The sequence below is a fragment of the Bidens hawaiensis genome, unplaced genomic scaffold (assembly GCF_021521415.1).
Source record: "Bidens hawaiensis isolate Kalapana, Puna unplaced genomic scaffold, B.hawaiensis_p1.1 tig00039949_1, whole genome shotgun sequence".
Classification (NCBI taxonomy): Eukaryota; Viridiplantae; Streptophyta; class Magnoliopsida; order Asterales; family Asteraceae; genus Bidens; species Bidens hawaiensis.
In genome coordinates, this window is record NW_027505631.1 from 6,023 (window position 1) to 78,111 (window position 72,089).

The 72,089-nt window shown below is 37.5% G+C and overlaps 3 protein-coding genes and 1 long non-coding RNA gene across 5 annotated transcripts in view; 1 reads left to right on the forward strand and 3 right to left on the reverse strand.

The window, feature by feature from the left end:
• Positions 1-1,923, forward strand: part of LOC143614375 (uncharacterized) — a 2,377-nt gene extending 454 nt beyond the window's left edge. Inside the window, exon 3 of the long non-coding RNA XR_013150284.1 lies at positions 1,853-1,923. This is a non-coding gene — a long non-coding RNA (uncharacterized LOC143614375). The remainder of the gene's footprint in view (positions 1-1,852) is intronic.
• Positions 1,924-25,315: 23,392 nt separating this feature from the next.
• LOC143614376 (putative beta-1,3-galactosyltransferase 2) lies at positions 25,316-29,945 on the reverse strand. 2 transcript variants are annotated; one of them, XM_077087831.1, is made up of 11 exons: positions 29,545-29,945; positions 27,900-27,996; positions 27,740-27,804; positions 27,440-27,651; positions 26,700-26,763; positions 26,542-26,614; positions 26,337-26,457; positions 26,127-26,214; positions 25,914-26,039; positions 25,730-25,839; positions 25,316-25,658 (listed from the first exon to the last, which is right to left on the reverse strand). In XM_077087831.1, exons 1-11 carry the CDS (start codon positions 29,658-29,660, stop codon positions 25,510-25,512), a joined length of 1,221 nt encoding a protein of 406 aa, XP_076943946.1. In that variant the 5' UTR covers positions 29,661-29,945; the 3' UTR covers positions 25,316-25,509. The 2 variants fall into 2 exon arrangements, with proteins under 2 accessions (XP_076943946.1, XP_076943947.1); XM_077087832.1 differs by having other exon boundaries at positions 27,740-27,801; positions 29,545-29,944.
• A 10,938-nt stretch (positions 29,946-40,883) lies between these two features.
• Positions 40,884-52,129, reverse strand: LOC143614374 (uncharacterized). Its single transcript, XM_077087830.1, has 2 exons — positions 51,385-52,129; positions 40,884-41,695 (listed from the first exon to the last, which is right to left on the reverse strand). The coding sequence occupies exon 2, from the start codon at positions 41,664-41,666 to the stop codon at positions 41,085-41,087; it is 582 nt and encodes a 193-aa protein (XP_076943945.1). The 5' UTR covers positions 41,667-41,695; positions 51,385-52,129; the 3' UTR covers positions 40,884-41,084.
• Positions 52,130-54,114: 1,985 nt separating this feature from the next.
• LOC143614373 (uncharacterized) lies at positions 54,115-57,853 on the reverse strand. The gene is made up of 6 exons (XM_077087829.1): positions 57,705-57,853; positions 56,705-56,829; positions 56,399-56,568; positions 56,249-56,326; positions 56,001-56,145; positions 54,115-54,922 (listed from the first exon to the last, which is right to left on the reverse strand). Exons 1-6 carry the CDS (start codon positions 57,814-57,816, stop codon positions 54,518-54,520), a joined length of 1,035 nt encoding a protein of 344 aa, XP_076943944.1. The 5' UTR covers positions 57,817-57,853; the 3' UTR covers positions 54,115-54,517.
• Positions 57,854-72,089: the final 14,236 nt, after the last annotated feature.

The following is a 72,089-nucleotide window of genomic DNA, read 5'->3' on the forward strand; positions in this document are numbered from 1 at the left end:
TTACCAACAATGTTTTCAAACAAGCCAACAAAACCGACAAAAATCCATCCATATATAGCTCCAAATTAGATATACACATCTATAGAGATTTACATTAACTGTATTCATCTGTCATATATGTTATGTTATCTACATTAAAAATAAATTTTTGAGCCATTCAAACGAAGATAGATAAGTAACGATCACAACGGCTGCCACCGCCATAATCATTGCTACATACACGATCCATCTTCTCCACCATACTGTATGTCTTGATGCGTAGCTCTCCAAAATGTAAAAGATGCCGGCAAAACACACAAGAGGTCCGATATACATAATCAAAGTCTGCATGCAACTTGCTGGAGTGTGACTTATCAGTTTACCATACTACTCCAGGGATTCTTTGTAGAAGGTCTTCATAGTGGACTTTCACATAAAAAAGTAAAGAAACGATGAGCTATCAAAAGAAATTTGGATATAATTGAACTTGTAGAAAAACTAACCTGTCTGCTTCAACTTCGGTAGGTGTTTGACCTCCAGTTGCAATGTCATTAGCACCAGCCTATACAACCAAACGATCAATATTCTGAAGACTCTCCCCAACAATCGTATCATGTTCCATATCTATGGTATTGTTCTACACCACCAAAGGACCCATGTTTCCGACAAAACGATGCAGGTCCTCATCAACCACCTCCAGGTAATGGTCCCCAAAAATCGTATCAGATTCCATATAACTCGCAAATTCCTACCAAACCAAACGCATCCAGAATTATTTTTCAATGGGTTTACCGTTTTTCAGTGGTCGTATTTCTCACAAGTAAACTTTAAAACTTTCGGGCCGGGTTGGCGGATCAACATTTTCAGGAGCCCTGGGTTGGTGGGTTGCCAATGCGACCCGAAAGTTTTAGCATTTACTTGTGAGAAATACCACTGAAAAACGGTGAACCCATTGAAAAATAATTCTGGATGCGTTTGGTTTTGTAGGAATTTGCGAGTTATATGGAATTTGATACGATTGTTGGGGAGCATTACCTAGAGGTGGTTGATGAAGATCTGTATCGTTTTGTCGAAAATATGGGTCCTTTGGTGGGTGTAGAACGATGCCATTGATATGGAACATGATATGATTGTCGGGGAGAGTCTCCAGAATATTGATCGTTTGGTTGTGTAGGCTGATGCTAATGACGTTGAAACTGATACGACTGTGTGTGTCAAAAATCCGGGCAACTAGAGGTCAAACATCTACTGAAGTTGAAGAAGACAGGATAGTTTTTCTACAAGTTCAGTTATATCCAAATTTATTTTGATAGCTCATCGTTTCTTTACTTTTTTATGTGAAGGTCCACTATGAAGACCTTCTACAAAGAATCCCTGGAGTCCTATGGTAAACTGATAAGTCACACTCCAGCAAGTCGCATGCAGACTTTGATTATGTATACCGGACCTCTTGTGTGTTTTGCCAGCATCTTTTACTTTTTGAAGAGCTACGCATCAAGACATACAGTATGGTGGAGAAGATGGCTCGTGTATGTAGGAATGATTCTTGTGTTGGCAGCCGTTGTGATAGTTACTTATCTATCTTCGTTTGAATGGCTCAAAAATTTATTTTTAATGTAGATGAATACAGTTAATGTAAAACTCTATAGATGTGTATATCTAATTAGAAGCTATATATGGATGCATATTTTTTGGCTTCTTTGAAAACATTGTTGGTAACTGTGGACTTGTTGTGTTGTCTTTTCGGTTCTTTAATGATGTTTTCCATAACTTACTTGGTTCCTCCTATGTAGGAGTCTGATCAGTAGACGGTGCATTCATGATCCTCATTACTTTGTTATTTGTTAATATATTTTTCTTAATAATTTTACAGTGGCGGATCCAGGAACTTTCATCAGTGAGGGAAAAATATGTTCGATATAAACACTCGGTTGTAACAGGTCATCTTTGTCTTATATAAAAAACATTTAAAATTCAAATGGAAACATTTTTGACATGTGGGTTGTATAAAAGAAAAGGAGTCTAAACTTTGAACGGCTGAAATGCTTCATATGAGGAAGGACGACCAATCATGTGTGATGTTATATCTATTATTTAAAGCAACTCTTGTACTGTACCTACTCTTGATTTGAACCATCATTTTGATTATTTTATCTTTTGACACATTCCCAAGTGATCTCTATATCTTTTACCAATGCTTCTCATAGTTGAAAGTATATTATTATTTTCATAGTATTCTAAAGTATAGATAGAAGGTTGGTGATCACTAAGAACGTTAGAAAGAAGATGTGAACATAGTATCTATCTGAACTAGAGACGTAAAAGTTTATTTACTTATTGTTAGTATCGTTACGATTTGTTATGTACGTTAAAAATCAAGTTATAGCAATTATAAACAAATATATAAATTACAGCCGGTTCAATTGGTTCTGGTTCAGCTCGTTTAACCTGGATTGCAGCAGCTGGTTCGTTTCACAGCTGGTTCAGCTCGTTTATGCACTCGTTTAGCATGTTTGGGTCATTTTATCTTCAAATCTCTATCCAATTCGAACTAGGATTCAAATATAAGACTTCTGGACATTCTTTCATCTTTATCTATTTAAAACACGTTTAAAACATCGTTTATCTTAAGATATATCAGCAAACTGATTTGAATATACGACCTTATCAATCCACGTTTAACTCCTCATGGTTAGGCTATATATACACATAAAAAACGCAATTAAAGAGAGAAAATGTGTTGACTATAGACCCATTTGTTCACACACGTTGAAGAATAATTACATACCAATTAAGTTAAAAAACTCATATATATATATATATATATATATATATATATATATGATGAATATCATTACAGAACTGTTAAATTATTTAAGAACTTGAAAGAACCCATGAAAACTAACGTTTTTTATAAAAAATTTTGTATGTTAATGTTAGTTGAGTGTAGCTTTATCATTTTTTATATCCATATTTACAATTACAATTTTGAAAATTAGTTTTTATACATATCTATGTTTTGTTTTACACCTATATAAAATTTTTTAGTACACATATGTAAACTTGTTATTTATATATGTAATAAATTTTTTTTATATAAAATATGATAAAACTACTCTTAAATAATGTTAATATATAAAAAAAAAATTAAAAAAATGATTGGTTGTGTAGGATTCCTAAAAGTTCTTAACTTTTTTGGTGTTCTTAAAAAAATACTAACTATATATATATATACTAGTAGGTGCTCGCGCGATGCGGCGACGGTGATGATTACATCACGGTACTCGTATATATTAGTTTATTAGTCCTCTCGAGATAGATTTTATAGTAATCATATTAGGTTTTTTTATTCATATAATTATTTTATAACAAACTTAACAAACTGTGTCACTTGAATAAACAAAAGTACGTAACAGTTGAACAATTAAACCAAAACATGACACAACAATGACACTATAGATTTGGTGGCAAATAATGATCCTTTCAAGATGCAAACTCATCTTAAAGAAACAGAACAATCAAATTTTCTTTGTATGTGTATTTATTTCATGAATCTCCACAATAACTCAACAAACAAGTTGTCATTGGACAATATATGTGCATAATAGAGCACCATACCAACAATGAAAATTTAACTAACGAAATGTTAATCATGTGCAGATTCTCCACGAGACTTTCTCCTCTTCCGTTTACGCTCTCCCTCAATCTACCAAAATTTAAATAAATGAAATACCAATTTAGAAAACAATGTTAACGAGCTAGTTTAACCGAATAATAACCAATAAACATAACAGTCCAATAGTGTTAACGGGCCAAGCTAAGGCTTGAGGCCTCACAAAATAAAAGGCCTCCATTATTTAAGTAAGCTTTATATATATACATTTGGGCGCTCATATTTGGGTCTTGGGCCTGCAACTGAAAAGTAAATGCAGCCTGGAACAAGAGTTTTATTTGTACATTCAACATACCACAATCAGTACTTTTCTTATGATTCTCTTCGGCCTTCAATTGATTCAAATAATTAGTTTTGAAGTTCAATCGATTCAATGGGTAGTTTTGAGTTTAATGGGTAGTTTTGGGTTTCAATTGGAAGTTGGGTTTTAATTAGCTTTGAGTTTCAATTGGGAGTTGGGTTTATCAATTTTTTGCGGCTTATGGAGTTGTGGGTCGGTGGGTACTGGATTTATACTTTCAGCTTGTGGTTTCAAACGGAAGGATATATTATAATAGACAATTTGCAAATGTGTTGACCTCATAAGGTACTTAATAAATTTATTATTATGAACCTAATCTTTTAGTTGCAGTTTGTTATTTTCTCATTTGTTTTGATTTACTGACTTAATTTGGACATTTTTTTTAATTTGGACATTAATCATTTCGGTTTAAGTTTTAAAAACACTTTGATTTAATTTGATTCCGTGATTTAGTGATTTAAATATAACAGTGAGTTTGTATAATATTTGAAGTTTATAGTTATCGGTCCCAAGTTTAGATAAAAACGAATGGTTTATAACATGGCTATTGTAGAAAAGGCCCCAAATTTTTTAGTTTGCTTGAGGCCATCAAATACGTTGGGCCGCCTCTGATAACAGTAACAGGGCTTCACTTGACCCCAATAATGTGAAAAAAAAAGTTGATCAAAATCACTTTTGATCCAATAAAGATCAAATCTAAAAAAAATTACAATAAAATGAAACTCAACAAAAAACTGGGTTCATTTGATGACCATTTTGTAACTTTTCTCCTTGTTAAAAAGACCTGTGTTGAGGTTAACACGTTTTAACCAGAACCCCTTTCTAAAACGAAGCACATTAATGCTTTTTTTAAAAAAAAATTTGCCCATTTTGACCCAAACTCATTTTGGTTAGAACTCGTTTTGACTCGACTCAAACCAGCTTTGAGCCAGCATCCAACTCGAACAAGTTCTGAGTTTTTGGTCAACGCTGACCAAAACTGTCAACTTAATCCACAAATCAACTTTGACCGAGTAAAATTCAAAACTGCCCAAAAATTCAAATTTGACCATAAAATGGCCAATTTGCAGATTATCAATAATGACCAAGTTACCATTTATGCAATCTTTTTTCTTTAGATACCCATAATTGTTGTAAAACTTTCCATTTTTTTAGTTGGACCAAATTACCCTTTCTTTGAATTTTTGACTTACTTTCTTACATACTGGTCAACATGACATAAAAAGTCAAGGGCACTTAATGGCATCATGTGCAGATTCTCGATTAGACTTCTTTCTCCTCTTCCGTTTAAGTTCTCTCTCAATCTATCACAATTTAAATAAATGAAACACAAATTCAAAAAACAATGTTATCAAGTTAGTTTTACCGAATAAAAACTAAACAACAGACCTGTAACAGGGCTTCACCTGGCAGTACTGCATAAGTAGTTAATGTCATCGTTGTTGTCATATCAATGAGTAATTTCTTTAGCTCAGTAAATGGACTCAGTTTCTTAGAAGCTTCAATTCTGGAAATAGTTGACCGCTGAACGGCTAGTCTTGCCAACTTTGTAAACACCTAATATGACTGGGGACTCACATGAACCACCTTTAGTACATGAAGCTGCCTGTTGTGGATAAAAAAAATGAAATCAAAATAAACTAAAACATAATATAAGAAACACAAACTTATATTAAAAATATATAAATAACCGAGCTATACATGACCATATAAGTAACATAAACTATAAAATGTCTTTCTAATAAAAACTCTAGTAGACATTAAAACTTGTCATTAATCAACAATACCATAAGTTCAGTTAGGATTTTAAAAAATATGATAACAAATTTAACATTATGAAAAAGAACTATTATGAAAGTGTAATATTATGAAAAAGAACTTGTTTGAAACAAATTAAAACAATAAGGGTAATGTTACAAATTTGACAATTGAAAGCCAACATGACAATTCGACTCCAACTATGTATTTTTTTCTCTAGTTTCTTTATATAATAATGCACATATGTTTTAAAATAAAACTGAACTGAAACATGGGACTCGGAAAAAACTAATGGACGTGCTTGACCTTTTATTTTCAAAAATCATATATGTTACTTTGGTTGACTCACAAAAAGTCAACAAAACTGTTTCTCTTGCTGTAAAAGGTAACAGATTATACTTGTGGTTTGCTTCAAAAGGTTTGAACAACTGAGACATACCGACTTATTACTTCTGACTTATCTGGAAGTTGTTTCACAAAATTTAAAACTTTGCTACTCAAGGGCATTTGGGGAATTATGTGTTATGTTACTAAAGGAAATAGAAGAAACCCAACTTTCACATATTTATACAGGAAAAAAAGTTATATAAGTAGTAGGTTTGGCACAATGGCACATATTATTACATTATTAATATGCGGTCTAAAATGATTTAAAATTACCAATTTCTGATATAAAATTTGTGTTAATTAACAAGGGCAAGATGATCAATTCTAGTTATAACACATACTGACATACATACACATCCATAATAATTTGAGAATCAAAATAGATATGGCAATATAGACAATAATAGGAATAAATAATATGAATCTAATATTAGTTTTTGGGTATGAATATAACCTTTGTTTGATGCCGACGACCCTGATTGAATCTAATAAGCCGGTCAAGATAGGGCCGGGCTTGTCGGACCAGATCCAGAATGAAGTACAACTAAAAGGAAAAAGAGAATTAATAAGTAAAAAAGAAAACAAGAATTAGTATAATGGAATAACAGACTTGTGAGGACTTATTCAGTGCAGCCATCACAAACTTGCACTATCAAAAAGGATGGGTTCACAAAATACAAAATACCCACACAACATAAAGAGAATTAAGAAGTAAAAAAGAAAACAAGAATTAGTATAATGTTCCCATGGTGTTGGATCGTGTTTTGAATTGACCCGAGAGCATCCGAACCAGTTGAAAAGAATATCGGGAACGCCAATTCCGCGTTTTGTTACGAACGATCCAGATCGAAAAACGCGGCACTTTGAGCGAACCTTGTGGATATTATTAGAATTCAGTTAAACAAAATGTGGTTTTCAACCAGAATAGTTTTTCCTGGTGACCCGTTGCAACAAATCTGTTATGTGTTGTTTTTACTAAATTACCCCTGGATTTAAAACCTGACAGTTCAGTGACGAATTTAAACTGAATTAACTTTATGACCCGTTAACAAAATCTGTGTTTAGCTGCGTATACTGGTTCAATGGTTCTCACCTGTTTTCTAACACCCAAAAATAATCCAAAACAACACTTTTTGCAAATTCCAACCCAGAAATAATGTATCCAATTATGCATTTTACAAACTTTAGACAAAGACCAACATTAAACATGACCAAAACAGTAGCATTCGACCCGAATGAGATGTTAGACACCGGTATAACCTGAAATCAGAAATTTCTAAAACTCTTAATATGCTCTTGATTTGTTATAACATGCAGATTCTAAAACTCTTAATATGCTCATTTTGGTGAGATAAACGACAGTGAAGACGCACACATCACAATTGAAGGGCAGGTGGTTCCGCAGGTAACGAAGTTCAAGTATTTAGGATCATTTGTACAGAGCGATGGGGAATTAGACAGTGATGTGACCCACCGAGTTCAGGTAGGATGGTGTAGATGGAAAGCAGCCACAGGTATATTATGCGACAAGAGTTTCCCGACTAATCTGAAGGGAAAATTCTATAGGGTGGCAGTTAGACCTGCAATGCTATATGGAACAGATTGTTGGGCCATCAAGAAGGCACAAGTGCGGAAGATGGAGGTAGCAGAAATGAGAATGCTACGTTGGATGTGTGGGCACACAAGGCTAGACAGAATAAGAAACGTTGTGCTTCGCGAGAGATTAGGGGTGGCGAACATAGCAGACAAGATAAGAGAGTGGAGATTGAGATGGTTTGGACATGTAAAGAGAAGACAGACGACGAATCCTGTTAGATCCGTAGAAAACATTACTATAGAGGGGATGAGGGGTAGAGGACGACCGAAATTGACTTGGGATGAGAGGATTAGGCATGATTTGATAGACCTAAACCTCTCTGAGGACATGGTTGAGGATAGGAATTCGTGGAGAAGTAGAATTAAAGTTAAGGATTTTTAGAGAGAATTGAATACCTTAGGGCTTAGACTTAACTTATTTAGGTCACATACCATAATGGTATTTCCCTTACATACTTTATTATTATTATTATTAGCTTTTATATTGCGGTTAAACTGTGACCTTTTTATTAATATTATTATAATTAGTAGTAGTTTTTTATATAACTGTTAAACTTTGATTTCCTTTTTTTGCTTCATACACATGTTCTTAGAGCCGAGGGTCTCTCTGGAAGCCACCTCTTTATTCCTTTGGATAGAGGTACGGTGTGCCTACATCCCACCCTCCCCAGACCCTACCTATAGCTCTGCTGTCGGTGGGATTTTACTGGGTATGATTGATTGATTGATTGATTGATTTGTTATAACATGCAGATTCTAAAACTCTTAATATGCTCTTGATTTGTTATACCTCCATCTCCGCCTCACAGCTCCACCGTAACCCTCCCTTTCCGTCTCCGCCTCTCACCCACCAGCGCCACTGCCGTTACCCCCCCCCCCCTCTCCACCTCACTGCTCCACCCTTATTTTTCCACCGTCATCACTCATTCTCGGTTTTTGCTTATTTGGTCTTCTAGCATTTCATTTTCTGGGCGATTTGTTTTGAATGGCATTAGTTTGGAGCTTTCGCTAGTAATGCCCGCCAGGTGTTTGATTAAATGCCAACACCAAATTTTATTTTAATTTCCTTTGTTTCCAAAAACAAAAAAAGTTTTAATTTCTTAAGTGATTTATGAGGGCATGTGGTGGAGAGCCCGGTCCTCGCTCGGGCACGGGGATTTGGCGTTGCCCCTTTAAAAATTTTCATGTTTGCAAAGATGGTATCCCGGGATACAAGGGGTACTCTAGGTTACTCATGCATTTTCAGCGGGATCACTTCAATGTAAAGGAAAAGAGAGATCAGTTAAAGGAGCGTCTTGCTTCGGACTTGGAACTCTACAATGACGTTGTCGAAACATTGTGCTTGCTTAAGAACTGGTTATGCGGGGAGTGCATGGCCCTGCATGCCTTGAATAGGCCTTGTCTGCACGGAAAAGAAGTTGTTAAATGCACCCCACGTGCAGGAGGCGACTTTGATTTTATTGTGGGGATCCCTCAACCCCGCGATTCGCAGGTGGAACTTGGGAGTGGTCAGTCTGAGACGTTTGTGGTAGATGTCGCTCTCCTTGAGCGCGTCCTCGCCATTCCTATTGCCATTGTCAAGAGTATCTCGCCCGCGTGTCGCATGGCTTTTGTCCAGGCTTTGTCAGGGGGGCTCCGTAAAGTGGTGGATGCCCCGAGGTCTATTGAGGCTTGGGTTAAACTTTTGTTGTTGCCTCGTTGCACGTTACGTGTTGTCAAACCGGCTACTAGGCAAGAACGAAGGTCCGGTAACAGGAAATCGCTTCAATGTAGCTCCATTATGCGGGCTTTGGCTGTTTGGAAAGATGGGGCAGGTTTAGAAGAGTTGGTGCTATCGCTCCTTGAACTTCCAGTAATGTGGGATTGCCAACATAAAGAAGAGGGAGGGGGCAATATCAAGCAGTGCCTCCGGAAGGTAGCGGACGGCCATTACACAGCGGCGATCAAAGTCCTGTGTTCATCCGGGGTCGCGCCTGCCGGGGGGGGATACTTTGAGAGCATTGATTGATAAACATCCTGTGGTGGACCCCCCGACCATGCCCTCCGTCGTGCCATCGGAACCAGCCTTGCAGGTGGACGGTGATTGTGTGTTGGAATGTATTAAAACCTTCCCGAAAGGTACATCTTGTGGGAGGGATGGTTTGCGGGCCCAACATATTTTAGATGCTTTTTGTGGCCAGGGGTCTCCGACCGCCTCCGGGCTCTTAAAGGCCATCACTGATGTTGTCAACTTGTGGCTTGGGGGGCTTTGTCCAAAAGTTCTAGCGGAGTTCATTGCTTCGGCACCATTGACCCCCCTATTGAAGCTTGACAATGGAATTAGACCCATCGCAGTGGGGGCCATTTGGAGAAGATTGGTGTCGAAAGTCGCTATGAGTAAAATAGGGAAAAAGGTTGCTGCTTATCTAGGGGATTTCCAATTCGGGGTTGGGATCCCTAATGGGGCAGAAGCGGTATTGCATAGTGCTAACAGATTTTTGAGCGCGTTTCATTCTGACGGGTCCCTGGCTATGCTCACTGTTGATTTTTCTAACGCCTTCAACGAGGTGGATCGGACGACCCTTCTCAGGGAAGTTAGCTGCATATGTCCATCCATCTTCCCATGGGTCCAGTTTTTATATGCCCGCCCCGCCCGTTTATATGTAGGGGATACTCATATCGGGGCTTTTACTGGGGTGCAGCAAGGGGACCCCCTTGGCCCTCTTCTTTTTGCGTTGGTCCTTCATCCGCTCATCCTTAGAGTGCAGGGGACCTGTCCCTTGCCCTTCCATGCTTGGTATTTAGACGATGGCACTATTATTGGTAAGGCTGAGGAGGTCGCTAGAGCGTTGGGCATTATTCGCTCAGAGGGGGCGTCTCTAGGGCTTAGGCTTAATATTCGAAAAACAGAGGTTTTTTGGCCGTCAAGTGATGATTCGAAGAAAGTGTCGGGTTTATTCCCTGGAGAGATTAGCAGGCCTGCGATGAGAGTTAAACTCTTGGGGGGAGTGGTTAGTCGGGATGCAGGGTTTATTCGGTCTTTGGCAACTAAAAGAGCTTTGAGGGCGGTTGAACTTATGAAACGCCTGCCGGACCTGAGGGATCCCCAAAGTGAGCTCATTTTGTTACGCTCGTGCATGGGGGTTGCTAAGTTAGTGTTTGGGCTCCGGACCTGTCAACCTGAACATGTCAAAGAGGCTGTGTCCATCTTTGATGCGGGCCTGCGGTGGGCAATTGAAGATATTGTTGTGTGTGGAGGACCGCATTTTGGGGACCTCCAGTGGAGGTTGGCTTCCTTCCCTATGCATTGCGGAGGCTTAGGAATTTTCTCGGCTGAGGATGTCTCGGCATATGCATTTGTGGTTTCCAGGTCTCAGTCGTGGAAATTGCAAGACCACGTCCTGCGAAACGCTGGTGTTACGGGGGTAGATCCTGACTACTCTTTTGCACTTGGTAATATTGGAACAACTCTCCCGAACCTTGATATAGGCGGTTTTACTGATAAGGAGACCGCCCCCAAGAAACCTCAACAAACCTTGGCGAGTGCTCTTTATGGTAAACACGTACATGATTTGGAGGAGCGATTCGATATGACCCCGAGACAATAGGCAGTTTTAGCTTGTCTCAAGGGGGCTCATGCCCAGGATTTTTTGACTGTTGTGCCCATTGAAGGTCTTGGGCAACGGATGTCGGCAGTTGAATACAGAGCCATCCTTAAATACCGGCTTATGATTCCCCTTTTCCCTCCAGATGAATTATGCCCCATTTGTAAAAAAAGCTTGTTCGGATAGATTCGGTGAGCATGCCCTCCACTGTAAGGAATTGCCGGGATTCAAGTATCGTCATGACTGGGTTAGAGATGTGTTATGGGATGTGCTTAGACGTGCCGGGATCTCAGCCATGAAAGAGGCACTTGTTAACTTTTTGACTGATCCGCGTGAGGGAAGATCTACCCTGCGTCCTGCGGATGTTCTTGTGTTTGGCTGGGCAGGGGGTAAGCATGCGTGTGTTGACCTCACTGGGGTGTCCCCGTTGGTGGGGCTGAGAGACAGTGGCTTCGTACCGGGACAGGCGGTTTTGAGAGCGGAGTCTAGGAAGGTTGCTAAGCATGAGACATTGTGTTTGGAGAATCAGCATGTGTTCATTCCATTTTCCTTCGACACTTTTGGATCCCTAGTTCCCGAGGCGGTTCGCTTCTTGGAGCGGGTGCAGAAGGTGGTCCACAGTGACTCGCAGAGCCCGAGGAACCAAGGATTTATATTTAGTAGAATAGGCTTTGCGATTCAAAAGGGGATAGCGGCGCAGCTTGTTGCTCGCTTACCCATTATCCAGATGTAGTTCGGTTTGTGTTATATATAAAAGAATAAATGTGTTAAGTAAAATATATATATATATATATATATATATATATATATATATATATATTTGAAACTCACTGAATCTGCTAATCTGTTCACATCGTGTAACTACAAATACCTTTGTTAAGAGAGGCAGACATAATTATATGCGCAGCCTGAAAATTTGGAGCCTATCCCGATGTTGATATGTACCTTCAACATACAAATTCCAGCGAAATGCCATATCGATCTGTTTTGAGCAGGAATGTAATTCCACATCCATACACTCGTGTCCACCTAAGAACATCCAAACAAAATGTTAAAGAACGGTTTAAGCCGTACATCAAAACAAAACTTTATATATAAATCTGGCAAATGTATCATATCTACTTGCCATTAATCCGACAATTAAACAAAAAGTACAAAATTAGTATCCTATATCTATTTAAACAACTTCCAATGGAATATAAAATATAAATATGATTATATTGGAAGTGATTGTGTGGGTTAAACAACTGCCAGTGGCTTATAAAATATAAATATGATTATGAGTGGCTGAAACAAACCAAAATAATTACACATCACCTTCAAAATTATTGTTAGTGTAAGGTGCTCTAGCCACCTGATCTCCCAAAACTGTTGTTCTTTTTGTCTGTATTGCTATAGCGCGATGTCTGTTTTCTACAAAAATGTTCATATGGAGTTTTAGAAATAAAGAACATGATATACTTGATACAAACGTCTCACTTGACACGTTTATTGGGTTGCGTTTTATCTCAAAAAGATCAAACTGGTCGAATTCTATTTAGCTTAGCGGGGCTGGCCAAAACATGTTCAAAGTATATTTTGCATGAATACAACATCCTAAATCGTCTAATTCAGTACGGATGGTAGCTGGTTGACATGACTCCATCCATTTCAATATGAACTTAAAAATGACACACCTATTTCAAATTGCAGCCTAATTATCTAGGCACTTCTGGTAACTATCAAACAACAGTGACAATCTACAACCTCAATATCCATATCTCTCCAAATTTCCTTTACACCAAAACATTTTACCTAATTTAAATTGACACTTGTGGCTACATCAGTTTACTTTAACACACACATGATAAGAATAAAACAGCTTTCATTGTGAAAGTAAAACTGCACAAATTTTATCAATTTTTTTAAACTACATTGTAACTCAACCACTCTACTTCACAATCTACAATGTCATAAAATGCATATTTAGTCTAGAAAATATTTCTAATTAGTAGATGACCATTTAAGAAATTTAGCAGAATAGATAACATGTTTATGTAAATCACATAACCAATCAAAATTCTATAACTTTTAGACGAAAAGAAAATGATGACTTATTTAACAGCAATAAACATTTGAAACCGGGTAGAAATTTTTTTATTTATTTACGAAGAATTTTTCAAAAGCCAGATCATGTTTTAAGTGACTACATGGAAAAAAGTAAAGATGATAATAAGCCATGACTACAATTATATGCAAAAATGATTAAAAATCTTCAATAAATTACCATTTATGCAAGACCAATAACAAATCCAACAATTCTCTGTTGTAAATTAACATAAAAGTCAACTTTGTTGCTTAAAACTGGTCAAATTTCTTATGTAATCAAACTTTGTTGCTTGATTGTGAATGAAAACATTTAGTTTTATGTGATGTTTGATATAGCATGCTTTGGCCTAATAGGTTCTATCACGTTGGTAAGTTTCTCCAGGTAAGTAAACTGGTCCCTCGGTTGATTGGGATTTATGCGAATTACTTTTCCTTAGGCAAGAAACTTACTACTAATGATATCCCCCTTCCAGTTACTACATGCCCGTTAAAATATCTCTTTTGTTTAACATTACTTCATCATGAAGTAACGTTTTATGAAAACATGATTGTGAATGAATGTTTGTAAAATACGATCAAGGTTAAAGGCCATAGCCTTGGTTGATAATCTAAGCTATAATTCAAATAACTTAAACATAAACCCTACCTCAACTCGGGTACTTAGATTGCTAATACGAAAAGGCAGGATCTTGATCTACTCGCCTATGTGATTGTTTCTTAATTATAACTTTGTTTCTTGCACGAATATCGAGAAAACAGCACGTCGGCTCGCTACGGCAACGGGGCACGTTTTCCAAGGCTATGTGTGTGTAAAGAAAGGTGTGTTTGGGATGAAATGGGTTCATGCCCGTCACCCCCCTTTTATAGTCAATTTTGTAGCCCGTCGCGTACCGCGCCCGGTCCCTTGGGACTGGTCACGTACCGCGGCGCAAAAACACGCTGCCTTATGCGGTGATGACACGTTGCCCGTCACATCGCGCCACGTGTTGACACGTGGTTGGACACGTGTCCACTGACTCAGCAACCCCATCGCGCTACGCGATGGGTTTGATTGTTATCCCTGAACTTTCATCGCGCTACGCGGTGGGGGAGATTTCCAGAATTTTCATTTTTAGTCCCTGAACTTTCTAAGTTAGTACATTTAGACTTATATTAAAGAGGGTAAAAGACGCGGTGTTACATCCTCCCCACCTTTGAAACAATCTCGTCCTCGAGATTTATTGGAATAGGTTGGGATACCTTTTCTTCATTTCTGATTCGAGTTCCCACGTATACTCGGGTCCTCGTCTTGAATCCCATTTAACTTTTACAAGCTTGAGTCGTTTGTGTTTGAGAAACTTAATCATACTATCTTCTATTTGAATCGGTTTTTCTACAAACTTAAGTTTCTCGTTGATCTTGACATCTTTCAATGGCATTGCAAGGGTTTCATCGGCTAAACACTTGCGTAGATTGAATACGTGAAATACGTCGTGAATTCCTTTCATTTCATCTGGTAATTCTAGGCGATAAGCAACTGGTCCAATTCTTTCGAGTATCTTGAATGGTCCAACGAATCTTGGACTCAGTTTTCCTTTCTTCCCGAATCTTACTACACCTTTCCAAGGCGACACTTTCAATAAAACTCTATCGCCTTCTTTGAACTCTAATGGCTTGCGATGAACGTCCGCATATCTCTTTTGTCTATCTCTTGCTGCCTTTAATCGTTCTCGGATTTGTATAACTTGATCAGTGGTTCTTTGAACAATTTCGGGTCCTGACAACTGACTATCACCTGTTTCTGACCAACATACAGGTGTTCTACACTTACGTCTAAGGTTCAATATTGAAAAATTTTCAAAGGTTTTCCCTGACTTTGTTCGTGTCAACAAACAATTCCAAGTGTATCTTGTCTTTACCATGAACAAATTTCCTTGGTTAACAATAATTGTAGTTTTACCAATATTTGCAGGTTCCTTAATTTTCTTTCTTCCCCATAAAGGATACAATGCTTCAAATGGTGCTTCTTGGATACTCGTATGATAACTGTTATTGTACGAGAATTCCATCAGCGCAAGATGAGTGTCCCAACTTCCTCCTAAGTCGATAACACAGGCACGAAGCATATCTTCTAAGGTTTGAATTGTTCGTTCACTTTGGCCACCAGTTTGGGGATGATATGCAGTACTTAAGTTTAGTCGAGTCCCCATAGCCTTTTGAAAACTTGACCAAAAATTTGAAGTGAAACGACTATCTCTATCAGAAATGATGGATAGCGACACACCATGTAAGGATACTATATTCTCAACATATAAATGTGCTAACTTATCCATACTAAACGTTTCTTGAATTGGAATGAAATGGGCAGACTTGGTAAGTCTATCGACAATAAACCAGATCGCATCATTTTGGCATGAAGTTCTAGGTAACTTCATGATGAAATCCATAATTATCATATCCCATTTCCATATCGGGATTTCTGGTTGTTGTAGTAATCCTAACGGATTTTGATGTTCAGCTTTTGCTTTAGAACACGTCAGGTATTTAGCTACATATAAAGCAATATCTTTTTTCATCCCGATCCACCAATAATCATCTTTTAAATTGTGATACATCTTGTCACTTCCCGGATGCATCATGTACTTTGACTTGTGTGCTTCTTCTCAAATTTTATCTCTTAGACTTCCGATCATCGGTACCCAAATCCTTGTACCGAGTCTAAGTATTTCATCACTTCCTTTTATTAAATTGTGCCGTTTTTTTTTCAGCCTTAATATTTCCTTCTTCCAGTGCTAACTTCTGAGCTTCTTTGATCTGACTAGCTAGATCGATTTTAAGTTCCAATCTAAGAGCTCGAACTCTCTTTGGTTTCTCATGTTCTTTTCTACTTAAGGCGTCAGCCACAACATTCGCCTTCCCTTCATGATCTATGATCTTACAGTCATAATCATTAAGCGTTTCCATCCAACGCCTTTGTCTCATGTTCAACTCTTTTTGATCAAATATATGCTTCAAGCTTTTGTGATCAGTGTATATCGTGAATCTTACACCATACAAGTAATGTCTCCATAACTTCAACGCAAAAATTATAGCGCCTAATTCAAGATCATGCGTGGTGTAATTCTTTTCATGAGCTTTCAATTGTCTCGAAGCATAAGCAATCACTTTCTTTCCTTGCATCAAAACACTTCCTATTCCCGTGTGCGAAGCATCACAGTAAATGATAAAGTTTTCTAGCCCTTCTGGCAAAGCCAGAATCGGTGCATTAGTTAACTTTTGTTTTAGTGTTTCGAATGCTTCCTCTTGCTTCGGTCCCCATTCAAACTTAATTGCTTCTCTTGTAAGTGAAGTTAATGGGACAACTATTCGAGAGAAATCTTGAATGAATCTTCTATAGTATCCGGCTAAGCCTAGAAAACTTCGGACTTGATTCGGTGTCTTGGGTTTTTCTCATTTGGTTATAGCCTCAATCTTTGTTGGCTCTACTTGAATACCCTTCTCATTTATAACATGACCAAGAAATTGTACTTCGGATAACCAAAATTCACATTTCAAGAATTTGGCGTATAATTTCTCATTCCTTAGGGTTTCAAGTATAATCTTAAGATGAACTTGATGATCGTCTTTGGATTTTGAATAAACAAGGATGTCATCGATGAAAACAATAACAAGCTTGTCTAAATATGGCTTACAAATCCGATTCATCATGTCCATAAAAGCTGTTGGAGCATTAGTGAGTCCGAAAGGCATAACAATGAACTCATAATGTCCTGCACTTTCAATTGATGGTAACCCGATCTTAAGTCAATTTTGGAAAAACAACTTGCTCCTTGAAGCTGATCAAACAAGTCGTCGATTCTTGGTAATGGATATTTGTTCTTGATCGTGACCTTGTTCAGTTCTCGGTAGTCTATACACATCCTCATTGATCCGTCCTTCTTCTTTACGAACAAAATTGGAGCTCCCCATGGTGACGAACTTGGTCGTATAAATCCTTTCTCTAACAATTCATCTAATTGTTTCTTCAGCTCCTTCATTTCTATTGGTGCTAGACGATAAGGTGATTTGGCAATTGGTGATGTTCCTGGCATGAGGTCGATCTTAAATTCTACTTCTCGATCAGGCGGGGCTCCTGGTAGCTCATCAGGAAATACATCTTGAAATTCGGACACGATTGGCACTTCCTCCATCTTCTTTGGTTCGGGTTCTTTGGTTACATAGGCTATGAATGCGAGGCATCCTTTACCTATGCAATGACTTGCTTTGATCTTAGAAATGATTCCTACCTTTCCTCCTTCTTTATCTCCAGTTATACGAATGGTTTTGTTATTGGGTATTTGAATGTCAATGGCTCTATCGTTACATAGCATACGGGCTTGATTAAACGATAACCAGTCCATACCTAAAACTACATCAAAACCTGCTAATGTCATGGGTAACAATCGGACAGGTATGACGTGATTGGTTAAAGAAATTGTGGCGTTATCTAAATCCTCGGTTATTTTACTTACATTACCATCAGCAGTCTCGACTTCATAATGTTTATCTAATTTAACTAAGGGCTTATTTAATATACTACAAAATTTATAATCTATAAAGCTTTGGTTTGCACCCGAGTCAAATAGAACTCTAGCATAAACATTATTTATAGGAAACGTACCGTTGATCACGTCCGGTATGTCAGCTGCTTTTTGAGTTTCTAACATAAAGACACGAGCGTTTCCTTTCTTGGCATCGGTCTTCGTACCGCTGCCTCTTGCACCAACCGTCACTACCGTTGTCTTCTTCTTTGGACACTCAGTACTGTAGTGTCCCTTCTCACCACACTCAAAGCATACTCCTGTCTTTTTCTGGCAATCTACTTCCGAGTGTCCCGGTTTCTTGCAGAATCCACATACTACTGTGTTAGTTGGTTGAATACATCTACCGAAATGTCTCCTACCGCACGACTTGCAAATGGGGCGACTATATACAAATCCCCCTTCTCGTTTCTTCTCCGTCTTCTTCACCTTTCCACCCACACTCGTTTTTCCATCATCCTTCTTCTTCTCATCTCGGTTCCTCAACATCCCGTCCATCAAATATCCAGCCAACTCCATGGCAGATTCCGTCGTGGTCTGCATATGTGATTGAACTAAGTCACGGATCTCGATTGGCAACCCGTAAATATAGCGCGTCACTTTATTGATTTCAGGAGTGACCAAATGAGGTACGATTCTACAATACTCAAGGAACTTGGTGTTATATTCCTTGAGATTGGTTCCCACAACCTTGTGGTTCCACAGCTTAGTTTGAATCTGATCCATTTCGTTAATCGGACAGAACTTCTTCATTACCATAGCTTTTAATGTTGCCCAGTCTAGATTGTATAAATTCTCTCTACCCTTGATTCCAATCAGGGTATTCCACCACTCTAATGCCTCCCCCTTGAACATTTGGGAGGTATATTGCACCTTCTCGCTTTCTGTACACTTGCTTATTAGTACAATAGATTCCATTTCCTCCAACCATCGGAGGGTATGTATCACTCCTTTATCCCCGTAAAATTCTTTGGGGTTATAGACTTTAAACACCTTGAAATCACAACCTTCATGTATCTTTAATTTCTTTGTTTTCTCATGGAGGTTGTTTTCAGCAGTCGAGCTTTCATCACTAGTTTCTTTCTTTTTATGTTCTTTCTCTTTCTTACTTTCTTTCTTTTCGGATTCCTTTTTAGATTCTTTTGTTAGAATGCGAGGCAGTACGACGTTGATCATGTTTCAATATTTCATAGATTGGATTCACGACCTCTTTTATTAAATCACGGATACCAAGCACATAATTTTGTGGTATGGCTTGTATATTCTCCGCAATTGCTTTTTCTTGCATGATTTCTTCGATTGTCTTTCCTTTATTGTTTACTTGAGTTTCTTGATTACTATTTGCTTTAGACATGTTGTTACATGAATAAAACAAAATTTCATGAAAGACACGCTTTATATTACATTTATTTATCTTACAAGAAAAAGATCACAACAACTACAACAGTACATAGCTATGATTTCTAATCCTTAATCCATTTTGTAACAAGATTTTTCATCTTGTCACACTTCTTGGCAATCTTTCTCCCTGTTCTCTTTTTGTCCACTTTCTCATTTCTCAGCTCGTCCATCACCGAATTTGGCGGGTTCGGATATCCCGTTGGTGCGGATGCGGCTGGAAAAAGATAAGCATTCTCTTGTGGATAGAGATGCGGGTTAGCAACGTATGCATGCATTTCTTCATCAGGGATGTTGTTGGTGTAAAACTCCTCGATGAGATTTGCCTCCTCCAGAATCTCTTTTGCTTGCTGAGAGATCGATGGTATTGATCCCTTATAAGATGGAAAATAAGGATATTGATTCTCCTCATCTTCTTCCTTGGAATCCTCCTCTTCCTCGGGATCTTCCTCGGATTCATAAGGATTCTTGATTGGTGCTCGAAATGTTATCTTTTCATGGGGCATCGTAACCGTCATTTTTGGTTTCCGACTTGGTTCAGCAGTGGTCGGTGGGATCTGGTATTGATAACCCAATGGTGGTGATCCGAATTGCCATCTTCTTTGATCCGAGTGACAATTCATCCAGCTTGATGACTCCGATTCAGTTTCCTGCTTGATTTTACTCTGTACCTCCTGTTCCTCAGAAGGATGGTATGTTGGAATGTCGGAGGGGTAATACTGGGGAACGTTGTCCTCGGTATTATCAGAGATTTCGATTGGAAATTGTTGACTGCCTGGGAGATACACAGGTTGGCTCCCGTACGGTAACACCGGATTGATTAGTTGATCACGATTGAAAAAGCTAGTGTAGTAACTATTGCTACTTTCCATATCGGATGGTTCGTGAATGATTGTTGGTACTGATCGTATGGCTACTCGGTGTCTACGACCAAAGTAGTTAATATAAGACATCTGCACTTTAGTTAGGTTAGGGATAGGAGGTTTACCAATGCTATCTTATCCCTACGGATAGTAATAACAATGATAATAATGGTTAAAGCCTAGGTATTAATGTTTAATACCTAATTCGCTGAAACCGATGGCTCTGATACCAACCTGTCACACCCCGACTTAGGGCCTAGGCGTGTGACCACAAGTTGGTACCTGTTTTGTAAATATATCAGAGTTTATGGGTTAATTTTAGCGGAAGACTTTAGGTTGAATATAATATTAATTTACATTGAAAATTTACTCGGGAATTAGATACCCGAGTTTTGGTTTACAAAAGTTATGATTTCATATTACAAGGATTTTATATAAAAAACGGATCCATCTTGTACGCGCTTCTATCTTCATTAAGACTCCAATCCTTTTTAATGCTACTTATGCTTAATTACCTGCAATGGGTTGGAAAAATACGTCAGTTATATGATGGTGAACACGTATGACTCAATAAAACATTTTGAATGACGATTACAATACAAATGTAGTTTTCTTGACAATCTCAGCGGAAGGATTTCTACTTCCGGTATATGTACCACTGCCCTACACACACAACGGTATTCCCCGAGCCAAACGGCCCAAAACTGAGAACTGGTCATGACCGTTTAAGCTCGTGGCTTCATTGCCTTTGATTGATTGATTGAGCTTTAACAGTTATGCTTGGATCCAGACACATGCGTATTCGGTCTGAGTTGATATTATTCTCTACTTTGTATTATAACGTTTTAGATATTTCATTATCTCATGTAGACATTGATTGACTCGTTAAGACAAACACACGTTCGTCTTATTGAGTATAAATATGTTTGACTGATTAAAAATGTTAACGTATTCACCTGTATCGTCGGTGTTGGAAACCTTGATTGATTGATTGATTGATTGCGAATGATACTTAACCTATACATAAATAGGTTCGTATGAATGATGTTAAGCTATGATTGTAATCTTAACCTTGAAATCGTTTATCCTTGATTGTGAATGAAAACACTTAGTTTTATGTGACGTTTGATATAGCATGCTTTGGCCTAATAGGTTCTATCACGTTGGTAAGTTTCTCCAGGTAAGTAAACGGGTCCCTCGGTTGATTGGGATTTATGCGAATTACTTTTCCTTAGGCAAGAAACTTACTACTAATGATATCCCCCTTCCAGTTACTACATGCCCGTCAAAATATCTCTTTTGTTTAACATTACTTCATCATGAAGTAACGTTTTATAAAAACATGATTGTGAATGAATGTTTGTAAAATACGATCAAGGTTAAAGGCCATAGCCTTGGTTGATAGTCTAAGCTATATTTCAAATAACTTAAACATAAACCCTACCTCAACTCGGGTACTTAGATTGCTAATACGAAAAGGCAGGATCTTGATCTACTCGCCTATGTGATTGTTTCTTAATTATAACTTCGTTTCTTACACGAATATCGAGAAAACAGCACGACGGCTCGCTACGGCAACGGGGCACGTTTTCCAAGGCTATGTGTGTGTAAAGAAAGGTGTGTTTGGGATGAAATGGGTTCATGCCCGTCACCCCCCTTTTATAGTCAATTTTGTAGCCCGTCGCGTACCGCGCCCGGTCCCTTGGGACTGGTCGCGTACCGCGGCGCAAAAACACGCCGCCTTATGCGGTGATGACACGTGGCCTGTCACATTGCGCCACGTGTTGACACGTGGTTGGACACGTGTCCACTGACTCAGCAACCCCATCGCGCTACGCGATGTGTTTGATTGTTATCCCGTCGCGGTACGCGACGGGAGGAGATTTCCAGAATTTTCATTTTTAGTCCCTGAACTTTCTAAGTTAGTACATTTAGACTTATATTAAAGAGGGTAAAAAACGCAGTGTTACAGGGGGGGACGGGCTCAAGTTTTCGGCCGAAAAAAAGCTAAAATTACACTACGCAGAAAAATTTTCAGCCGAAAACGGGTAAATTTACACTACTACGCACAAAAACAGGGGACGGGGCCACCCCGGGCCTCAATGAATCTTCGTCAATGTTTATAAAAGGAATGAGAGAGAGAAAGTGTACTATATAAAAGGAATGAAAGAGAGAAAATGCAAACTGAGTACAAGCGAAGGTTGAAAAGCCGCTAGACGGACCATAGACGGCTGACTGAGGAGTTGGGTGTACTCGTGGAGTACTGGAACATGATAAATATAAATAAAATTAATTTTTTGATATCTACCCTCTCGGAATCCACAATTAGCCATGTGTCACCTTCTCAATCACCCACAATTTATTTTTCCCGCCCATAATTTATTTTAGCGTTTGGTAATTTCCACGGGTCATGTATATTACAAAATTCATTATCTCCTGGCACATCTTTTTCACAATTACACCTGATTCTTTTTCTTCATCTGTAATTCCTAATCGTCGCCACTGATTCTTAATAGCCGGTATGAAAATGTTGTTGTGATATGGTGACAACATGGTGGTTTAAGGTATTCGATTTAAGGGTTTTATCTGTCACCATGGTCAATCGAATGAACGATGATTTAGGGTTTTTTATTTTAATTCCAACTAGATTTCATACAAGCATCAGGTATTCGATTTGCATTTACAATTCATCTATTTCGATTTCATTTTCCCAACTGCTTCAAACATTTTTCTTAACTTTTATTCAATCTTTGTAGATGATTATGTTATGTGGGAGATGAATGTTTAATTGGCAGCATAGAAGAAGCTTGACAATTGTGTTTCTTCGGTTCACTGTCAGATTCACTACCCAGACTGCCGTTGTCGATGATGGTATGTTTATTGTCTTAATAATCTCTATTGATTTTGTTTTCTGTTAGCTAATTGGAATAGGACGAACGTTCATTTTGGATATCATAGGGTATTTGTATTTTGCGATTACTATTGACTAATATACAAAATTTGGGTTTATGTTGGTGTTGCTGATGTGGTTAATAAGGGACATTCAAAAATTGTGTAATCATGGAGGAAGTTGTTGTGACATGGCTTCTCATTTGCACTAAATCATAAATTGCACACATTATCCTCTTGTGGTCAATATATAAAATTACTTTAACAAGTCCTTTCCCGCCTTAGGAAGGTTAATATTTAGGCTTTTATATACATTAATGATAAATTGTGTCTAAATAATTATTTAGGTTTAAACACGTTAACTGATACCTATGTTTATATTTGTTTAGTCATGTTTTTCTAATGATAATTATTTTTAGGTCCTTTATTGATTAAGTTGCAAATGATCTGAAACATGATTTTCTTATCCTTTACTTCGTGCATAGGTCCTTTATTCGCATAGTGGACATAAAAATCGATGAGAGTCAACTGAGACCACACTGGAAAGAAGGAACCTGTTACTTTCTTTTGGTTTTGGTGATTTAGTTTTGTGAGTTATTGAGATGGAATGCCATGTTATTGAGATATATATTATGCCCTGTTTCATGGATTTGGTTTTGTGAGTACTCAAGTATTTACAATTCTTCAGACTTATCAGGTAACTAGAAAAGGTCACATTGACCAATATGTATTTTAGAAAGATAGTTTCTCATCATGTGCAATTTATAAATTTCTTAAGCAATTAGTACATATATTAAATCAAATTTAGTATGAGTTAAAGGTTCTCATTTTGTATTTTAATTTTTAACTTAAAAGGCTATGATGGTGAGCTTTAAATGTGGGAATATGGACGGTTTGAGAAACGAGTCGGTTTGAATTTATACCCTTTTTTCAAATGGTTTCATTTATAGTTTTGATGAATAATAGCGTGTCAACTATGATTACACAATTATATTATTTCAATAAATCAATTTTTCTTTTTTGTGCTAGCTGTGTATCAAATGGACTGCAGACTATAGATGTCATTTTTACGTGCAAGCTTAAAAGAATAAGAGAAGCTGCTATATTTACAAAGAAATCTAAACCAGGTATTTTATTAAGATAATTTTTTTGTTTTAACCCTGTTGAACATTAATTTTGTTTTTGTACTGTTTAGAGTACCGAATCTGCAATTCGGTTCTGTAAACATGCCGAAACTAGATCACAATCGGTAACCTATAATGCTTTATTTCCGTTAGGTTTAACAACAAAAAGTCAACTTTAATTCTTTGTATTATGATGGTATTTAGAATACGAATGCTTACTGCAGGAATATATTGGTGTTGGCAAATTTGAGGGCTTTAAAATTTTGTTGTTGGTTCAGACGGTACTCATTTTTCAAAAGTAAGTCAATTTTAGAATTTGTTGTGTGTGTGTATCTAGACTATAATTTGGTTATGCATCAGGAATACTACAATGGTGATCTTCAACATTGTGAAACACTTTAGTAAAAACGGGTGATTGTGGATTAGGGATGAGCGCGGGATGGTACCGGTACCGATCCCGAAAATCCCGATTCCGAAAATTTCAAATATTTGATACCGGTACCGGTATTTCGTGCAAAATTCGGGAAAAACTGGTACCGAAAACTCAAAACTTGGTACCGTTCGATACCGATGGTACCGAATTCCATTGTAACAGTTCGTATATCTATGTCCCTAAAATATTTATTTGACTTTATTTTTTTTTTCTAGGATTATGCGGAAGGCTACACTTAAGTTACGAGCTGCAAATTTCCATTCTACTAAACTTTTCATTATATTTCAGTTTCATATTTACAAGTCATTTCAATAGTATATACTTTACGATTTGCATTTTTTAATTTTTCAACCCGTGTACCACACGGGTACCTAACCTAGTTATATATATATATATATATATATGTCAAACATAATAAGTTTGCTATTATTTATAATAAAATATTAGAATATCAATATAAATAAAAGAAATACGTTTTTAAATAATAAAATATTCTAAAAAATTACTAATTATTAATTAAAAAAAATGATATTTATTCGTTAATATTAAAAAAAATAAAGAGTTACACGTAACACACATCACAAATCAATGGCATCTTATAATTTGATGACACTAAAAATAAATCAAATTAAACATTTATCTCCTTTTCTACTACCACATATAACATACGGTGGTATGCAACAAAAAAAACATATATACCATCTACTCATGAAATAAAAAAGAAACCAATAGCTACTTCTTCATCTTCACCTAAAACATAACACACCCCTCATTCATCTAACCACCAATCATTCCATTTTCATATAAAGCAATTATTATGTGTAACAAAAAAAATCGACGAATGCTATAGACTCTCTGCTTTGATCAACACCGTTGATCAGAAAGACGCAGTCCAAAGAGCATCTTCTCCTTCCCCACATCGCCGGTGCACCTCCTTGATCCGGTCAACTGACCGACAAATACCACTACAACTCCAGTCAAATGAAGCCACACATATATTCCCTGCTTGAGCCTTCCACTCGCAGTCTACAACATAATAACAATAATATTAGCTTTTAACAAAAATAAAAATGGATAAAAATATGTTTGGTAAATACCTGGTGGGGTCCCACAACATAGACGTCTATCGTCAATGTGCTCTACATCAAGTCCAATGAACCATGATCCCAATGACACGTCTTCGTTCACGTACTTGTGTAACACGTTTCTAAAAGAGATCCATAGTTAAGAGTCTTTGAAACGATTAAAATAATAATGAGTTCTGGTTAAAATAATACTTACTGGTTAATAGATATATAAGTGGCTAGATCTTTTGAGATGGCGTAGAGCTGACCGGTAGCGTGTCGGAAATACTTGTTTCCTTCCTCGCCAAATTTCCAGTGCTCGGGCTCGTGATATCTCACTCCTCTGTTAGCAAAAAAGGTCAATGGTCAAAGTCAGCCCCATGATAGATAAAAAAAGAAAGTCAATGGTCAAAGTCAACCAATGGCTTACTTGTGGGCGAGTACGGGTCCAGATTTCATGCATCCGATGTATACACGAGGGTTCGACCGATGCTTGGCTAAGGTTGCTCCGAGTGTACCTGAAAAAATGTTATTACATGTCAAAACAGGTCGGGTCAGGTTAACCCAAAGCCACTTTCGCAAGGCTTTCAAAATTTATGCAGAATAAACATAAACCTGAAATGGGATTGCATAATTATACCTATATTTACATGTACATCATCATCAACCTTGACATAGAAATCGGCATCCCATAAAGCAACCGCAGTGGTAAAATATGTTTTCGTTTTAGCTGATAATTCAAGGTACCCTTCAACATGCTCCTGTTAAACATACCATTTATGTCAACAAGAAATTTTAGATCAAGATTTCAAAACCGATAACATAAAGATTGTATTTTTATTTACCAATCTCAAGAAATCTCCATGCTTTCTGTCTTCTGCTTCAATAGCTCTATCAAGTATACCGCCAGATGTAGCACTGCAATAATAAAGTCAAAGGTCAACATGATCAGCGTGTTTAAGTTAATGCATAATAAGAAAATGGTGAAATAGGCAATGCTTACCCGTGACCTATGACAAATCGCATAATGATGCCCTTTTCTTCTTCCAATTTCCTTAGTTTCTCACCTGGAATTTGTAAAATATAAAAAAATTCAAGATTTGAATGGGATAAAGATTATTTCACTTTTAGTCTGTAAGAGGTGGAATTTGAACTCATGTAGTTATAAGTTTTAACGGGTCGATTAGATTATGTTTTTTTTTCTCTAACAAGTCAAAAGAAAAACAAAAGGTAACAGGGAGAGTGATGAAATGGGATAAACAAGTCAAACGGGTCGCACTTTGACCATAGTGCATTTTCAATGCATAAAACTTTATAGATTGGTTTATTAAAAGAAAAATAGATCAAACTAAAATAACATACATTCTTACATTATAACTGACATTAACTATTTAGAATTTTATTCTTTCAATTTTGGACAAAACGTGTTTTGGTTAACCCTCCTTGCCCCCGTGCAGCCCCCGTGCAGTTTTGACAAGAACCAAAATGACAAGTTATCGCCCGAACATGTTTCATCTCTGAAGGGTCAAACTAGAAAGATTATCTTAAAACGACACAAGTCAGATGGTTCAAAGTTTGCCAAAAGCTTATTGACACATAACTATTTATTAAAATTTTTTGGAAAAAAGTGGTTTGGGTCAGCCCGCCTTGCCCCATGCGATTTCAACTCAAACCAAATTGACATTTTTGACCCAAACATGTTTTATCTCTAAATGGTCAAACACGTCAAGCTAAAAGAATAACCTTGAGGCATCCAAGTAGCCCGTACAGAGTCTCTTCTCTTGCGGCTGCTAAAAGCCGTATTAATCCCGACAACCATTAAATATTTTCTTTTCTTAACGGGCTCTGGTAGCACCAAATCATCAGATAAAGGGGAGCCTGTTAATATAGAATCTTGCAATGCTCTTGCTGCAGCTAACTCCATCTCCAAGTTTGAAATTGTTTTATCCAATGTCCTACATCCATTAAATCATCAAAAAAAAAAGTCAACTTTCCATTGTCAAACATATTAATCATGGATGACACATGGAAAATGAAGCTTACTGTACGGCATTATGTGTTTTTGAAACTTCACGGATAATATCTTTTGGATCCCTCGTCACATCCTTCTAAAGAGAACATAAAATCCCAAAAAGTGATTAACATCGGCATTAAAAATTAAAAAAAATAACAAATTAATGTGTTTATGAGCTTTGTTACTCACAATTTTTGGGTCACAATTATCTGCAACTAATTGAATTTGTTCATCTTTAATTCCGGTTTGTAATGGTAGGCCTTTATCTTCAACATCTGTCCACACTCTATCAACATAAAGAAAACAAACAAGCATTTAGTCATTTAACGTTTTTGTTAAGACTAATTCATAAGTAACTAACTATTATACAACTATATTCAACTTTCTTCCATGTATGTTATGCAACCTATAATCTCCTTCATAGAGAAAATGAAGGGTATTTTCGGAAACTTTAAAAGCGGTCCAAACCCATATCAAGATCAGTAAAATTCTCAAGATTCAAAAATTTCAAGAAAACATATCAACTCTTAAAAGCACTAAATCCTCCAAACACAAATCTGTCCACACTCTATCAACATAAAGAAAACAAACAAGCATTTAGTCATTTAACGTTTTTGTTAAGACTAATTCATAAGTAACTAACTATTATACAACTATATTCAACTTTCTTCCATGTATGTTATGCAACCTATAATCTCCTTCATAGAGAAAATGAAGGGTATTTTCGGAAACTTTAAAAGCGGTCCAAACCCATATCAAGATCAGTAAAATTCTCAAGATTCAAAAATTTCAAGAAAACATATCAACTCTTAAAAGCACTAAATCCTCCAAACACAAATCTGTCCACACTCTATCAACATAAAGAAAACAAACAAGCATTTAGTCATTTAACGTTTTTGTTAAGACTAATTCATAAGTAACTAACTATTATACAACTATATTCAACTTTCTTCCATGTATGTTATGCAACCTATAATCTCCTTCATAGAGAAAATGAAGGGTATTTTCGGAAACTTTAAAAGCGGTCCAAACCCATATCAAGATCAGTAAAATTCTCAAGATTCAAAAATTTCAAGAAAACATATCAACTCTTAAAAGCACTAAATCCTCCAAACACAAATCTGTCCACACTCTATCAACATAAAGAAAACAAACAAGCATTTAGTCATTTAACGTTTTTGTTAAGACTAATTCATAAGTAACTAACTATTATACAACTATATTCAACTTTCTTCCATGTATAACCTATAATCTCCTTCATAGAGAAAATGAAGGGTATTTTCGGAAACTTTAAAAGCGGTCCAAACCCATATCAAGATCAGTAAAATTCTCAAGATTCAAAAATTTCAAGAAAACATATCAACTCTTAAAAGCACTAAATCCTCCAAACACAAATCAAGATCACTAAAAGTTACAAACTTTAATAACCAACTCTTCAAGTAACCCCAAGTTCATCCAAACCCTTATCAAGATTCACAATGTTATAAGAAACATATCAACTATAACAGCACTAAACCCTCCAAAGCAACATCAAGATCACTAAAAGTTACAAACTTTAATACTCAAATCTTCAAGAAACTTAAAATCCATCCAAACCCACATCAAGATCAGCAAGATTCATAATGTTATAAACTTCCAATGGTCATATAAACTCCAAGAAAACCAAACCCATGTCACAGATCAAGATTCAAGTAAACACATCAAAAAAGATAGTCAAAAAGCTACAAATCACTACCTAATTATTCCACTAAAACCCCTCAATTTCTTTATAAATTAGTGTGTGGGGTCAGTTAAAAAAACAAAAAAAAATGAATAATAATAATAATAATAAAACCTGTCGGTGAAGAGCATTCCGGCAAAGAAACAACCAGCACACAAGAACAAAGCCAGTTGCTTTGACACCAATCTTCTTGAACTGGATTCAGACCCAGCTCTGTTCTTCCAAGACATTATTAAAGAAAGCTTCTTGATTGTGAGAATAGTGAAGAAATTGACTAATTTGAAGTGAAACCCATGTCAGAAATGGAGTGAATTGAATACCCAAATGAGGAATTAGATCAAAACAGTGTGAATGTTAAGATTGATGAGATTTGATGAGTGTAGATGGGATTTGGGAAGATGGGTTTGGTTGATAGCAAGCAGGTGATGGATGGATGGCGGGTGGAATATCGTCAGAAGAAAGTGAAAGCAAAGTGCTACTAACTTGTTAACTTGTAATAAAAAAATAAAAAAAGAATAATTATTAAATATATTGTTATTTTATAATAATATAATAATTGTAATGTTCAGTATAGTTAAGCTTGATTATAATAATGAATAATAATTTTGTGTCTTCGGGTGAGTGTTCATGAACATTGCTTTTAAGAGTTTTCTCCGTTTTGGAGGCGAGTGTATTCTGATATGGTGAATTTTATTAGTAGCTCATTTGAAAGATTCGTTAACAGTTAAAAAAAGTTAGAAAAACGTTAGTCGGGGACATTTAGCCTAATGGCATTTTAGTGAGGTGATTGGTGTCACTCCTCTAAAGATCGAAGGTTTGAGTTGCAACGTGGATTGTGAAATAGAATTAAAGGTATGTTAGATAGGTGTGTAAGTTTGTTATTTTAAGAAAGAGAAAAATGTTAAAAAGTAGTTTTTGGTTAGTTTTTAGAGGGATTTTTAGTAGAAAGGGAATGACGCGTTGAAGAAACATTATTTGGAGAAAAAGAAGGGCATAGCAGACGTTCTGGTATAAAAACGTTTGCAAAAGATTTTGGTATGTGAGCGTGTGAGAGAGGACTTTTATTTTTAATTTTTGGTTGATTTTAGTTTAATGATAGGGGAAAGCAACAAGGTGTGAAGGTGATTACGTAAAGTTTATTTAGAAATAATATATATAAGAATGATATTATAATCTATCAATCATTTATGAAAAAACCCTACGTTTGATACATCTTATCCTGACATGGAAATTTAATGATTTATTTTGAATAGTTTTACCTTCAAGATTGGTTGTCGATACGTATTTTCTTGTATTGCAAGTTCACTTTTATATCTCCTTTACTTATTAAAAAAGAGTTGATAAATTTTATAACTTTTTTTTCTTTTTGACACAAATTTGGACTTACATTAAAACCCTTTAGCGAGACCCTAAAAGGGGATAACCACTAAAATTACATCAACAAACACCAGGTATTTTAACCAAATTACTAAACCAATTTTAACTTTAGAACACCTACCAAAAAGCTCAAGAAAAGAATAATTAACAATATCATCAAAAATATTTTCAAACCCAAGCGTAATATACTTTCATTTATGTATCTCCATTGAACCCACTAACTCATCAAGTAGTCATAATAATAACTTCTGATGTCTATCTTTATTTTTTAAAACTACTTGTATTCATCCAAAAAAAAAAAAAACTAAATCATTTGGTATCATGGTAATCAGGAAAGTCATCTCTAACCACCAAGACACTAAGACACCGACCTTCAAACTGAACTCACGACCTCACACTTAACGAACATATGATCAATCATCTTTATACAGCCGGGAACAAACTAAGCAATTGATTGAAGGCATATGTATTCCTTTGTTACTCAAATTAACTCTTGTAGGAATACAATAAAGCATGTTTCTCCAAGCCCATATATTCACTTTTTTAATAACGAAGTGGTTCCGCCTAGTCGCAGTCACACTCTTCAGAAGAACTTGTTGTTGTTCATATAAATTTTAAACATGCTTAACCATATAATCAATCCTCAAAATTTTATAGTTTGTATATAAACTTGATTATATTAACACAATCAAAATACTATTTTCTACAGATATATAAAAGATAGAGACGATATAAATCAAACTTTCTCCACAGAGAAAATGCCAATGTGCTTTACTTTTGTATTTTAAATATTTTATCTTTAGCTTATAAAAAAGGCAAGAATAATAAAAGAAATAAGAAGATTAGAAATTATGTATAAATACAATCCAAAAGTATATAAGAAATAAAAATTAATAGAAAAGGGGGAAAGTTACTGTTGATTTAAGAAAAAGGGATGAAAAATATAATAAATCCAAAAGGTTTAATTTGGTTGAGTAATTGAGAGAGGGAAGTGAGTGTTTGAATTTCTAAAAAGTTTGAATAAGTACTTTTTACTCACAATTTTTTTTCCTTGAATAGTATTTGTAAAGTACATAAATATCACGTTTCAGACTTGACTCATTCAAAAACAAAGAGGAAACTCATTACTTTCGAAAAACCCCAATAATTCGGGTTTTGAACATAAGATCTTAAGATCTCAAAATTTAATTCTCACCTTTATATTACTGGACTAAAAGATGAACTGCTACTTTTTTTCTGACATAACATAATAATCTAATATGATGAGTCGGGTAAATCTGATTGGTTTGATTTAGTTAGTACTTGGTGTGTCACGTATATCTTAGTCTTGACTGGTTTTAATAGTTAACTCTGTTTATGTCCTCTAAATTTAATTGATATAACAATATTAAATGAAGAAGGAATCACACTTTATAGTTTATTGATATAAACAAATAAAACTAAAAAAACTTAGCATTGTGTTTCGTGAACGTGGGTCGCACGTGCAACGCCTGTTGACTTGGTATTCACTGTTTGGGCTCAGTTGACCAGCTTGGGCTTTGGTTTGGTCTCTATGCTGTGTAATCTAGTATCTAGATAGCCCATTCTAACTTGAAAGCCCAATTACATTTTAAAAACATACTCACCACCCAAAGCCCATGCTGGTGACCCTGTAGACATAGATGGGCCAAACTGATTGTGAGGCTGTGAGTTAATGCAGGTTGGTTTGTTGTAAAATGATATCTGACTCGAGATTAAATGAGTTCGAGCTTAAGTATAAGCTTAAACAAATATGAACTTCATTTAGAAATGTTAAACATGATAAAAGTAACTAAATGTATATATCTTAAATATTATAAATGAAAACTTCCTAAATTTTCTTAAGCCAGCGGATTGCTTTATTTTTAAATGAAAACTTCTCATTCATTTAACCCGAATTCATATGTATGGGTCTCATCAAACCCAGTTAGCCCTTAAACGTGTTATAACATATCATTATATTAAAAATTTATCTCATCAAATATTTGATATGAAAATCCTATAAAATAGAGATATCCAAAAATTAGTATTCATTTAAAAAAATATATTATTATATAATATAAAAGAGAAGTGTGGTGCCGCTAGCCAAGTGGCGGCACCAGACTTGTCCATACCATTTTGATTTTTTTAGTATTGGTAGCATAACGAACGTAATGAGAACCGATCTAACGTTAGTTTTTGTTTACTTAACAGAAACAGACTGAATTCGTGTAAACTCACTACATCAACGTCCGGGACTAACCATGCTAGGGTTTTGATGCCATTTTTTTTGTTTTAGTTCCGGTACCATAACGAACATAACGAAAACCGACCGGATGCCAATTTCTTTTTTATTTTTGTTCCAGTACCATAACGAACGAGAAGGAAACCAACAAAATTCGCATAAAGCCACTGCCTTTTGTTTTAGTTCCAGTACTACCACCCAGATTTTACCGATTTGCGCCAGGTAAAATCCTAGTTATTTATAATTAAGAAACAATTTTATTGTAAAAAAATAAGCGGGCCATGGGTCTCACTTAACCCGTATAACTTTTAAATCGGGTATAACATCTCATTTATTTTTAAAACCCCGTTATCATCAAATCCTAAGTATATTATTAACTTCCTTACAATAAATATTAGAATTCAAAAACATATATAAATATTATAAACGAATATCAAACCCTAAGTATATTATTAACTTTCTTACAATAAATTAAAATCCAAAAAAATATAAATATTAGACACGAAAAGGAAACACAATCCCCGTAATACGGGAGATAAAAATTAGATATAAACGAAAGCTCCCTAAATTCTCTCAAGCCACCAGATTACTTTATTTTTAAATGACGACTTCTCATACATTTGACCCGAATTCACGGGTATGGGTCTCACCAAACCCAGATAACCTTAAACGGGTTATAACATCTAATTATATTAAAAATTAATCTCACCAAATATTTGATATGAAAATCCTATTAAATAAAGATATAGTAAAAGTTAATATCCAATTTTTTTAAGAGAAAATAAGCGGTTCATGTGTCTCGCGAAACCCATAGCTTTTAAACAAGTTATAGTATCTTTTTTATTTGTGAAACTCTTTCATCATCAAACCATAAGTATATTATTAAATTTCTTACAAAAAATAAAATAAAATTAAAATCCAAAAAAAATATAAATATTGACACGAAAAAGAAACATAACCCCTGTAATACGGGGCATAAAAGCTAGTTGTGTAATATATACAAAATCATGTTTAGTGTAATAATTGTTATTTACCATAATAATTATATATTGTATAAAAAACAATATAAAATCATGATAAAAGTAACTAAATATAGAAATTATATTACTATACTATTAAAATAATACAAGATACCACATGGCCTTCAACTAGCATGTCCACATATGCTTCAAAGTCATCCGGTTTTCATCTATAAAATTGTCACATAATTCACTAATTAATATTTTCTATAATCAAACTTCACTAATTAATGTTTTCTATAATCATAACCAACTATTTCCTTTCAAATGATTTAAAAACTGATTTTGACCACAATTAATTATTTATAACTGATTTTGTGTTCCCTTTTTTAGTATGACTATTATTTTAGCAATTCAGGATTTGTATAACAGTTTCTCATTTCACAATTTATACATATTTTTCCTACATCTTGTGGTTTTTGCAAAGAACAAGGTCAAGAATTCTTAAAATATCTATGTATATGAATTCTAAAATAATAACGTTTGAAATATTTTCCAATATCCTAGTGTAATATACACAAAATCATGATTAGCTTTGGATAAAGGGCATCAAACAAGCTAAGATCGAGCACGACTCATTTACACCGGTACTAGATAATTGTTAAAGGGCAAAAATCAGTGTGTTGAAACCTGGAACTAACCCAATGACATCATTTCCAGTCACATAATCGCTTTGGAGAATACAACTTCGGTCTAGACTGGTCCAAGTTTAAAGGAAAAAAAACTTACGTAACCGAGACCTAGCGAAAGTGAGTTAACCACTTTAACAATAGGACAACAACTTTGTGGGGATGCCATTAATGAGGGTGCCATTTAGAGCGATAAATTAAAGATTACGTTAGAGGCAAAAATTAGACTACGTACAGGTTGTCGAGTCTAATTGATTAAAAAGAAACATGTTAATGGTTCATAGTTACTATTTTAAGGAGTTTAGTATGGTTAACATGTCATAATTTCTTTTAAAAAATGATATAAAATATATATAGAAGTAAAACGGGTCATTGGATCAATAGGTCAACATAAATGTATTATGAGAAATGAAATGATCAATCGTATAAGGAAAACAATATAAAGTATATATAAAAACTAAACGGGTTAACATGTCAACATATAAAAGTTATGGAAATGAAATGGACCCAGATGTCCAACTAACTTATAATGATTTAGCCTTAGAACCCATCGAATATCGATAATCTTAGGTTTTAGCGAATTCTGATAACCGGATTACGAAATTATGATCAGATAAAAAATATTTTATCATTTGGTTTGAAATAAAGATAAAAACTTATTTGAAATACTTACAATTTGTAAAACATAAAAAAGAAAATGGAGAAAATATTATTAAAAGTTCATGACTAAAGGTTATAAAATTCAAGTGGTGTGATGACACATGAACATGAGTAGTGTTGTTTTTATCTTTTCTTCTTTTAAGGCTGAGGGGTGTGGGGGGCGCGAGAGGGGCGCGAGTGGGGGCTCCAGCCAATAATATTGTGACGTGCGGCAGAGAGAGAAACTTGATAAGATGGGTGTTGGTTGTGGTGCTCGCGCCCCGGGCCCTGGTGTGGAGGGGCGCGAGAGGGGGCGCGAGCGGTTTTTTTTTATTTTTTTATAAATGTATTAAAAAAACGTATTATTAAAAAAACTCATAAATAAATTTAAAAAAACACACATTAATTAAAAAAACACATTAATATCTAAAAAAAAAATTAAAGTACTAAAAAAAAACATTATTCTTATTCTTCGGCTTGGTCTTCTTCGATCAACCTCTTCCGGATACGTTCCTTTTGTTTTTCCATCAGCATTTGGTCGACCGGATTTAGGTTACTGAAGTCTCTTGTAAGGAAGTCCAAATCTCTCATTCTTTTTTTTTCCTTTTTGTCATTAGAGACCACCTCCATGGTTTTGTTGAATTTATTGAGGGATTCAACAAGATCGGTGATGTTTACGGCTTCCCCCTCAGCCTGTTTTTTCCCCCTGGCGTCCCTTCCCAATGGCCGCCTCCTCGGCGGTGAAGACGTTTCCTCCCCCGCAACGTTTAGGTCGAATCCAACCCGGCAATCCGACCCGGCGGAAGTGCTATACGCTCCAGACGAACTAGTTTTAGTCCGTTTCGGCCCTACTTCCGCATCAAGGTCCGGCGCCACCAGCTCAACCCACTTAGAACACCTTCTCAACCTCTCCCACACCTTTACATCGTCCCACGTCTTCACCGTCCCATACCTCCGCAGGCACTCCTGCTTCCACTCTTCGACAGTGAAATTATAAACCGCCAAATCGTCACTGCCACTTGGTCTCATACGACCGGCGTTCCTGTTGAACAGATTAGTAAACAAGCCGACAAATTTTCTGATTTCGGTCCACCGACCCGAAATCATATCGGCGTTCCGCTCTGTACTCCCAACGAGCGAATAGAACGTCTCCCTAACCTTTGTCCAAAAGACCTTGCTCTTTTGGTAGTCCGCTGCAAAATGCATAAATAAATTTGTAAGTCATTTAACCTTTTTATTTAACTTTTTTATTAAAAATCATTTTTAAAAACGTTAAAACAATTACCGCAACGCCGATCCTCAGAAATGACTATCCAAGCCCGACACAGGGCTTCCTTCTCATCCGATGACCACGGAGTGGTTTTCCGTTTCGTCATTCCAGTCGAAGCCGAACCCGACCCGTCCGTTGCAACTTGTTTTTTCCGGTGGACGCGTCTTCTTTGTCCCGCAGCTTCACCTTCTGGTTCTTGTGTCTCCGGAACAACAAAGTTAGGAGACGGTTGTATGTTGGATGATTGAAAGCCGGATGATTGTTGCGACCCCGAATAAAACATCGGTTGGTCCGGTGCCAACCATAAATCGTCGTAACTGTAATCTGAATCTAGGTTTGGGTACCAATTTCCAGCCATGTTTTTAAAAAAAGGTTTGGAAGATGGGGTGATTTTGGGTTTTTTGAGGTTGTGGTAAGTATTTTATGTGATTTTGGGTGTGGTATGTGATATTGGGTTGATATTGGTTTATATAGAGAAAAACTTTTTTTTAATAAACTTAAAGAGCCAACGGCTCTATTTATAAGCCCCAACGGCCATGCACGCATTCCCAAACCCACTTTACGCCCATTTTCAGCCGTGACTGGCCTTGCGCCTGCCTCTTTTTCCGCGCTCGCGCCCCTCTCGCGCCTCGGTAGTGTGGTGCTCGCGCCCCCTGTCGCGCTCCACACCCCTCAGCCTAATATTTAAAGACAAAGAAAGATGGCAACTTGACTATCGCCAACTTGTCATACTTTTCTATCTAATCAATATTCACTACTTACAAAAATCAACAAATATATAATTTAATTTCAGGGTTCTACCTGGAATAACATTTAAATATAGAAACACATAAATTATTATTTTCATAATTTTTTTTTTTAAAATAACTCATAATTTTTCAATGCTAAACTAAAAAAAGTACAATAAAGTGCAGGTAAGCGGACAACAAACTGTGCCGTAACCCCTTTAAAATATAAAATCCGACTCTATTAAAAACGAAGCTTTGGGTTTTAACGGCCGGAAAATTACTATTCACGGCCCGCTGAACCTGGGATATTTTCATATTAGTTTTTATATTGTAGTAAAAGAATGGCAGTGAAATGGACAAAAACAGGTTCAATGTATTCAATGAAACCAAAACAAAATCCAAATTTGCTTTGTTACTAAATGTTGCAGTTCACGTTTACTTCATTGTGTCTGAACTAAGGGGTGTTTGGTACTGAGAATAGAATTGTAGAGAAATGGAATAGAGAAATGGAATTGCAGAGAAAGGGAATTGGTCTGGAGAATGAGAATTGACTGTTCTGTTTGGTAGTACAGAGATTTCAGTAGAGAAATATAGCTGAGAATCATTTCTCTTGTTTGGTACATAGGAAATAAACAGAGAATTATATCAACTTTATCATTAGCACAAGTATTTTTTTCATAACAAATATTTATTAAAAAATAAAAAACATATAAAAAGATGCATAAATTCCAACCAAAATATGCATTGATCAAACCAATTCACATACAAAACATAGTTTTTAAGCAAAAAACATCAACCATAGTTAAAACTAATTCACATACAAAACTATTCTTTAGTCACCCTCTAGTTTCTAGCATATCACAAAGTGTTGTAAATGCATGTATATTCATTCTTATGTTAACAACACTCGTAACATCACTTTCATAAACCATCCTCACCATGTTTTCACGCCTATTATGGTAACTCATTAAATATTTTGTACGTAAAGTCATTGACTCAATCGACCGACGCAAATGATAAGTACACAACATCCACCAACGAATCGTAACATAAATGACATAAAATGCACCTATGGCAACTATTCTTTGTCTGGAAGGTGATCTTGCCATCTACACATAAAAATATAAGAAAATTCAAGAAAAGCAAATAACTTCAAAATATAATCCAAATATTAGCAACAAAGTGATCATGAAAGCAAGAAAAATGATTACAGGCTACTTTATTCACTGACTTGCTAGTTTAATTGCCAATGTTTACATCAATATATATGTTATTTTGGATGAAATTGAACATCCAAGTTTCCATGTGAGTTACAAGTCAATGTTATACAAGATCCCTAAGGTTTCCATGTGAGTTACAAGTCAATTTCTAGATAAAAATGGTGTAAAAAGTGACGATTTATTGATATGTAGAAATCTGAGTTTTTTGGTCAGATTTGAGTTTGTAAATATAGATTTATTTATCAACAAAACAATTGAAATAAATTATAAAAATATTTTCACAGAAACTTCAACATCTCTAGGTGTTTATATATTTTTCTCAAATTTTTAAAGTATGCATAAGGTTTTCAACTAAAATGCTAATTATCAAAGGTATGTAAAACTTACTGTTCAGAGTTTGTAAATGTCAAAATTTCTCAAAAATTGACTACTCAGGATTTGCATACAAGGCCAATTGGGAAATATTCTAGACACTTAAAATGTTCATTAGAAAGAGGAATGAAGTCTAAAACTTCAAAAACAAGAGAGTTATACTCTTTAGAAGTGGACCTAAAATCTGTCAGTCAAAAACAGATTTGACCTTCGGTTTTTTTTTCACGTTTGGGTAATCAAAACTTCTCTAAAAATTACGAAACCAGTGGGGTTTGAAACTAGACTCTTTGAACTTAATGTTAGACTCAAGAAACGATCAATTTGCATCTGTTATGATCAAAATATTGTTTGAACAAAACAGCATTACAGATTTCATCAGCAACAGCATTCAAGCAACTCATGTAAACATTCAATTTATCGGTTCCAACATTCAACCTAGCATCTAAATATCATTCTAACATAAAATTCTTGATTCAAACTCATCAATTTCGTACCATATAATGTTCAATTCCCAACCTAGACCTCAAAGATTTCATCAAGAGTCGAATTAAACATAAACCATTGAAATCTAACATATCTAAATCGATTACCAACAACATACAAACATCCCACGATAACAATCAACATTAGCAGCTGAGTTTGAATCGAGGTTTAGGTCTGGTCGAGCATAAGAAAGTCGAAAAAATGAAAGTTTCATACCTAGGATCGTTGGAATCGAAGCAAGGATCGCGAATACGAACTCGGTTCTTGGATTGGAGATGATTTGTGGGTGATTAGAGGCTGCAAGTCGATCGAACAGCAGGGAGAGGCGTGAGTTTGCTGCTGTAGATCGAACAGCAGGGAGAGGCGTGAGAGAGTGAAGCTGAGAAATGAAACCCTAGAAATCCAATTCTCCACTTTTTTTAGAGAAACAAAATCAGAGAAATGGAAATGGTTTATTTCCATTTCTCACCTCTTTCTTTCATAAACAAACAAGAGAATTCTTTCCAATTCCATTTCTCACCCCTCAATTCACTCTACCAAACACCCCCTAATAACTATTCAAATAAAACCAAATGACATTAATTGGTTAATATACAAGACAAAACCATAGGACAAAAACCTACCGTTGTTGAGCCTTGGTCTCTCCAAGATTTTGACATGTTGTCTACCAGCATCGAAAAAATCGAACCACAATAATCGAATTATTTGAAAATAACCGGTTTTTTTTTTAACCTGATCTTTGATTTTTTTTTCTTTCACAAATAATACATTACACAAAGTTTTAATGAGTAACATCGTCTTGTTTTACTCCGAACTTTATCATACTTAACTAAAATAAGCTTGAATTGATCAAGTTAGACAAATTATCGTCCCATGTAATCTACCAGTCTAGAACCGAAACCAAACATCAGTCTGGTTTTGACTTATATCTGAAGCGGACAACACCTATGCTCACCCAAGTTCATAATATTTTGGCGAATCAAAATAATACAACTCGTATAATACACATAGAATCAAGAATTGTGACAATTAACTTTGAGCCAGACATTCAAAATGTATAAATGTTGGTATAACAAATCACCATACATTCAAAGTGAAGATTAAATCCACAAACCTTGAAGATAATTTGATGCTTTAATTCAGAATATACTCAAAAAGGTTTTGAAAACTTGACTGATTGTGACAATTTATACATAGACAACATACTTGACACCACCATTTGTTATGATATTGCAATTTACAATTACCAAACTACCCCTGTGTGCAAAGAGGTACCCACAGACACAGTTGAATCATCTCTCACTTTCTCAAGACATGATGTTAAATGTACTTTATGCACATAAAGTTGTACTAGTACTACAATCCATGCATCATAAAAGGCATACATACATGCACCATTGATTACTAATACCATAATTAACAATTCCAATCTTTTTATCTAAACAAAAACAGATTTAATTACACAACCCATAAACCAGAAAGAAACAAACAAGCAATAATTATAATAACAATAATAATTTATGCACAGACAATACCACCATACAAATGAATGGGGCCCACTTTAATTATCACAATTATCAATCATACTGATGATCTTACATCATCATGATAATGAATGATAATAATGTCTTTTCTTGATCTTTTTTTTATTTATAAAAATTTAGATCAAGAAAAATTATTCAAGAAATCCAGTTTTTGTCAAGACAGCATTTCTTACCCTACTCAGATCTCTGCCTTTAAGTGTTCTTCCAGCACCTTCACATACAGAAAATGAAGATATTTGATTTCTTGCAAGCTTTTGTGCAATCCATTCATGAGGTGGCATCATGTTCACATCACCATGACCATGACCATCATCATCCTCATCATCATCACTATCCCAAATCCCATTATGATGAACATCATCATCATTAACAATACCATCATAACCATAGTCAATATATGCAGGCTTCTGTGATGATGATGATGATGATCTCTTTGACTTTCTTCCATAGATCTTTGACCAATCAGGGATATTGACAGGTGCTGATTGTTGTTGTGGGATCCTAGATTCAATGTCAGAGTTGTTGGTACTAGGTCTAGGTATCATTCTGGCTGCAGTTGGATGAGAAGTTGTTCTTGAATGGTATGATTGGTATCCTGAAGCTGACCCTTTTGACTTATCTTTTCTTTCAGTGATTACTGACCAAACTTCAGTTTCTTGAAACTCTTCATTTCCAAACATGGATGACCACACGCTGCTACCTTTTCTGTACATATTTGATACTCAAATTCTTCCACCAAAACCTTCATATTATCAAAACATATAAATATATTCAGCAAATTTACACACTATAAGGCCCCGTTACCGGTAATCCTACTTTCGTGTTGGATTTACTCATAAACACAGTTCTAAATATCAGAGTTAATTAAAACATTTACGCGGAATATAAAACTTTCATAAAACATTACAATATTTCATAACTTGTCTCAAAACGTCCTTTGTCTTTCACATTAAAACATTAAAATTAAAACATCGTAAGTCTTGAGATGCCAGGCTCTTATTCTTCTGCCATGTGTCCCCGCTCAAGCCAGCTGTCTCATCCTACTCACCTGCGTGCATACTAAAAGTCACCTACGCTGAGTGAGTTCTAGTTAATCACATAATCATACAATACATTCTTTACACTTCATACTTAACCTCTTAACTTTCTTTCATACACACTTAAGTGCTTTTACTTTCATTTTTACCTTCATACTTTCTTTACATACATAATCATACGTTTTAAAGAGCCTTTCGCCCTATAACCTCACAGATATTATAAGGGTCTGGTCCCTAGTTTTCGAATATTAGAAGGGTTCGATTCCCTAACATCACAGATATTATAAGGGTCTGGTCCCTACCATCACAGATATTATAAGGGTCTGGTCCCTAGTTTCGAATATTAGAAGGGTTCGATTCCCTAACATCACATATATTATAAGGGTCTGGTCCCTAACTTCACAGATATTATAAGGGTCTGGTCCCTAGTTTTCGAATATTAGTAGGGTTCGATTCCCTCTTCGTTCCATACATTATACCCCGAGTATTTTTAGGGCTCGGTACCCTTTTCGTAACCATACAACCATACATCATACCTCGAGTATTATTAGGGCTCGGTACTCTTTTCGTAACCATACAACCATACATCATACCTCGAGTATTATTAGGGCTCGGTACCCCTTTTCGTAACCATACGACCATACATCATTATTTCCTTCTTTTATTATATCTATCACGTTCATACGCATAAGCATTCATATTATACTTACCTTATACATAGCATTACAACCTGACAGTACGTGCAATATCCGAAGATCGTTCACGTACCATCAAGCAATCATTCTTACATAACACATATATCACATAGGGCATACACTTATCACTTAGGATAAATGTATTAACAACACATCAAGTATGCACACAGCCCCGAAAACATAACAAGGAATGGGGCTAGAAACTCACCTGAACACGGTTACGTTCACCGTTAATCGTAATTCCTTTCTTCAGTTGTGCACGGCTGACTGTATAACAAGTATACGTATCAATTAACTATCACTTCTCATAATGTATGTCTATCTTTATATAACCCACAACGAATGGGGGTCCGGGGGCAGCGCCCCTGGCAGCGGGGTCTAGGGGCGGCAGCCCCTAGCAGGGTCCAAGGGGCAGAGCCCCTGGCTGGGGTCGAGATGCCAGGTCAGCTTGGAAAAATTTTATTTCCATTAACTGTCTTAACACATTTTTCATTAGATTTTTAGTTTACTTCCTAATCGAACTTGGCTTTAGGCGAAGTTAAACCTTAGGCGAACTTAGCTTCAGGCGAAGTTGTCATCAGGCGAACTTGGCTTTAGGCGAAGTTGTCATCAGGCGAACTTGGCCGTAAGCGAAGTTATCAATTAGGCGAACTTGGCCTCAGGCGAAGTTGTCATCAGGCGAACTTAGCTTGCAGGCGAAGTTCATCAGGCGAACTTAGCTTGCAGGCGAAGTTCATCGCTTTGAAGGCGAAGTTGCCCAGATGCAGGCGAAGTTGCCCAGACAGCCGCTGTTCGGTTTCTTTCCAGCATTTTGAGCGATTTTAACACCCTTGCTATGGTTCAATATCACCCACTACGCTTCCCGACCATTTTCGGTCGCTTATACACTAAAAAGCTTGGATCTTTAAACTTCAAAGATCAAGAATCATACCTTTTTGGGCTTGTTTGGATCTCGTTTACTTGCTAGTACACTAATCGCTCTCTCTCTGACCTGCCCGACTCTTCCCTTGGCTCGGCCGGCCGGCGGAGGTATGCGTATGGTGTGTGTGTGTGTTTTGGGGTGTTAGGGAGTTTGGTGAAAATGAAGATATTTTGGGATTTTGGGGGTATTTATATCCCTGAAATCCCATTCTCATTTAACCCATCTCAATTAATCCACGTCCAAGACCCGCTCCCTACCCGATATTAATTAATTACGCGAAATCACTAAACATAACTTCCTTTATTCATCATTAAAATTTTTAGGATGTTACAAGTCTTCCCCCCTTAAAGAGGTTTCGTCCCCGAAACCTAACTATTACATAAACAAACTATGGTAAAACTTGCGCATCTCATCCTCGGCTTCCCAAGTAGCATCCGATTATTTGCGGTGTTTCCATATCACTTTTACCAAAGGTATAGTCTTGTGACGAAGCTGCTTCTCCTTACGATCAACGATCTCTATCGGTTGCTCGATGTAGTTCAATTGTTCATCAACCTCGATGTCCATTAATGGCACGTGAGACGTGTCATCAGCTAGACACTTCCTCAGATGAGAAACATGGAAGGTTGAATGAATTCCTTCTAACTCATCGGGTAAATCCAGTTTATAAGCTACTTCACCCACACTATTTACAATCCTGAACGGTCCAATGTACCTCGGACTCAACTTTCCTCTTTCCCTAAAACGGATAATCCCCTTCCAAGGCGAGACCTTGAGCATCACATTGTCACCAACGTTAAACTCAATTGGTCGTCGCCGCTTATCTGCATAAGACTTTTGTCTGTCTTGCGCGGCTTTCATTCTTGCTTTGATCTGATCGAACTTTGAAGACGTTTCTTGAACCACTTCTAGACTTCCCATTTCTTTCTGACCAATCTCACCCCAACACACCGGGGTTCTACATCGTCTACCATAAAGCATCTCAAACGGTGGCATACCAATACTTGAATGGTAACTGTTGTTATAGGAGAACTCTGCCAGATGCAGATGATCATCCCAACTTCCACCAAAATCTAAGACACAAGCACGTAGCATATCCTCAAGGGTTTGGATCGTCCTTTCAGACTGTCCATCGGTTTGAGGATGATACGCCGTACCGATGTTCAACCTCGTCCCCATAGCTTCATGGAATTTCTTCCAGAACCTCGAAGTAAACCGTGTATCCCTATCAGACACGATTGATAACGGTACTCCATGCTTGGTTACAACTTCTTTGATGAACAAGCTTGCTAACGTTTCTGACGAGATGGCCTCTCGTATGGGCAGAAAGTGAGCACTCTTGGTCAAACGGTCCACAATCGCCCAGATGGTATCATGTTGCTTAGCTGTACGAGGTAGCTTAGTTATGAAGTCCATGGTTATGTGTTCCCATTTCCACTCAGGTATCTCTAGCGGTTGCATTTTCCCATAAGGCTTTTGGTGTTCGGCTTTGACTTGTAAGCAAGTTAAGCACTTACCAACATAATCCACTACATCGTTCTTCATTCCTGGCCACCAGTAATCTCTTTTCAAGTCTTGGTACATCTTTGTAGCTCCAGGATGGATTGAGTACCTTGACTTATGAGCTTCATTTAAGATTCGACTTCTAAGATCACCATGGCGTGGGATCCACATACGGTCGAACCTAGTTTTAACTCCATGAGTGTTTTCCATCAACCCATCTTGCTGGCCATAAATCCTTTCTTTCTTTACTAACCCTTCGTCTACTGACACTTCTGACTGCACTTTGATGATTTCTTCAAAAAGACTTGAGTTCATGATCAACTTGTATGACTTCACTGCTGCAAGGACTTCCTCATTCTTACGACTTAGCGCATCAGCGACCACGTTAGCTTTACCGGGGTAATACTTAATCTCACAGTCATAATCCTTTATCAATTCTAACCATCTTCTCTGCCTCATGTTCAATTCTTTCTGCTCGAAGAAGTACTTTAAACTCTTATGATCTGTATAGATGGTGCACTTAGTACCGTACAGATAATGCCTCCATATCTTAAGAGCATGCACTACAGCTGCTAACTCCAAATCGTGCGTCGGATAAGTACTTTCATGGACCTTCAACTGTCTAGACGCGTAAGCTATCACCTTCCCTCGTTGCATCAACACGCAACCTAATCCTTGATGCGAAGCATCAGCACAAACAACGAAATCCTCGTCACCATCGGGTAGAGTAAGGATTGGAGCTTGCGTGAGTCTCTTCTTCAATTTTTCAAAGGCTTCTTCCTGAAACTTTCCCCAACTGAATATTATCGACTTTCGAGTCATACCGGTCAGCGGTGCGGCTATCTTGGAGAAACCTTCGATGAATCTCCTATAGTAGCCAGCTAACCCTAGGAAGCTTCGTATATCAGTCGGGTTCTGCGGAGTCTTCCAATTCGTTATCGCTTCAATCTTAGCTGGGTCCACGGTAATCCCTTCCGGATTAATCACGTGACCTAAAAATTGCACTTCTCTTAACCGGAACGCGCACTTCGAAAACTTGGCATACAACTTCTCTTTCTTCAGAGTCTCCAATACCTCTCTCAGATGCTCAGCATGGTCAGACTCGCTCTTTGAATAAATCAATATATCATCAATGAAGACGATAACCGACTTATCCAACATCGGCCGACACACCCTATTCATCATGTCCATAAATGCTGCAGGAGCATTTGTTAGACCGAATGACATTACGAGGAACTCGTAGTGTCCATACCGCGTTCGGAACGCTGTCTTAGGGATGTCTGCCTCCTTCACCTTCAGCTGATGGTAGCCTGATCTGAGATCTATTCGTGAGAACCAACTTGAACCTTGAAGTTGGTCAAACATATCATCAATCCTTGGCAACGGATATCTATTCTTTACCGTAAGCTTATTCAACTCACGATAGTCTATGCACATTCTCATACTTCCATCATTCTTTTTCACGAACAACACTGGTGCGCCCCACGGGGAAACACTCGGTCTTATGAAACCTTTGTCGAGGAGTTCTTGCAGTTGTGACATCAATTCTTTCATCTCGGACGATGCTAGACGGTAAGGCGCTTTCGCGACAGGTTGGGCTCCTGGTATTAAATCTATCTGAAATTCTATCTCTCGCTCCGGCGGCAACCCCGGAAGATCCTCAGGGAATACTTCTGGGTAGTCGCGTACAATAGGAACATCTTTCATTTCTTTCGTCTCGGCCGCAGCGTTGACGACATACGCCAGGTAGGCACGACACCCTCGCCTTAGCAAACCCTCGGCTTTTATCATCGAAATGACATTAAGCCCAGAACCTTCCTTATCACCATAAACCGTTACCGCACTACCATCCAATAACTTTAACCTTATCATCCTACTCTTACATACTATCTGAGCCTCAAACTCAGACAACCAATCCATACCCAAAACCACATCGAACCCTCCCAAGGTCATAACGTACAAGGTAACCGGGAACTCATGTCCTTCCAATTCTATCTTACAGTTCTTAACCATTTTTGTTATTTTAACCGAAGTGTCACTGGCGGTTTCTACTACAAAAGTTTCAGACACTCGGCAACATTTCATTTTAGCTAGTATACTAAATGGTGTGGCTACGAAACTTTTGTTTGCGCCCGAATCAAATAATACAGAAGCGGAAACACCGTTCACTAGAAACGTACCTGTGACGACATCCGGAATCTGCTTGGCTTGTTCTTGGGTCAGCATGTAGGCTCTAGTTCTTGGCCTAGCTTGATCGGCATCCTTCCTTTCACTACCTCTAGCTTCACCATCTGTGCACTCTCTCGCCATGTGGCCTGTCTTACCACATTTGTAACATGCTGGCTTTGCACTGCACTCATTGGCATAATGCCCTACCTTCCCACACTTATAACACACATTAGACCCCATCCGGCATTCCCCACCGTGAGCCTTTCCACATTTGAGACAAACACCAGAACTTTTACCCCACTTGCACTCACCACCATGCATCTTTCCGCAGGTCTTACACGATCTCTTCTCCCACACTCTCTGCTTCTTATCTTTGGGGTTCCATAACTGAGTACCGGGTCGTTTAGCAGGAGCGGCCCATTTCTTCTCTTTCTTCTCGTCTCCCACCACCACATCATCCGCAGCCAGGTCTGCATAGACCATCTCTGCGAGTTCGACAGCAGAATCAAAAGTAGCAGGTTTACTTGTCCTGACTAACATGCGGACTCTCTGTGGAAATCCCCTCACATAACACTTGATTCTCTTAGCCTCAGTGCTGACCATATCGGGTACCAACCTAAACATTCGATTGAACTCTGTAGTGTACTCACGATGTGTCATCGTCCCAGCTTTCAAGTTTAGGAACTTCATCTCCGCCCTTTCAACCTCGGCGTCAGCACAGAACTTCTTCATTACTAACTCCTTCAGATCGTCCCACCTCATCTCTTTGATCTCTTCTCGGGTCTTCCTCTGCTCCACACTCTCCCACCAATACATAGCCTCATCCTCGAATGATTGAGTAGCATAACTTACCGCTTGATCGGGACGGCACTCGCTAATGCGGATAACCTTATCCATGGCGGTTATCCACTGAAGAGTAGCGATTGCGTCTCCTAAACCAGTCAGCTTAGGCGGGTCACAACCTTTGAAGGACTTATAGTTGCAACCGCCTCGGCCCTTCTTCCTATCATCATCTTTCACAGACCTTACCTCACTTGAGTCACCCCTTTCCCTCTCGTCATCCTTCCTACCATTACCACCCGCCCCTTCAACAGTTCTTTCACGGCTTCCAGCAGACCTTCCCGGGGTAATATTTTTCACAGCAGTGGCTACAGCTTGAACAATAGCTGCTTGAATTGCAGGATCCAGTTGAACTCCTTCATTGTTTTCCGGGTTCCTTCCCGCTGCGCTTCCTTTAGCTTCAGTGTTGGAAGCGGTCTCAACCGAAGGTTGCTTGACACGACGAGGCCTGCCGCGTCGTCCAGTGCGACCTCCGGCTCCAACAATGTCTCCAGCTCCAGCCATTGTATTCTAAAAGGGAAAACACAGACATCATCATTCAAGGAACTATTTAGTACAAGGATAGCAAGGCTAACAGGTAATAACAGTGGCCAGCTGTGACTAGCTGATCACATTGCTTTCCGTGTCCTATACACTTCCCTTTATGAGTCTATTTGTGCTGATTCTACTTAAGCAATTAGTCAACTCAACAATCAATTATTCCTATCCCTTTTGTTCACATATATTTTCTTTCTCATTAACATATATCATTTAATCATACAATTTACCTTTACTGATCTTGCTTGAGCGACACATGGCATTCTTGGACTGGCATCTTCTTTCATTTCTTACTTATATCCCATACTCTGTTCGAGTCTAAGCATGTAGGATGCTTAAATCTCTCGAACTTTGCTCTGATATCAACTTGTAAGGCCCCGTTACCGGTAACCCTACTTTCGTGTTGGATTTACTCATAAACACAGTTCTAAATATCAGAGTTAATTAAAACATTTACGCGGAATATAAAACTTTCATAAAACATTACAATATTTCATAACTTGTCTCAAAACGTCCTTTGTCTTTCACATTAAAACATTAAAATTAAAACATCGTAAGTCTTGAGATGCCAGGCTCTTATTCTTCTGCCATGTGTCCCCGCTCAAGCCAGCTGTCTCATCCTACTCACCTGCGTGCATACTAAAAGTCAGCTACGCTGAGTGAGTTCTAGTTAATCACATAATCATACAATACATTCTTTACACTTCATACTTAACCTCTTAACTTTCTTTCATACACACTTAAGTGCTTTTACTTTCATTTTTACCTTCATACTTTCTTTACATACATAATCATACGTTTTAAAGAGCCTTTCGCCCTATAACCTCACAGATATTATAAGGGTCTGGTCCCTAGTTTTCGAATATTAGAAGGGTTCGATTCCCTAACATCACAGATATTATAAGGGTCTGGTCCCTAGTTTCGAATATTAGAAGGGTTCGATTCCCTAACATCACAGATATTATAAGGGTCTGGTCCCTAACATCACAAATATTATAAGGGTCTGGTCCCAAGTTTTCGAATATTAGTAGGGTTCGATTCCCTCTTCGTTCCATACATTATACCCCGAGTATTTTTAGGGCTCGGTACCCTTTTCGTAACCATACAACCATACATCATACCTCGAGTATTATTAGGGCTCGTTACCCTTTTCGTAACCATACAACCATACATCATACCTCGAGTATTATTAGGGCTCGGTACCCCTTTTCGTAACCATACGACCATACATCATTATTTCCTTCTTTTATTATATCTATCACGTTCATACGCATAAGCATTCATATTATACTTACCTTATACATAGCATTACAACCTGACAGTACGTGCAATATCCGAAGATCGTTCACGTACCATCAAGCAATCATTCTTACATAACACATATATCACATAGGGCATACACTTATCACTTAGGATAAATGTATTAACAACACATCAAGTATGCACACAGCCCCGAAAACATAACAAGGAATGGGGCTATAAACTCACCTGAACACGGTTACGTTCACCGTTAATCGTAATTCCTTTCTTCAGTTGTGCACGGCTGACTGTATAACAAGTATACGTATCAATTAACTATCACTTCTCATAATGTATGTCTATCTTTATATGACCCACAACGAATGGGGGTCCGGGGGCAGCGCCCCTGGCAGCGGGGTCTAGGGGCGGCAGCCCCTAGCAGGGTCCAAGGGGCAGAGCCCCTGGCTGGGGTCGAGATACCAGGTCAGCTTGGAAAAATTTTATTTCCATTAACTGTCTTCACACATTTTTTATTAGATTTTTAGTTTACTTCCTAATCGAACTTGGCTTTAGGCGAAGTTAAACCTTAGGCGAACTTAGCTTTAGGCGAAGTTGTCATCAGGCGAACTTGGCTTTAGGCGAAGTTGTCATCAGGCGAACTTGGCCGTAAGCGAAGTTATCAATTAGGCGAACTTGGCCTCAGGCGAAGTTGTCATCAGGCGAACTTAGCCTGCAGACGAAGTTCATCGGGCGAACTTAGCTTGCAGGCGAAGTTCATCGCTTTGAAGGCGAAGTTGCCCAGATGCAGGCGAAGTTGCCCAGACAGCCGCTGTTCGGTTTCTTTCCAGCATTTTGAGCGATTTTAACACCCTTGCTATGGTTCAATATCACCCACTACGCTTACCGACCATTTTCGGTCGCTTATACACTAAAAAGCTTGGATCTTTAAACTTCAAAGATCAAGAATCATACCTTTTTGGGCTTGTTTGGATCTCGTTTACTTGCTAGTACACTAATCGCTCTCTCTTTGACCTGCCCGACTCTTCCCTTGGCTCGGCCGGCCGGCGGAGGTATGCGTGTGGTGTGTGTGTGTGTTTTGGGGTGTTAGGGAGTTTGGTGAAAATGAAGATATTTTGGGATTTTGGGGGTATTTATATCCCTGAAATCCCATTCTCATTTAACCCATCTCAATTAATCCACGTCCAAGACCCGCTCCCTACCCGATATTAATTAATTACGCGAAATCACTAAACATAACTTCCTTTATTCATCATTAAAATTTTTAGGATGTTAACACACACACAAAAAAACATTTCAAGAAAATAAAAATCAAGACTTTGGAGGAATAACAGGTAAAAGTTTATAAATTCTTCCACCCAAAACCTTCATATTCCAAAACATATAAATATATTCAGCAACTTTACACAAAAAATAACATTTCAAGAAAATAAAAAACAAGACTTTGGAGGAATAACAGCTAAAGTCTCACCTTTTCAGACAGGAAAGCTTTAAAAACTATAATATTTCAGATTGGTTTTCTGAAATATGAAAGAAATTTATGATCTTTTAAATTTCTTCCACATTAAAAATATAATCTTTAATGTTATGGAAAAAGGGTTTCAGTGATAAGAGGAGTTCTTGAAATGTGTAACTTTATAGGCTTTTAGAAAAGAGGGGAAACTGAGCTATCTGTGAAGTCTTGATTTATTGTACACTAATCACTAGTGCCCATGATATTTTTACTATGTCAAATAAAATGACCCAACTTAGAAAAAGACATTTAAATCACAAAGAGTAATTACTTTGTGAGTAAAAAGAAGTTTCAACTTAGTTTTCTTCAACAGATGTCGAAAACTTCACTTTGGCTTCGTCATCGGACGCCTCGTGCAGATTATATTAGCAAAATAATAAAAAGTACAAAGTTAAACAAAGATTCAAGGCCCCTAAATGGTTATTTATAGGGATTTGAATATTCATTTAATGGACTTAAAAAGGTATAATCTTTGTTAGGTTTTTTATTAGTCCAGTTGTTCCATATAAGTCCAATGCATCTTAATTTTCTGTGTTGCCAGCTGCCACAATATTTTTAAGTTCACAAACCTCAAAAAAAGAATCTTTTTTGAGGGAAAACCACAGTAATTACCTGCAGATATTTACACGTGAAGTTATGGCCAATGCTTCATTTATTGAAGCATAGAACATAGTTTTTCTACCCATAGGTTACATATACATGCAGGATTTCATATCTAAAGTCAAGAAAAATGACGGTTTTATGAAAGTGAAACATTCTTTCTTCAATTATATCATCATGGGAAAATCACTTACATAATATTATCAAACAAACATTGATATGTATGCAGTTCTTACAGTTCTCAGTATAATATTCATTATGAAATTAATGCACTGATATATAAAATTTATCAAACTTGCTTACTCAAATTGACTTTTTTTTTATCATCACACATGGAAAATAATCACAGCTACCCATTAGCCCAAAAGAATCTTGACATGTGTAACGCAAAACTTGCAAACTTTTAGACGAAATTCATAAAAACTTAATAATCTTATGACACATGCATGGTCTATATTGATCGGACGTAACAATTCATAACAGTCAAATCAAAAGTTAAAAAGTAAACAAGTTCGATCAAGTTAGATATTTTTCCCTAAACTTATGGGTAACTATGAAAAAAAACGTTAATAACATCGAATAACCTTCTTTCGAGAAAAAAACAATGTCTTTCTTAATCATTTGATTGACTGCAGCCACTAGCCAATGTATGATAAGTCCATACATAAACAGTAGTAAAATATCTCAAAATCATATCATTTCTTGATTTGATGCACTTCAGCCGTCATTCGATGTAATTGGCCAGACAAGAACAGTAACAATTATCTTTAAAACCAATCACCTCTTTGCAGCTTTTTTAACAAATTTCAACCGTTCAAGATTACTTTTAGAAAAAAAAAAAAAGAGGTGATAATATAAAAAATAAATTAAAAAATCAAAATTAGAGGCGTTTTAGACTTTACCATGTCTATGCTCCCAATTACAGTTGGCGGCAGAAGTACAGGTGGACCCAAAAACTAATAAAGTGAGCACTTACACATGTATTAAGTTTATTCAAATGACCATCTAATATGAGAATGGTCCCTCAACACCTGTATATATTACTATTATATATAAGAAAAGTTTATATGAGCAGTCAATGCTGCATGCACTTATAATTTATTAGTTTAATACTTTGGATTATTGAAGTAGCCTAGGAGTGTTCACTATCTGATACAGCTGATTTTGATAACAATTTAAAGGCGGATTGCTAGCTACGGTTTCAAGGGAATGACAAACGAAACCGGCCCGCTTAGATGGGTCAACTGGACCAGACAGTTTTTACTGGTTTGATTGTTCGGTTTTTGTGTGTGTTTTTAACCGGTTCTTTTCTTTTCAAAACATTAGTTTGTTTAAAAAATTTTAACATGATAAAGATGGTTTATAGACTTATAGTTATAATACCATTTCAATTAAAAATATTTACTGTAACAATATATAAAACATGGTTTTTATTGCAAACTTAATCTCCATTTTTTCATAAAACATGGTTTTAATTGCAAAAATAACCTCTATTTTTTGTAACAATCTCAAAAAGAGCACATCATTTTGCAAGAATGAGCATTTGTAGACAACTAAGGAGATACAGTGTTTGAAACAAAAAAAAATATCTTTGTATTGTTCAACAAAAATGGCCCGAGGTTGAATCACGTGTTGCATACATTCATGAACCATTCCAAGATTCGCACGTGTGTATTATTTATTAATGATTTTCGCATTAATAACATAACATTGAACGATCTAGGTGTGACAAGTAGTTTTTAAATAGGCCACTTGTTCATATAGTCCAATGATAGTGTACTTTTTAATTCTAGCATTATTATGATCTACACCTACAACATTGGTTTCATCTTTAGTCCCATTATTTAGGTGATATGCAGATCCCAAGAAACCTATGAAACATTCTTTAGGAAATAATATTGTTTGTTCAGGTTCTAAATTCTTCATATAACTAAATAAACAGAAATACCTTTTATCAAAAGTGTATACTTTCTGATAGAAAGTTTTTGTCCAATTAGTGCAGCCCTCATTCAAACCTGCACAAACCAATAACTTCTTGCTGGTAAATTTAAACAACTTTCAATATTGTTGAAAAAAATATAAAGAGAGAGGTTAATTTGGTACTTACTTTGATTATGCTCCAACATCTAGCTGGCAGTTGTCTTCAAACATGAAACGGGCCACACAACTTTCTGAGATGTTATAAGTTGATTTAAACACTAATCTTATACACATATTTTATAATTAAAGCAGTCCATGTGCTTTGTAGCATATGCCTAATATGACCAAATCTCATAATAAGTTAATAACAATTATAGTATATATTATCAAGAGAACAGAGATGCAAGATGCAGAAACTGTTGACAAAATTCATTCCAATATAGTGTCTGACGACTCAAAAATACAACTCAACATAACATGAACATAATGCTAGAATACAGTTGCAAATTATAGTTTATACACGCAATTTATAAAACTATAACAACCTTGAACCTTTTACTATCAATACCTACTAAATATGTAGATTTTTGCTCAATTGTGATGCAAGAACAACTGACTTTGCACTAGTACTTGTTGTCAACCACTCTCTTGCAGCCCGTCGCTGTCTTTGTCTAGCATTTTTGGCCCGTTTTGGGGCCATTCGGGCATCTCTTTCAACAAATGCAAGTCTAAATCTTTCAGCAATTGGCAGGTCGGTTGAGGTCAGAACGGGTTGGGTTGGCCTAACCCTAGATCCTGGAACTGCCCAAGTTTTTGGGTCGATGTCTTGTACAACAAAATCATCCAATTGTACACCGGGTAATGCATTTTTGGGAATATCAATCCCTTTATGGCCAAAAAGTGATGGTTTTGGGTTCACAATAATGCGGGGGCATTCCGTTGATAGGCTCTCCAATGAATCTTTATCAATTCTTGGCTGCAAGAACAACTTTTGAATCATACAGAATAAAAGAACAATCATAAAGAAAAAAACTGCATAAGTAACCGACTGTCAAAAGTAAGAGAACATGATGGAGGACAGTTTGAAGTGCAAACATTCTTTTCCATCTCTATTAACTTTTAGTGAATAATTATTGCATTGTGAATGATTAAGTAACTATATTATTACAACAATTGTCTCTTCCTTTTGAATATAACACACGTTAAATGATTTTTGACCAATTTGCCTTGTGCTGACTCATGTGAACCTTTCCTTTTTATATATGTTTCTTTTATCATTGTACATAGAAGTGGCAAAATGGAATTACAATGACTAAAAAAACTATACTAATACAATAAATATATACCCTTTTTAACTCTACATAAAAATAACCATTGGATTATAATGACTGAAAACTACGCTATTACAATGCATATCTTCTCACTCTATGTTCAATCCATTCGAATAATTTTTTTATCTAGTTTTTGTGTTCACTGTTTACAGGTGGCAAAATGGGTATTTCCAGTTCGCTTGACCCACAAACTATTCATTTTTTTCCTATTTCTTACAATTAAGAGTTCTGAGAGTAGTTTATTCTTCTGGCTCGAGAAAAAGCCTTCATTTAAATTATTCAAAAATCAAAGGGAGCAAATAGATGTCGTTATCTGGGACCCTATTCACCTCATTGGGCTTCTATTGAATAGAGAAAAGTAACAGTTTTTCATGTAGTTAATTTTTTCAAGTCACATAGAGGCGGCAAAACAAGCAGGTCAGTTTAGGTTCTGCAAACTGTTACATTTCCACTTTTTTTAAAGAACTTTAGAAAATATAAATATTTTGTTAAATACGATCAGAAACAATATCATTACAGTAAATATCTTTCTCGGTTGTAAGAAAATGATTTAGAAGGTTATATGCATTAAAATATAAACTTTGGACGACTTTTGATTTGTTCAGCGCATTTGGTCTCTCTTCTTTTAAGTACCATTGTTTACTTTAGCCAATTGACCCGTTAGTGATACAGCATAACCCAAATCGACCAGTGTATAAGGTTGAAAATGCCATGCATACATACCCATACAAGCCAACATAACGACTGTGCTCCATGTACAATCTCTGTGGTATCAAGTTCCTCCCATGAATCCTCTTCAACATTTTTTAATGTTGGTTTTAGAATGCTTAACGAGCTCCGTGCGGTCTGTTCACTTCTTGGGCATCCTCTGTAACATTAACTGTGTTATATGGCCCGTTATGAGATATATCAAACCAATATAATACCATTTCTTAAATCATTATAAAGTGAAACGAAAAACAAAAACATACCCCCATCTCAATATCTCAAGACAATGACAATGCTTCACGAGTTCTGAAACACCATATGAAGTGATATTGCTGCAACGACTGCGCATAAAAATCGAATGAAATCAAATAGCATAAAAAGGTCAATAGTAATGACTAACATTCTCATTTCACCTTATATCCATGGCTCTCACATGACTGCAAATCTCTATCACCTTCAACAAGCCGATATCGGTGACTTCTGAATCTGATAAATCAAGAATCTCCCATGAGCTCTCTGCCAATGTAACGATGACATCATCATTAAGCAACTTTCTTCTTCTTGCAATGGCGGTAATGGCCATCTGATAAGTTGATCATTCATATAAAGAATTCAGACTACACCAAACTATGCATGCCAAGTAATAGAATAGAAGACGTAAATCTGCAATTCTATGCACAACCGATACACTAATGATCATAACACAACTAAATACCTACCTTAATGTCTGGTGGGAAACTGGCGAAAACATCTAAATCTTCAATAATATCATCAAGATGCTTGCCTGTTACTCCAAGACACAGGCTTACCAGTGCAGGAGGCTTTCTCTTCACAAAAGGTGACCCTGCACACCATCAAACAATTAATAAACAATCTGATATAAAACGAACTACATCCCAGCAGTAATTCATTTTTAAAGCTAGATGAACCATTCAATTTCAATTATCAAACTTTAATTACAGCGAGTTTCACACATGCACATTTTGCCCCACAAATTTTGTTAACAATTTCCAGCTAGTGAGTCAAATCAAGAAGACAAGAACGAGTTGACAAACTCACCAAGGTCCAAAACACACACACACACACAACGATTATTGAACAGCTCTCAATATCACATAGACGAATCTCACTCAAAAACCTCTCTTACACATAACTCGCATATGTAACCGAACAAAACCGACTCTGCACACCCCTACTCCTTCCATTAACAATCTAGCGGTGAGCAATAACCAAAACGTTAACCTAACCAAAATTAACCGAAAAGCAGCGGTTTTTTTTTTACCCTCGGTTGCCCGAAATCAACCAAACTGAACCGAAGCATTCATATTTTCATATAGTTCTCATTTGTATACCTCCATTTCATGTTTTATAGCACCATTTATTGTATTTATATATACATTTTATGTATTTTTATACCTTCAATTTCATGTATTTATGCATCCATGTCATGTTTTTTTAAGTAAAATTTTCAGCTCATGTTAGTTACTAACTGAAAACCGAATAAACCTAACCGAAAACCTATTGTTTAATTCAGTTGAGGCTAATAACCGAACCGATCCGTGAATTACAATTTCCAGCTAAAGTGTAAAATTGATCAACAAATGCTAGGGTTCCAGAATAATATTAATCCTCATAGAAATCTAAATAATTACAATATTACGAGTATGTGCAATCAGGAATTAATAATAATAATAATAATAATAATAATAATAAACTCACAGGATGATTGAAGCGAAGGATTATAATAATTATTAGCAAGCTTGTTAGGGTTTTTGGAATTGTGATTCAAATCGATATTCTGTACGGATTCCAAAGCCTTGCCTTTGTCCATCAAATAGTGTAATTAATAATAATAATAATAATAATCGTCTGAGAGATAACCGGAGATTGGGGTACAGATATTTACGCCGGCGACCGCCTTTAGGTGTAATTCACTAATTTTGTTGTTAGTTATTTAAGTTCGTGAAATAGCGTTAAAAATGTCGGAAAATATTACGTGTTTGTGAAAATAACATTAAAAATGTCGGAAATTTAATCATGTATTTATGTGTTGGGTTGATTGCCGAAAGACAAAGATACATGTACCAATCGGTCGGTGTTCCGTTGGTAAAGTGTTACGTGTTTTATGTCCAATGTTTAATGCAAAACTATTATCAATACGATGGTCCTACCGGAAGCAGACTCTTTATTTCTATGCAGTAGAGTTAAGTTTGTCTACGTCTTACCCTACTCAGACCTTACTCTAGCTTTGTTGTTGGTGAGATTTACTAAGCACGATAATGATGATGATGTTGCTAGTATTCGGGATGAAGGTAACCTGACTCGAAAGCTTGCACTTTTACGGTCATACAAATTTATATGTCTCGCTTATTTACATACAATATTGATGTCCTTATGCGGTTATGCCCCCTTCATGTTATCTTCAATAATTTTCAATGGTAGGTTGGAGGAGAAGTGTTTGGTCTTCGTTCATGTGTTTTGCTTTCTTGAAAACGTAATTCTCGCTCCATTCTTTTAAGTTCTTGAAGGTATGATACTTTTTTCTGAAACAACTTACTATATACATTTATTTATTTGGTTTTTTGATTCGTTAGCAATTTATGATTTCAATCCTTACTATATACATTTATTTATTTGGTTTTTTGATTCGTTAGCTATTTATGATTTCAATTTGTTTTGTTGAATTTGTAAATCACAACAACTTTATAGTTTTGTTTTGGTTCAGCTAATCAAGTTTTGTTTTTTGAACTAGCACCGCAGCACGTGAGAAAGACAAAGATGTTACTCATTGGTAGCAAGTATAGGTGTAAATGAGCCAAATTGCTTGTGATGTCCAAGATCGATCCAGTAAGAGCTCAAACTGAACCGATCTTAAATGAGGTCGAACACGATCTAAAGCCTAAACTTTAATAAATGAGTTCAGGTCTAAACTTTGCATACCAGGTTTGACCATACTCAGTCTAACCGAACCTAATACTTATATAGTTACAACTGGCAAATATTTACATATACATGATAAGTACCATTATACACAAAACTATATATGTAATTATAGCGTATAGGTGTAAAGTCAAGACTCAAGACGCTTCTGATGTGTTTGAGATCAATTTGCTAAAAGCTCGAATCGAACCGAGGTTAAGCATAAATTGCATTCACGTATTAGGGCTGTCACTTTTACCGGAAACCCGAAACCCAACCCGAGAAAACAATTACCCGAACCCGAACTAACCCGACCCGAAAAACCCGAACCCGAAAAAAGACTAACCCGAACCGAAGTAATTCGGGTCGGTTCTCGGATTTGATTTATAAGTTTCGGGTCAACTCGAATAACCCGAATAAACTTTTAGTTTTGAAGCTAGATATATTTTTAGGTATATTATAGATTGATTATTTATTGTTAATTTATGTTTTTAGTTTATTACTAATAGCAACCGTAATCGAACAATTAAATCACTCCCGATAGAAGATGATTAAGGTTCGAGTTAGTTTTACTCTTCTTTTGGATTGTTTTATCAAGTTATGTTGGTTCATTATTTGATTATTTGTTTACGAACAAAGATTAATGTGTTGTTTTAATTTTGGCATTGTAGTTTTATTTTTATTTTTTGTTTTTTGTTTTGTTTCTAGGATACTCGAAACCCAATTAACCCAACCCGAAAAAACCCGAACCCGAATTACCCGAACCCGAAAAACCCGTAAGAGATTCGGGTTGGGTGTAAGGCCCCGTTACCGGTAGCCCAACTTTCGTGTTGGATTTACTCATAAACACAGTTCGAAATATCAGAGTTAATTAAAACATTCGCGGAATATAAAAGCTTTCATAAAACATTTCATAACAAAACACGTCTTGTCTTAAAACATCATTTTGTCTTTCAAAATAAACGAAACATTAAACTTGTCTTGAGTCTTCCGATGCCAGCCTATTATTCAGTGCCACGTGTCTCCTCAAGCGAGCTGCCTCATCCTACTCACCTGCGTGCATACTAAAAGTCAGCTACGCTGAGTGAGTTCTAGTTAATCATACACTATACAATACACATAAACTTATATTCTTTCATTCATACTTTCATACTTTCATACTTTCTTTTGTATTAACTTACTTTCATATCTTACGTTATAAAGAGCATTACGCCCTACATTCCTCGAGTATTATTAGGGCTCGGTACCCTCCTTCCTCGAGTATTATTAGGGCTCGGTACCCTCCTTCCTCGAGTATTATTAGGGCTCGGTACCCTCTTTCCTCGAGTATTATTAGGGCTCGGTACCCTCTTTCCTCGAATATTAGTAGGGTTCGGTTCCCTAGTTCTCGAATATTAGTAGGGTTCGATTCTCTCTTCGTTACCATACAACCATACATCATACCTCGAGTATTATTAGGGCCCGGTACCCTCTTCGTAACCATACAACCATCCTTTCCTTCTTTTATTAACTTTATCACATTCATACACATAAGCATACATATCATACTTACCTTATACTTAGCGTTACAACCTGACAGTACGTGCAATATCCGAAGATCGTTCACGTACCGTCAAGCCATCATTCATACATATCACATCATTCACATAAGGCATACACTTATCTCTTAGGATAAGCGTATTAACAAACATATCGAGTATGCACACAGCCCCGAAAACATAACACATAATTGGGGCTAGAAACTCACCTGAACACGGTTACGTTCACCGTTAATCGTAATCCATTTCTTCAGTTGTGCACGGCTGACTTTTATACGTTCGGTGCGGTCGCGGTTTGCTTGGTTATCTCGTATATTGAAGATCTAATAATGGTCGGCTTGATTCTTGGTCTCGGATGTCTCTCTCTCTCGGCCGAATATGGTGTAGTGTATGTGTGTGTTTTTGAGTGTGTAGAGATTATGATGGAAATGAAATGAGGGTTTAGGGTTTTAGGTTGGTTTAGGGGATATTTATATCCCTTAAAGCCCATGGACCTAAGGCCCATTCTCATTTAACCCATCTTAATTAATCTAAGTCCATGATCCGTTCTTTACTCGACATTAATTAATTAATAACGCGAAATCACTAAATGTAACTTTCTTTATTTAACATTATAAATTTTAGGATGTTACAAGTCTTCCCTCCTTAAAGAGGTTTCGTCCACGAAACCTAACTATTACATAAACAAACTAGGGTAAAACTTGCGCATCTCATCCTCGGCTTCCCAAGTAGCATCCGATCCCTTGCGGTGTTTCCATATCACTTTTACCAAAGGTATAACCTTGTGACGAAGCTGCTTCTCCTTGCGATCAACGATCTCTATCGGTTGCTCGATGTAGTTCAATTGTTCATCAACCTCAATGTCCATCAATGGCACGTGAGACGTGTCATCAGCTAGACACTTCCTCAGATGAGAAACATGGAAGGTTGAATGAATTCCTTCTAACTAATCGGGTAAATCCAGCTTATAAGCTACTTCCCCCACACGATCTAAAATTTTAAACGGTCCAATGTACCTCGGACTCAACTTCCCCCTCTTTCTAAAACGGATAATTCCTTTCCAAGGCGAGACCTTAAGCATCACATTGTCGCCAACGTTAAACTCAATTGGTCGTTGCCTCTTATCTTCATAAGACTTTTGTCTGTCTTGAGCGGCTTTCATTCTTGCTTTGATCTGATCGAACTTTGAAGACGTTTCTTGAACCACTTCTAGGCTTCCCATTTCTTTCTGACCAATCTCACCCCAACACACCGGGGTTCTACATCGTCTACCGTAAAGCATCTCAAACGGTGGCATACCAATACTTGAATGGTAACTGTTGTTATAGGAGAACTCTGCTAGGTGCAGATGATCATCCCAACTTCCACCAAAATCTAAAACACAAGCACGCAGCATATCCTCAAGGGTTTGGATCGTCCTTTCAGACTGTCCATCGGTTTGAGGATGATACGCCGTACTGATGTTCAATCTTGTTCCCATAGCTTCATGGAATTTCCTCCAGAACCTCGAAGTAAACCGTGTATCTCTATCAGACACGATCGATAACGGTACTCCATGCTTGGTTACTGTAGGTTCCCAGCCGGATCTACACGAGATATCACGTACTACGCAGGTGCGGAATCCCTACGTAAGACGTTACGAGTATAGAAAGCAATACGATTAACACACGATAATCAAACACGTTGTATACCAACCTTAAACACGTGATACGAAGATCACTTGATTACAGACTCTCTCTGACTCGAATACACGAAAACTGTAAAACTGAATCAATCCATTAATAAGCCGTAACAGATGGCTTATATAATCACGACAACTTCGCTTGGCATGTTCAGGCGAAGTTGTCACTAACTTTGCTTGTCTAACAAGTTCGCCCATATCAGCGAACTTGTTAGCAACTTCGCTTATACAAAACATAAAACATTACAAACGCGATTATAGACACCAGACACTGAACTACTGACATTATGCACCAACAGACTCCCCCTTGGCAGTAGCTTCATCTCTTTAGCTTCAAACACGTGTCTTGTAATCTTCAATCTTGTATCTTCACGCATGCACTCCTTCTCTAACACAAACCGACACAACTCTTTGATATTTCCTCGCTTCGTCTTTCCAAGCAGGAATATAAAAGATTTTCTTCTCATTGAGCACCTGCAGATCAGCTTGCGATAAGTTTACCAAATGCATCGGATCGTAAACTCTTAGAAGCTCTTGTTCATCCTTGTCTTCCATCACTGCCTCAGCTGTCTCACAATCTACAAACCACCACTTTAGGTCTTTAAGCACATCCTTGGGCATAAGATTCATCGGTACTTCTTTCAAACACCGGATCGGTTTATACTTCATGACCATCCAAGGCTTTCCATCAGCTCTCAAACCTCTATCCTTGTCTTCAACAAGTTTTCCCTTCTGTGGTTTTAACAGCTCAAATTTCTTCTCTTTTATACTTTCTTTCCATACAATTTTCCCAATAACTCTCGCCATATTATCGTCACTTCGATTGATTAACCCCAATCTGGCTAAGTCTTTCACTTCACATTCCAGTGTATTCAACGATCTTAACAGTCTTTTAAAATACTGAACACCGTCATACCTTTTAATCACGAAGAGCCTCAACTGCTCATCATAGATCCAGCAAATAATCCCTTTCTTCGCTTCAGCATAGCCTTTAATATTGTAACTCTTCTTAAACATTGTAGGGACCGCCGGTTTCTTCGTTTTGACGAACCACTGAGCATAGCCTTCCTTCCACCTAGGCTGCTCTTCCCATTCAGTCTCATCATTTGCCATCTCATTACCTATATCGGCTTTCTCAACATCTGGAATGTCATGCTCCAAATTCTCTTCTACTATCTCTCCCTCTTCAATCTCATAATCAATCACAATATCTTCTCCAATCTTTTCTATCACATCACTTGGCAATACATCATCATCACCAACCAAGCTATCATCCATCTCTTCTACGTCCACCACCACCACATCATCACCACCAACTGCAGATGTCGACCCCCCCTGAGTTGTGGAAGTTCCAAGAGCTTGAGTAGTTCTTGGTAGCTCACCACCTGCATCTTTCGACGCATTGGGATCATCGTCTCTATCATTCCTTCTCTTCGTCCTCAACTCATCGCCTTTACAGCTCGTCTCCCCCTGAGATGCCAAGAACTCCTTCAGAGCATCTATGATCTTTCCATGTTCTACCAGCAGGGACGACTGCATCTGATTCTCTGCAACTAGGCGTTGAATAGCCCGGGTCTGGATAAGATTCACCCTTGATTGTTCTGCCACGACCCGTTCAAGTGCAGCTATTCGTTCTGAGTCTGAGAGGGTTGCATCGAAATCGAACCTCATATGTGAAATGTCTTGAGTGTACTGAGGAGGGATTTCCGATGTCACCGGGACCTCAGAAGTAGAAATAGACGTAACCGCAGGTGGTATCGTCACCGATAGCCCTGCAGTGGCCACAACAGTCGACTCAATAAAGCGTGCCACGACCTCCGATGGAGTAACAGTCGGAGGCGGCAACGAAACGATCACGGGAGTCGAAAGTTGGAAAGTAGTGGGTGGGAGGCCAAATGTAGACGATGTAGCAACTACGGGAACACCCGTAGCGCTTGGCCTAGTAACCTGTAGAGATGAGGGAACCATTGTCATACCGGATAGTGCTGGTGGAGTGAAACGTACCACCCTAGAGCTCTCACCGGCTCCTGATCCTGCACCTATCCGTTCCCTTCTTGACCTTCTTATCAACTGTTGTACCTCTTCCTCAAAGTCTGACTCGTCATCATCATCTGTTCTCTTTCTTTTCCCATGTAGTCTTTCTCGAGTCACCATAATCCTTCTCGCCTCTGCCACTTCATCATCAGAATCTGAGCCAGCTGTTGTAGCTGCCCTAGTAACATGCACAGTCGAGGCACGTTCAACTGGGACCTGAACGTTCTCCTCTGGATCCACCCGATCCATATAAAAGAATCCTTGACCACCAAATTCTGCATCAAGGTCCACTTCCTCCTCCGGTGACACAACAGGAGCAGCAGGTATAGCTTGAGGTGCTCCTGCCTGTTGTGGTGCCGGGTCCCTAAACTCATCCCCACGAGTAGGCACATACTCCGGGTTGATTAAGTACCCAAAGAGTGGAGTATGGCGAGGACGAAGCTCAGGTTTGCTCCTCGCACTGTAGGATCGACACTGGGCGAAGATCCGTTTGTTCACACTCTCTACATATCGGATCGGACAACGCTGAGGAAGTGTTGGAGCAACATGATTCAAGATCATTTGAAGGAATCTTGGATACATGATGAACCGCTCACGCGCCATCGCTCTTCCTTGACGATCAATCTCGTAAAAGACCATCTGACTAAAGCTGAATCGCTTATTGTATGTCAGAGCAGTCATCGCTGACTGCATGATCGCGCCCATGCCATCAGTTCCCGCCTTTCTCCCTGACATGCATACTATCATAACATGCATGAGAAAGCGCCACTGGTCAAGCAGAAATCCCTTCCTTCTCTGCGAATCCCCCAAGGGACCAGAATAACCCATCCTCAAAAATGCCCATCGCGGAAAGGAGCTACAAACTCCGTCGGGTCATCCCTTGTTTCGTTTCCAAACCGCAGAGCCGCCCGTATATGTTCAGAAGAGAACTGAACAATTTGATTGTTGACGGTTGCGCGCATCACTGGGGGCTCGACTCTACAGTCGTATTCCACGGTCTGCCAGAAATCCTCAATGTTGGGTAAGGATATCGGCAGCGTTGTTGTAATGGCGTGGAATATCCTCGAGCGTAAAAGGAATGTGATGATTTCGCGGAAATCATCAACTCCGCTCGCTTCCGGGTCTAAGGTGATATACATGTTGTGACCCGGGAAGAACTGTCTTTGTTGATCACCTCCGTCATCACCGCCTGCACCACCTGCTCCAGCAATAGCAGCCATATGTGCAACAAACAGGTTAAGTTAGATAAACGTCAAAGCGAATCACAAGTTCGCCTGTTACCATGAACGAAGTTGTGATCAATTCTGTATAGGCGAGGTTAAAGGTGAGGCGAAGTTGGGAAACAACTTCGCTTCAACTTGAACTTCGTCTGAAAATAGTTAAGTAAAATGGTCCAGGCGAAGTTACGGATAACTTCGCCTAATCACAACATCGCCTCATAAACTGTTTCAAAATCAATAATCAGGCGAAGTTAAACCTCAGGCAAAGTTACGGATAACTTCGCCTAAACTGTAACTTCGCCGAATTCGAATCGGCAACAGTTAAGGTTGTTGAACGACGTGTAGATGATGATTTCGGAGATCGAGGACTCCGAAATACATGATTTTATGAAGGTTTATACGTTCAAGTGGTTTACTATCACGTAAAAACAAGTTTGAAAATCGCGTTTTTAGGTTTCAAATAATCAAGGTCACGAAACGGGTCATATCGACCTGTGATAATCATTAACGACAATGATTATACGAATATGGACCCCTACACACCTTTAATCGACAATGAAATCGAGAAAGAAACACAGAATGAATGATGAAAAAAGAATCGATAAGTTCGCCGAGGTTTCTGTGAGTATAAGTTCGCTGGATTTTGAAATAAATGAACAGTTTGACCTTTAGAGTCCTTTATATAGGGTCACAGATGTATCGGCGAAGTTGTGGATAACTTCGCCTATCAGGCGAAGTTATGCAGAACTTCGCTGAAATTAAAAACTTTTCAAAACAAACCCCATAATTTGAACAATTTGCAATTAAGTTTTAAAAACATCCTTTAAAGTGTTAAATGAAACGATCAAGACCAAGTAACCAGGTATAAAATCATACAACTCCAAAAATAGAAAAACTTTTAAAATAAAGGTACACGGGATAAAATTTCAGTCTCGACAGGGACTACCATGTTTTAGAAAAGATCCGAACACGAATCATACTAATTTCGTGACTGTCACACAGATCCGTGTTCAGCTGTATTATGACATAAAGAAACAGGTTGTAAGCAGGTAATCTACTTAGAATGGTTTTCATCGTTTCTGTGATACGAGTTAGGTTCAATTAAACTCAAAACTTAAGTGGGCAACAACTCAGAGATTATGATGCCTCCTATCTATTCTCAAAGCGTATTTGGCTTTCCCCAAGTCACCCCGAATTGACCTTGACCCGGAGTGTCTGATTAAGTAGTAATTACTCTTCGATCTTAGACTCTGCTTCCCGTTCACCTTCTTGTGTCTTGATTGATAATCATTAGCATTATGAACTCTAAATTTTTTTTTTTTAATCTAACATGTATATACACAATTTCAAGTAGAAAATAACTGCAAGTCCCGAATCTGGATCACTGCAGTGTCTTGACACGCTAACTTCACGGGAATCAGAGCAATCACGGGCTCGTGTATGACTGGGTAATCGCTTTTCTGCCTATCATTCGGAAAGATATGTATGAAGACACGCACAACTCTTAAGGAGTTTCCACAAAAAATCGAGTAGATTTAGTTAGTATCACTTCTAATTTTACGCACCATAAAAAGCTACCATGACATACAATGACTGTTCTAAAGACTTTTAAGTCTAATAACTTCACTAGTTAAGCACACAAAATCAGTATATCTATCACTTTCCAAGGTTGGATCAATTTTCTGTTAAACATAGTAAAGTGACTTCTTACGAAGTAGTAGACTTGAAAAATAATTTCATCTCCCGAAAAGAAAAATTTAACTTCTATCGCCCCGACCAAATCAAAGTCTTCAGGCTATCCCGAAGATCCAATGGATCAGCTGGACCGACCACATACTAGTATGTGTCCTTCTAACTAAGTATGATCGACTAATTTTAAGCGAAAGAATGAAAACTCATCATAAACCGCCCCGGTCACTTTCAGTCATCTGGTTAATGGCTATCCTCATATTCTACAAGTGGAAATGAGGACCAAACATATCCTAAGACATGTCCTTCAAACTGAGGCAACCGACATAATTCTAAGCGATAGTGACGTTTTTTTTTTTTTTTAATCAAACACAAAGCATGGTTACTCAGGATTGATCATCCCATTCAGCTCAACAAGGTTTTGAAATCTAGTTTTGTCAAACGCTTTCGTGAATAAGTCAGCGAAATTATCTAACGTATCAACCTTTTCGAGCTCAATCAGCTTCTTCTCAGCACAATCCTGTATAAAATGATGACGTATGTCAATATGTTTAGTTTTACTGTGCTTCACGGGATTGTTAGTTACTGAGATAGCAGCAGTGTTATCAATGCAAATAGGAGTAAGTGAGAAATTCAGACCATAGTCGTGCAACTGTTGTTGAATCCAAAGAACCTGGGAGCAGCAGTTGGATGCTGCCATATATTCTGCTTCACAGGTTGAAATTGCGACTGAAGTCTGCTTCTTGCATTGCCACGACACCAATCTGCCACCAAGAAACTGACATCCACCAGTTGTAGATTTCCGACTCTGATTGCACCCTCCATAATCAGAATCTGTGTAAGCGACTAGCTCCAAGTCTCCTCCTCTCGGGTACCACAACCCCAGCTTCGGCTTGCCCTTGAGATACCGCAGTATCCTCTTTGCACCCTTCAAATGAGATTCTTTTGGGTTTGCCTGAAAGCGTGCACAAAGACAAACAGCAAACATTATATCAGGCCTAGAAGCAGTTAAGTACATTAAAGAACCTATTATAGCCCGATATTGGGTTGGGTACTCGTCTGCATCGTTATCTGAATCAGCACCCAATTTGTGATTGACGCAGACTGGAGTATCATATGGAGTGCTGTCCTCCATCTTGAAGCGTTTGAGAACATCATGGACATACTTTGTCTGATGAATGAACATCCCGTCTTTCTTCTGATCAACCTGCAATCCTAAAAAGAAAGTTAGTTCACCCATAGCGCTCATTTCAAATCTCTTCTTCATAACGGCCTCAAACTCCTGACACATGGTGACCTTTGATGCAGCAAAAATAATGTCATCCACGTAGACTTGCACCAGCAGAAAGTCGCTTCCCTTTCTCTTGAAGAACAACGTGCTATCAATCTTACCTCTTTCAAACTCATTCTCAAGCAAGTAATCGGATAACGTTGAGTACCAGGCACGAGGTGCCTGATGTAGTCCATACATCGCTTTACTTAGCTTGTACACGTGATCGGGAAAGTCAGGGTCAGGAAAACCCGGAGGTTGCTCAACATACACAACCTCATCGACTTTACCGTTTAGGAACACGCTCTTCACATCCAACTGAAAAACTTTCATCTCCTTATGAGCAGCAAATGCCAAAAACTGTCGAATGGCTTCCAATCTTGCCACAGGAGCAAACACCTCATTGTAATCAATCCCCTCTTGTTGATTAAAGCCTTTAACAACCAGCCTCGCCTTATTCCTGATAACAACCCCTTTCTCATCTCTCTTACATTTAAAGACCCATTTTGTGCCAATCGCATGCACATTTCTTGGTTTTGCGACCAAGTTCCATACTTCCATTTTCTTAAACTGAGCTAACTCTTCTTGCATGGCTTCGACCCACGAGCTGTCCTTAAGAGCCATTTGATAGTTCTTTGGTTCAATCTGGCTGATAAAGCAGGTGTACAAGCATTCGTTGATAATGCCCGTGTCTTTAATGCTTGTGTAAACACAGGTGTGCTCATTCAAGCTTTGTCTTGTTTGTACACCGGCGGACAGATCACCTATCACATTCTCCAACGGGTGATTTTTGTGAATTCTCGTAGTCGGAACCGAACTGACATTTAGATTATCTTCCAAGTTCGAAGATAGCTCATCCATGGTTGATTGATGTTGAGAGTGAAACGGATTGATGAATTCCTCTTTAGTAGAGGCAGCAGGGGTATTGACAGCATTTGACGAGGAAGGCTGACATTCATCATACTGTGGTCTTTGCACCAAAGTATCTTCCTCATCGCATATCATCTTCGTAGCAATTCGTTCCTCATCTTCTGCAAAATCCAAATAAGGCATGTTAAAAGATTTAAAAAGTCTATCATAGTCAAAAACCCCAGCGGGTCCCGTGCTTGGTTTTGGTGATTTGTAACTTGTGATATCAGTGTTACACACCACCTCAACCTTGCTGGTCGATGTATTAAAGACCCGTCTGTTGGGAGTCCCAACAACGTATCCGACTAAGATTCCTTCGTCGGCTACTTCACCAAATTTTGAATTGGTCTTTAATATCGAACACGGGGACCCGAATGGTTCAAGACCACTCAAGTTGGGCTTTCTCCCATGCATTAGTTCATAGCAGGTTTTATTTAATCTTTTAACAGTTAACACTCTATTAAGGATATAACAGGCTGTAGCAACAGCTTCAGCCCAGAACACCACGGGAAGTTTCGAATCAGCCAGCATGGTCCTGGCTCCTTCAATCAAAGTCCTGTTCTTCCTCTCAGCCACTCCATTTTGTTGCGGAGTATACGGTGCGCTGTATTGGTGTTCAATCCCCTTCAGTAGGCAGAAGATCTCCATCTGATAGTTCTTGAACTCAGTCTCATTGTCACTCCTGATGTATTTAACTCTTTTTCCCATAATGTTCTCAACTTTGGTAATCAAATTTATTACCATCTGAACAGTTTCATCCTTCGACTTCAGGAAATATACCCACGAGTATCGAGAAAAATCATCAGTAATCACCAAGCAGTACGATGTTCCTCCTAGACTTTTTACATTCACGGGACCGAAGAGATCCATGTGAAGTAATTCTAGGGTACTGACAATTGAATTGACCTTCTTGGTGAGATGGGATTTCTTGTGTTGCTTTCCCTTCTTGCATGATAAGCATTTGTCTTCGAAGTTGAAATTCTTCAAGGGAACCCCCAACACAAGCCCATTTTTGACAAGGTAGTTCATCTTACGAAGATGAATGTGCCCCATTCTCCTATGCCATAATTCGGACTCTGATTCAGTCGCTTTTGACAAAAGACACGATTCTTCAGTGGCCATTTCAGTAGACCTCATATCCATGATATACGTATTCTTCACTCTCGGAGCCTTCATAACAATCCAGTCCTCTGGTATCATAAAACCAGGATACAACACTATCGCCTCATTCTTCGTGAAATGCACGGTATAATCCTTGTCACAGATCTGCGAAACACTCAGCAGATTGTGCTTCAGTTCTTCAACAAAGTTAACTTTCTCTAGCGTCATCTTCCCGTTAGTCACAGTCCCAATTCCTGTGATCTTTCCACCGCTCTCTCCTGCGAAACTCACTCTCCCACCTTGAACAGGTTTCCAGTCTTGTAACAATTTCTTGTTACCCGTCATGTGCCGGGAACAGCCGCTATCCACAACCCATTGATTGTTGGCAGCCCTGTTCAACTGTTCCTGCACGATTAAAGCAAATTATTAGAATCTTGGGACCCAAGACCTCTTGGTCTTGGGTCGATACATCCCGTACCTTGGCTGTCCAAAGTTAGTATTATAATCATTTCTGTGAGTCCTAACAGGATACCTTCTTGTGGCTTGTCTATGAGGCCTCCCAACCGTCTTGAATTAAATGAATTATTAGTTATGGTTTGGGTGTTACCAGTGAAAAACTGAGATCTATTTCTTTGAAAACCTGGATTAGTCCATTTTCTGAAATTCGATGGGTTTTCAGTTTTATCATTAAATTGATTACTGTTAGCTCTTTTCTCAGATTTTAAAGGCCTCACACCTCTGAATTTTTGCTTCAGAGGGCAATCAGCAACAAGATGTCCTTGTTGATTACATCTAAAACAACACCTGTTTTCAACTTTCTTATCAAAAGTTGTCTTAGATGTTGAGGCTGTATTACTGCCCGTTTGTCTCACATATGGTGGGACATACAGGTTTAGTGGAGACTTCTTTTCAGATGTTTTCTTTTTCTCTCCACTTTTTGGTAACACTTCCTCTTGATTTGTCTCACTCGACTCAGAAGACTTGTCCGAGTTAGATGAGACAGGACTCGGAGCAGAGATTTTAACACTTGCAACAGGCTTACTAACTTCTGGTTCTTTAGCAGTAACTGGAACTGTAACTGTCTGACCATAGTCAACATCGACAGATTTCTGATTACAAGGGTTAAAAGTGTAATTATGATTGAAAGGTGGTGGAACTTCATGATAACCAATTCCTCCCCTTTTTGGAGAACCTTGATCACTAACAAGGTGATCAAGTATAGCGGAGGAATTTCTGAATTGTTCCAGTTTCCTGTTAAGTTCCACCACTTTTACCTGGTGATCAGCTATCTGTTTTTCTCTTTCAGCTATTAGTTTGGTTTTTTCTTCTAGAACCTCATAGCTAAGATCAATCATATTAATTTTTTCAGCAAGCTTTGCTTTAAGACTTTTAATATCTGTTTCACTAGCTTTAATTTTTACTTTGTAACTATTTTCTCTAGCTTTAGTGAAGTGATGATCTTCTTTTAAAGTTTTATATTGCGCATCCAAACTAACAAACTGATCAGTTAGAGTTGTCAGTTGTTCAGACAGAAGTTCACACTTAGCACAAGGGAGTTCGGTACTTACCTCGGAGAGCTGGTCTGCTACATCTGCCATGTACGCTTCATCTTCGCCAGTTCCCTTCTCACTATCTGCATTTTCGATGTTTGCCAAGTTGGCCTGTTCAAATACTTCTTCAACATGCAGATTCCAGTTGTATTCTTCGTTCTGTCTGGAAATCATGGCTCTATAGTCATTACCA

Coding starts and splice junctions, on each gene's coding strand:
- LOC143614376 (XM_077087831.1), bottom strand. CDS start 29,660: ATGTCTTGGAAGAACAGAGCTGGGTCTGAATCCAGTTCAAGAAGATTG. Junction 27,805..27,899: donor ATAATTGTGACCCAAAAATT/GTGAGTAACAAA, acceptor TGTTCTCTTTAG/AAGGATGTGACGAGGGATCC. Junction 26,615..26,699: donor CGATTTGTCATAGGTCACGG/GTAAGCATTGCC, acceptor TTATTATTGCAG/TGCTACATCTGGCGGTATAC.
- LOC143614374 (XM_077087830.1), bottom strand. CDS start 41,666: ATGTACAGAAAAGGTAGCAGCGTGTGGTCATCCATGTTTGGAAATGAA.
- LOC143614373 (XM_077087829.1), bottom strand. CDS start 57,816: ATGGACAAAGGCAAGGCTTTGGAATCCGTACAGAATATCGATTTGAAT. Junction 56,327..56,398: donor GTGAGAGCCATGGATATAAG/GTGAAATGAGAA, acceptor TTTTATGCGCAG/TCGTTGCAGCAATATCACTT. Junction 56,146..56,248: donor CTTGAGATATTGAGATGGGG/GTATGTTTTTGT, acceptor TTAATGTTACAG/AGGATGCCCAAGAAGTGAAC.